Consider the following 53,628-nt stretch of genomic DNA (forward strand, 5'->3'; position numbering starts at 1 on the left):
CTAAAGATAGGCACGAGAGGCTTTGCCCTTCTCCAACTACTCCTCTTACTGGCCTTCTGGGCTCCGAGTATGTAAAGGTCAACGTAAGGAAGCTCAGTCCTGCCAGGGTGCTATGCAGCAAATCTGAAAGTGGCTGGTCCTTGCAGCCAGTTCTTGTGAAAACTGTGAGCATTTAAAAAGAGCTATGTGATTAATCTTGTCTTCACTGAAAAAAAAACCACAAAACACAACAAAGCAAAAATGCCCTCTTGAGTGAGACCACTTTTATTTATTTATTTTAGGTGGGAACTCTATGGATATTAATTGTTCTTTTCCAGTTTCTGTAAGCATGTTGTTATTAGTTGCAGTCCAGTGGGCTCCAACTCATGGTGGCCTTATGTGTAACAGAATGAAACACAATGGATCTTAAGTTGATACAATCACTCATTTCAAAGTGAATGAAACACTGCCTGATCCTGCACCATACTCAAAATTTTTGCTATGTTTGAATCCATTGTTGCAGCCACTGTGTCAATCCATCTCCTTGAGGGTCTTCCTCCTTTTCACAAACCCTCTACTTTAGCAAGCATGATGTGAGACCACTTAAAAAAATTTTTTTTTATTGTGCTTTAACTGAAAGTTTACAAATCAAATCAGTCTCTCATACAAAAATTTATATACACCTTGCTATATACTCCTAGTTGCTCTGCCCCTAATGAGACAGCACACTCCTTCTCTCCACCCTCTGTTTTTGTGTCCATTCAGCCAGCTTCTGACTCCCTCTGCCTTCGCATCTCCTCTCCAGACAGGAGCTGCCCACATAGTCTCATGAGTCTACATGATCCTAGAAGCTCACTCCTCACGATTACCATTCTCTATTCTATAGTCCAGGCAATCCCTGTCTGAAGAGTTGGCTTTGGGAATGGTTCCTGTCTTGGGCTAACAGAAGATTTGGGGACTATGACCTCCGTGGTCCTTCTAGTCTCAGTCAGACCATTAAGTCTGGTCTTTTTACGAGAATTTGAGGTCTGCATCCCACTGCTCTCCTGCTCCATCCATGTTCCCTGTCAGGGCAGTCATCGGTTGTAGCCAGGCACCATCTAGTTCTTCTAGTCTCAGGCTGATACAGTCTCCGGTTTATGTGGCCCTTTCTGTCTCTTGGGCTCATAATTACCTTGTGTCTTTGGTGTTCTTCATTGTTCTTTGTTCCAGGTGGGCTGAGACCAATTGATGCATCTTAGATGGCAACTTGCTAGCATTTAAGACCCCAGACACCACTCTCCAAAGTGGGATGCAATCTGTTTTCTTAATAGATTTTATTATGCCAATTGACCTAGGTGTTCCCTGAAACCATGGTCCCCAAACCCTTGCCCCTGCTACTCTGGCCTTTGAAGCATTCAGTTTATTCGGGAAACTTCTTTGTTTTTGGTTTAGTCCAGTTGTGCTGACCTCCCCTGTATTGTGTGTTGTCTTTTCCTTCACCTAAAATAGTTCTTGTCTACTATCTAATTAGTGAATACCCTTCTCCCTCCCTCCCTCCCTCCCCACTCTCATAACCATCAAAGAACGTTTTCTTCTCTGTTTAAACTATTTCTTGAGTTCTTATAAAAGTGTTCTCATACAATATTTGTCCTTTTGCAACTGACTAATTTCACTCAGCATAATGCCTTCCAGATTCCTCCATGTTATGAAATGTTTCACAGATTCATCATTATTCTTTATTGATGCATAGTATTCCATTGTGTGAATATATCATAATTTATTTATCCTTTCATGTTGGCACCTTGGTTGCTTCCATCTTTTTGCTATTGTAAATAGTGCTGCAATGAACATGGGTGTGCATATATCTGTTTGTGTAAAGGCTTTTATTTCTCTAGGATATATTCCAAGGAGTGGGATTGCTGTATCGTGTGGCAGTTCTATTTCTAGCTTTTTAAGGAAATGCCAAATCGATTTCCAAAGTGTGTAAGTGTTCCTGTCTCTCCACAACCTCTCCAACATTTATTATTTTGTGCTTTTTTGGATTAATGCCAGCCTTGTTGGAGTGAGATGGAATCTCATTGTAGTTTTGATTGGCATTTCTCTACTGACTAATGATCGCGAGCATTTCCTCATGTATCTGTTAGCTACCTGAATGTCTTCTTTAGTGAAGTGCCTGTTCATATCCTTTGCCCATTTTTTAATTGGGTTCTTTGTCTTTTTGTGGTTGAGTTTTTGCAGTATCATGTAGATTTTAGAGATCAGACGCTGATCGGAAACGTCATAGCGAAAAACTTTTTCCCAGTCTGTAGGTAATCTTTTTACTTTTTTTGTGAAATCTTTGGATGAGCATAGGTGTTCGATTTTTAGGAGCACTCAGTTATCTAGTTTCTCTTCTGATATTTGTGCTTTGTTAGTAATGTTCCGTATACTTGTTTATGCCATGTATTAGGGCTCCTAGCGTTGTCCCTATTTTTTCTTCCATGACCTTTATTGTTTTATATTTTATATTTAGATCTTTGATCCATTTCGAGTTAGTTTTGTGCATGGTGTGAGGTACGGGTTTTGTTTCATTTTTTCGCAGGTGGATATCTGGTTATGCCAGCACTAGTTGTTAAAGAGACCGCCTTCTCCCCATTTAACTGACTTTGGGCCTTTGTGAGACCACTTTTATATGATGCTTTAAAGCACGTTGAAGGGATGATGAGCCACAATGCCCTCTGTGAGCAGAGGCGGCAAACAGGGTGCATTTACCTCTGAGTGTTGCTCTCCTCAGACATTAACCAGAGTGAAGAGAGGGCTTAACCCTTTCGTGACCCAATTATTTTCTGCTTTGAATTTTTTGTTGATATCATATGCTTTCATTAATGGAAGTACGTGGGATCATTGAGCGTGTCTGAATTTTTGGTAGGTAATGTGTTTTTTTTGCCCCCTCCCACAAGCTTACCCCACGTGTCTGTCAGTTTGTCGTACTATGGGGACCTGAGTGTTGCTGTGATGCTGGAAGCTATGCCACTGGTATTCAGATACCAGCAGGGTCACCTATGGAGGGCAGGTTTCAGCTGAGCTTCCACACTATGACAGACTAGGAAGAAGGACCCGGCAGTCTACTTCTGAAAATAATTAACCAGTGAAAACCTTATGAATAGCAGCACAACGTTGTAGTATACAGTGCCGGAAGATGAGCTCCCCAGGTTGGAAGGCACTCAAAAGACGACTGGGGAACAGCTGCCTCCTCAAAGTAGAGTCAACCTTAATGAAGCAGGTGGTGTAAAGCTTTCGGGACCTTCATTTGCTGATGTGGCATGACTCAAAATGAGAAGAAATAGCTGCAAACATCCATTAATAGTTAGAACCTGGAATGTATGGAAGTATGAATCTAGGAAGATTGGAAATCATCAAAAATGAAATGGAATGCGTAAACATTGATATCCTAGGCATTAGTGAACTGAAATGGACTGGTATAGGCCATTTTGAATCAGACAATCATATAGTCTATTAGGCTGGGAATGACAACTTGAAGAGGAGTGGTGTTGCATTCACGGTCGAAAAAAGGATTTCAAGATCTATCCTGAAGTACAATGCTGTCAGTGATGGGATAATATCCCTATGACTACAAGGAAGACCAGCTAATATGACTATTATTCAAATATACGCACCAACCACTAGGGCCAAAGATGAAGAAATAGAAGATTTTTATCAGCTGCTGCAGTCTGAAATTGATCAAACATGCAATCAGGATGCATAGATAATTACTGGTGGTTGGAATGTGAAAGTTGGAAACAAAGAAGAAGGATCGGTAGTTGGAAAATATGGCCTTGGTGATAGAAATAGTGCCAGAGATTGAATGACAGAAGTTTGCAAGACCAACAACTTCTTCATTGCAAATACCTTCTTTCACCAACGTAAGCGGTGACTATACACATGGACCTCACCAGATGGAACATGCAGGAATCAAATCGACTACATCTGTGGAAAGAGATGACGGAAAAGCTCAATATCATCAGTCAGAGCAAGGCCAGGGGCCAACTGTGGAACAGACCATCAATTGCTCATATGCAAGTTCAAGCTGAAACTGAAGAAAATCAGAGCAAGTCCACGAGAGCCAAAATACGACCTTGAGTATATCCCACCTGAATTTAGGGACCATCTGAAGAATAGATTTGATGCATTGAACGCTAATGACCGAAGACTAGACGAGTTGTGGAATGACATCAAGGACGTCATGCATGAAGAAAGCCAGAGGTCATTGAAAAGACAGGAAAGAAAGAAAAGACCAAGATGGATGTCAGAGGAGACTCTGAAACTTGCGCTCGAACTTTGAGCAGCTAAAGCAAAAGGAAGAAATGATGAAGTAAAAGAACTGAACAGAAGATTTCAAAGGGCAGCTCGAGAAGCCAAAGTAAAGTGTTATAATGGCATGTGCAAAGAGCTGGAGATAGAAAACCAAAAGGGAAGAACACGCTCTGTTGTTCTCAAGCTGAAAGAACTGAAGAACAAATTCAAGCCTCGAGTTGCAGTAGTGAAGGATTCTATGGGGAAAATATTAAACGACGCAGGAAGCATCAAAAGAAGATGGAAGGAATACACAGAGTTATTATACCAAAGAGAATTAGTTGATGTTCAACCATTCCAGGAGGTAGCATATGATCAGAAACTGATGGTACTGAAGGAAGAAGTCCAAGCTGCACTAAAGGCACTGGTGAAAACCAAGGCTCCAGGAATTGATGGAATATCAACTGAGATGTTTCAACAAACGGATGCAGTGCTGGAGGTGCTCACTTGTCTATGCCAAGAAATATGGAAGACATCTTCCTGGCCAACTGACTGGAAGAGATCCACATTATGCCAATTCCCAAGAAAGGTGATCCAACCAAATGTGGAGATTATCAAACAATATCAGTAATATTGCACACAAGCAAAATTTTGCTGAAGATCATTCAAAAGTGGCTGCAGCACTATATTGACAGGGAACCTCCAGAAATTCAGATCAGATTCAGAAGAGGACGTGGAACCAGGGATATCATTGCTGATGTCAGATGGAACCTGGCTGAAAGCAGAGACTACCAGAAGGATATTTACCTGTGTTTTATTGACTATGCAAAGGCATTTGACTGTGTGGATCATAACAAATTATGGATAACATTGCAAAAAATGGGAATTCTAGAACACTTAATTGTGCTCATGAGGAATGTGTGCAGACAAAACAAGGTAATACTAAGTGGTTTAAAGTCAGGAAAGGCATGTGTCAGGGTTGTATCCTTTCACCATACCCATTCAATGTGTATGCTGAGCAAATAATCTGATAAACTGGACTATATAAAGAAGGATGGGGCATCAGGATTGAAGGAAGACTCATTAACAACCTGCATTATGCAGATGACACAACCTGGCTTGCTGAAAGTGAAGAGGACTTGAAGGACTTACAGATGAGGATCAAAGACCACAGCCTTCAGTATGGATTACATCTCAACATGTTAAAAAAAAAAAAAAAGAAAATCCTCACAACTGGACCAATAAACAACATCATGATAAACGGAGAAAAGGTTGAAGTTGTCAAGGATTTCATTTTACTTGGACCCACAATCAACACCCATGGAAGCAGCAGTCAAGAAATCCAAAGATGCATTGCACTGGGAAAATCTGCTGCAAAGGACCTCTTTAAAGTGTTGAAATGCAAAGATGTCACCTTGAAGACTAAGGTGCACCTGACCCAAGCCATGGTATTTTCAATCGCATCATATGCATGTGAAAACTGGACAACGAATAAGGAAGACCGAAGAAGAATTGACACCTTCGAATTGTGGCGTTGGTGAAGAATGTTGAATATACTGTGGACTGCCGGAAGAAAGAACAAATCTGTTTTGGAAGCAGTACAACCAGAATGCTCTTTAGAAGCAAGGATGGCGAGACTGCGTCTTACATACTTTGGACGTTGTCAGGAGGGATCAGTCCCTGGAGAAGGACATCATGCTTGGTAAAGCAGGGAGTCAGTGGAAAAGAGGAAGACCTTCAACAAGATGAATTTACGCAGTGGCTGCAACAATGGGCTTAAGCATAACAATGACTGTAAGGATGGCACAGGACTGGGACATTGTTTCGTTCTGTTGTGCATAGGGTCACTATGAGTCGGAACTGACTCAACGGAACCTAATGACAACAACGGTGTGGATTTGTTTTTTGCCCCCTCCCACAAGTTTACCCTAAGTTTTTAGAGGTACATATGAAAACCAAAACAAACTGTTGCCATCAAGTCGATTCTCATCCATAAAGACCCTATAGGACAGAGTAGAACTGCACCATAGGGTTTCTAAGGAGTGGCTGGTGGATTCGAAGTGCTGACCCTTTTGTTAACAGCTGAGTTCTTAACCACCGCGCCACCAGGGCTCCTGTGCATATGAAGTACAGCTAATTTTTTTAAAATAATTTTTATTGAGCTTTAAGTGAATGTTTACAAATCAAGTCAGTCTGTCACATACAAGCTTGTATACACCTTACTCCATACTCCCACTTACTCTCCCCCTAATGAGTCAGCCCTTCCAGTCTCTCCTTTCGTGACAATTTTGCCAGTTTCTAACCCTCTCTACCCTCCTATCTCCCCTCCAGACAGGAGATGCCAACACAGTCTCAAGTGTCCACCTGATACAAGTAGCTCACTCTTCATCAGCATCTCTCTCCTACCCATTGTTCAGTCCCTTCCATGTCTGATGAGTTGTCTTTGGGAATGGTTCCTGTCCTGGGCCAACAGAAGGTTTGGGGACCATGATCACCGGGATTCCTCTAGTCTCAGTCAGACCATTAAGTCTGGTCTTTTTATGAGAATTTGGGGTCTGCATCCCACTGATCTGCTCCCTCAGGGGTTCTCTGTTGTGCTCCCTGTCAGGGCAGTCATCGGTTGTGGCCGGGCACCATCTAGTTCTTCTGGTCTCAGGATGATGTAAGTCTCTGGTTCATGTGGCCCTTTCTGTCTCTTGGGCTCATAGTTATCGTGTGACCTTGGTGTTCTTCATTCTCCTTTCATCCAGGTGGGTTGAGACCAATTGATGCATCTTAGATGGCCGCTTATTAGCATTTGAGACCCCAGACTCCACATTTCAAAGTGGGATGCAGAATGTTTTCATAATAGAATTATTTTGCCCATTGACTTAGAAGTCCCCTTAAGCCATAGTCCCCAAACCCCCGGGCTTGCTCCTCTGACCTTTGAAGCATTCAGTTTATCCCGGAAACTTCTTTGCTTTTGGTCCAGTCCAGTTGAGCTGACCTTCCGTGTATTGAGTATTGTCCTTCCCTTCACCTAAAGTAGTTCTTATCTACTAACTAATCAGTAAATAACCCTCTCCCACCCTCCCTCCCTCCCCCCCTCGTAAGCACAAAAGTATGTGTTCTTCTCAGTTTATACTATTTCTCAAGATCTTATAATAGTGGTCTTATACAATATTTGTCCTTTTGCCTCTGACTCATTTCGCTCAGCATAATGCCTTCCAGGTTCCTCCATGTTATGTTTCACAGATTCGTCACTGTTCTTTATCGATGCGTAGTATTCCATTGTGTGAATACACCACAATTTATTTAACCATTCATCCGTTGATGGACACCTTGGTTGCTTCCAGCTTTTTGCTATTGTAAACAGAGCTGCAATAAACATGGGTGTGCACATATCTGTTCGTGTGAAGGCTCTTATTCCTCTAGGGTATATTCCGAGGAGTGGGATTTCTGGGTTGTATGGTAGTTCTATTTCTAACTTTTTAAGAAAACGCCAGATAGATTTCCAAAGTGGTTGTACCATTTTACATTCCCACCAGCAGTGTATAAGAGTTCCAATCTCTCCCCAGCCTCTCCAACATTTATTATTTTGTGTTTTTTGGATTAATACCAGCCTTGTTGGAGTGAGATGGTATCTCATCGTAGTTTTCATTTGCATTTCTCTAATGGCTAATGATCGAGAGCATTTTCTCATGTATCTGTTAGCTGCCTGAATATCTTCTTTAGTGAAGTGCGTGTTCATATCCTTTGCCCACTTCTTAATTGGGTTGTTTGTCTTTTTGTGGTTGAGTTTTAACAGAATCATATAGATTTTAGAGATCAGGCACTGGTCGGAGATGTCATAGCTGAAAATTCTTTCCCAATCTGTAGGTGGTCTTTTTACTCTTTTGGTGAAGTCTTCAGATAAGCATAGGTGTTTGATTTTTAGGAGCTCCCAGTTATCTGGTTTCTTTTCATCATTTTTGGTAATGTTTTGTATTCTGTTTATGCCTTGTATTAGGGCTCTTAACGTTGTCCCTATTTTTTCTTCCATGATCTTTATCGTTTCAGTCTTTATGTTTAGGTCTTTGATCCACTTGGAGTTAGTTTTTGTGCATGGTGTGAGGTATGGGTCCTGTTTCATTTTTTTGCAAATGAATATCCAGTTATGCCAGCACCATTTGTTAAAAAGACTATCTTTTCCCCAATTAACTGACACTGGGCCTTTGTCAAATATCAGCTGCTCATATATGGATGGATTTATATCTGGGTTCTCAGTTCTGTTCCACTGGTCTATGTGCGTTTTGTTGTACCAGTACCAGGCTGTTTGACTACTGTGGCTGTATAATAGGTTCTAAAATCAGGTAGAGTGAGGCCTCCCACTTTCTTCTTCTTTTTCAGTAATGCTTTACTTATCCGAGGCTTCTTTCCCTTCCATATGAAGTTGGTGGTTTGTTTCTCCATCACATTAAAAAATGTCATTGGAATTTGGATCGGAAGTGCATTGTATGTATAGATGGCTTTTGGTAGAATAGACATTTTTACTATGTTAAGTCTTCCTATCCATGAGCAAGGTATGTTTTTCCACTTAAGTAGGTCCTTTTTAGTTTCTTGTAGTAGTACTTTGTAGTTTTCTTTATATAGGTCTTTTACATCTTTGGTAAGATTTATTCCAAAGTATTTTATCTTCTTGGGGGCTACTGTGAATGGTATTGATTTGGTTATTTCCTCTTCGATGTTCTTTTTGTTGATGTAGAGGAATCCAAGTGATTTTTGTGTGTTTATCTCATAACCTGAGACTCTGCCAAACTCTTCTATTAGTTTCAGTAGTTTTCTGGAGGATTCCTTAGGGTTTTCTGTGTATAAGATCATGTCATCTGCAAATAGAGATAATTTTACTTCCTCCTTGCCAATCCGGATGCCCTTTATTTCTTTGTCTAGCCTAATTGCTCTGGCTAGGACCTCTAGCACAATGTTGAATAAGAGCAGTGATAAAGGGCATCCTTGTCTGGTTCCCGTTCTCAAGGGAAATGCTTTCAGGCTCTCTCCATTTAGAGTGATGTTGGCTGTTGGCTTTGTATAGATGCCCTTCATTATATTGAGGAATTTTCCTTCAATTCGTATTTTGCTGAGAGTTTTTATCATAAATGGGTGTTGGACTTTGTCAAATGCCTTTTCTGCATCAATTGATAAGATCGTGTGGTTTTTGTCTTTTGTTTTGTTTATATGGTGGATTACATTAATGTTTTTCTAATATTAAACCAGCCTTGCATACCTGGTATAAATCCCACTTGGTTGTGGTGGATTATTTTTTTGATATGTTGTTGAATTCTATTGGCTAGAATTTTGTTGAGGATTTTTGCATCTATGTTCATGAGGGATATAGATCTGTAATTTTCTTTTTTTGTGATGTCTTTACCTGGTTTTGGTATCAGGGAGATGGTGGCTTCATAGAATGAGTTAGGCAGTATTCCGTCATTTTCTATGCTTTGAAATACCTTTAGTAGTAGTGGTGTTAACTCTTCTCTGAAAGTTTGGTAGAACTCTGCAGTGAAGCCGTCCGGGCCAGGGCTTTTTTTTGGTTGGGAGTTTTTTGATTACCATTTCAATCTCTTTTTTTGTTATGGGTCTATTTAGTTGTTCTATTTCTGATTGTGTTAGTTTAGGTAGGTATTGTTTTTCCAGGAATTCATCCCTTTCTTCTAGGTTTGCAAATTTGTTAGAGTACAATTTTTCGTAATAATCTGATATGATTCTTTTAATTTCAGTAGGGTCTGTTGTGATGTGGCCCATCTCGTTTCATATTTGGGTTATTTGTTTCCTTTCCTCTATTTCTTTAGTCAGCCTGGCCAATGGTTTATCAATTTTGTTAATTTTTTCAAAGAACCAGCTTTTGGCTTTGTTAATTCTTTGAATGGTTTTTCTGTTCTCTAATTCATTTAGTTCAGCTCTAATTTTTATTATTTGTTTTCTTCTGGTGACTGATGGATTCTTTTGTTGCTCACTTTCTATTTGTTCAAGTTGTAGGGACAGTTCTCTGCTTTTGGCTCTTTCTTCTTTTTGTATGTGTGCATTTATCGATATAAATTGGCCTCTGAGCACTACTTTTGATGTGTCCCAGAGGTTTTGATAGGAAGTATTTTCATTCTCGTTGCATTCTATGAATTTCCTTATTCCCTCCTTGATGTCTTCTATAACCCAGTCTTTTTTCAGGATGGTATTGTTCAGTTTCCAAGTATTGGATTTCTCTTCTCTAATTTTTCTGTTATTGATTTCCACTTTTATGGCCTTGTGTGAAGTACCGCTAATTTTACTCAAGAGTTCCTATCAGGGTCTGTTGGTCATATGCGTTACAAATAAAAATTTACAAAATTTCCATTTTTCCTACCAAAAATTCAGACCTCTCATACAATACTCAGTAAAGACAGTAATTTGTGACACATGCTTGTTTCTTAGGTCTCAAACAGTCGTAAAGGCCCCTGCCTGTGGCAGCTTGCAGTGTCAGTGGTACAGCAGCTTCCCAATAAACTCCAGAGGCTGAAAAATTTCATGGTTATTATATGAACTGCCGGGTACAAAAAGGTTATGGAGCACAGAACCTGTGAAACACACTGGACCACGCTGGAAGTGGTCAAATGCAAAAGCAGTGTCCCTCTTGAGAGAGCTGGAGGCCTTGTGGTGAGCAGCAGAGAAGTCTGCATTCTGTCTGAGGCAGCAGAGTCAGCCAGGTTGTCTTTTGGCTGAGCAGAAACAGGGACCTGGCTGTTTTGTGCTTGAAACAAGTCACTGGCCTTTTTTTTTTTTTTTTTTTTCTTTTCATAAATCAAGGAAATATTGGAAAATGACTCATTGTCTTTGTGCCAAAGAGATGCCCTTTAGGGCACAGCCTGGTTGGCGTGTGATTGGGGCGGATGACCACCAGGCCAGCAGACATGGTGCTGGGCTCTGGGTGCACAGCCCCAGAATCTTCTGGAAAGGAAGATGGCATAAAGGTAGACTGCTGACTTCTTCCATCCTTTCCCCTACCACCAAGAGGCATCTGCGTGGCCACACCGCTGGTTCCAAACAACCTGTAAATCAAAGTTTCCCAGCTTTGTTGTTGACATTTCAAGTCACCACACTTCACAAACTCATTCTCACATTAAAGAGGCTGATTTTTTCCCTGTAGTTCAGAGTTTTCCCTTTTAAAATCTAAGTTGCATGAAGGGAAGAAAATTTCTGGCTTATTGACCATTTGATGCAGATAAATTGCAAATCGGGGGCACGGCTGGATGATTGTACAGCTGTCAGCTCCTGCAGAGGGAACGTGGTTGCAAGCATCTCCCATTAGGAATCTCTGCAGCCCTCTCTACTGTCTGCTTTTTGAATAATTTATCTGCAGAAAATCCAAATTGCCAAGGCATGCTTTAACCTAGCAGAATGCTTGCCAATTTCCTTGGGAAAACTGACAAAAAAGGCCGTAGATGGCATTTTAGCTGAGTGGGCCCAGCAATCAGGTGCATTAGCTCCATTGTGGAGCCTCGGAGGCACGTGCACTCAGAGCCGGGTGCGAGGCTGTAAACTAATGAAGGACCTTTGACACCTGCTCCTGTTCTCCCTTTCCATGTAAGCCATCACCCCATGGGGAGTCTCTGCTTTAAAAATACAAATTACAGCGATTATCTTCTTTGGTGTTACTGGAAACTGTAACAAGCTCACCGTGTGGCCCACTGCCCGGGCTGACAGGTTGCATAAATTACCTTAGGTTTTGATTTTTCTTCCTTAACAAATCACGTAAATCATGTGTTAGCGGTGCTGCCTGAGGGTGATTCCCTTGCACATTTTGTCTTACTAATTTGGGGAATTCCTTTTTCTTTCTCCCTGGGAGGTTCCTGAGAGACTTGCCTCTTGCTGGCTTTTAGGAACAAAAATCCTTTCAGACTTTATCCTGTTGTCCCCCTTCCCGCCTCTCCTCCTTCTCCAAATGCCTGCTTTTCCCCAGTGGCAGCCTCACAGACGAAGCCCTGGCTGTCTGGGGCTTTGTGGCCACAGTCGGGGATGCTCTGGGCAGGTTCGACATGCCCCTTTCCTTCTTGACGCTGGGGTGAGACCTTCCGGGGCATGTCTGGCGCCACCCTGGCTTCTGACACCTGCCAGGCACAGACCCGCAGCTGCCTGGCTGCCTGGCCAGCTGGCCTCTCTCTGTGGAGAACATCCTCCCCCTGAGCCCGGGGCACCCAGATTTGCCATGGAGGAGTCTATGTGTGATCCGAAGGCCTTGGGACCACTTCCTCCTCAAGAGCTCCCCCGTGACCCCTGTCCCCAGGCCCACCTCTTCTGTGGGTGTCACCTGCTGGGGACTCCCCCTCAACTACCTGAGCTGGGTGAGATTGTGGGCAGGAGCAGAGAACATAGAGGTGGGGTGAGAGGTGCAATGGGTGCAGGCAGTGAGGATGCATGGGTCCAAGCCTTGGGGACTGGGTTCCAGCCTCGGCAGGGCTTTCACTCAAGACCCCTCTGCCCCAAGCTGCATTGCCCCACACAGTGGCCCTGACACTGTGACCACTGAGCCGTTGAGATGCGGCCAACCCGAATCAAGATATGAGAAATACGCACTGGGTTGCTAAAGTTGGTGCAAAGCAAGAATGGAAAATACCCACTGATAGTTTTTATACTGGTCTCATGTTGAAATGATATTTTGGTTATATTGGGTTAATAAAACTTAGTGTCAAGTTTTTCACCTGCTTCTTTCTACATTTTAATGTGGTCATTAGGGTATGTCCGTTTTGTGGGCAGCTGGCCCCTATTCTTCAGAACACTGCTGCCGATCCCACACGGTTCTGTGTATATAGGGCACACACGGTCAGAAATGTGGCATCACCAGGGAAGCCTCTCCCTGGGCCGCCCAGAACCACATGTCGCAAACGGTGGCATTGGCCTATACAGGAACCCTCTTCTGGGGTCTGGGGGCCAACAGACACCTGACTATTCAGGCAGGGTGGGGGGTCCTGCGGGCAGCCAAGCTCTGAGCATACCGACTGGGGGTGGTCCCAATGCCTTGGGTCCCCCAGGTGACATCTCTGGGTGGGGGGCAGAGGGCAAGGAGATGCCAGCCGTGTCCTCATCCACAGGTGGAACCTTCTCTGCCAGCAGTATCCTTACCTGCTGCTCCTGGTCCCAGGCCTCCCCTTGTCTCTGGGGACAGAGTCTACCTTCACAGACAGAGCTTGAGCCAGAAACTGATCTGATACTGGGATTCTCACTAATCTGTGGCTGTTTTGCTTACAGATGAGCCTAGAGAATGAGGACAAGCGGGCTCGCACACGGTCCAAGGCTGGCCGAGGTGAGTGCCCAGGCCTGGCGACTGCCTCACTGAGGCACTCTCCCTGATGGTGTCCTCAGGGAAAAGTCCATGGCAGGACTCACATCCCTCGAATGCCCCCAGCAGATGCCTGAAGCCCTTCAGCTGCTTCAGTGCTTGCTGGGGAGAACTGGCTCTGGGGCCTTTGCATAGGCGCCTGCCTGGTGCAGAGACAAGGCGGTTCCTCACCACACCCAGCACTTCCTTCCTTGGCCTCTGTCCCTTCCAGGACAAGGACTTGGTGCTGGTGGGGATTGCAGGTCAGGGTCTGGAATGGCAAATGGGGCTTCTTGCTCAGGGGTGAGTGCAGCCCCGTGAGGATGAGCCCAGCCTGCACCTGGGGCGTGTTGTGCCGAGGGTGCATTGGGTGAGGGTCCCTGTGGTGGGGGCCAGGTCCCTAGCCCCTCTGGGCAGGCCATCCTGTGACTTCTGCTGTCTTGCCCTGGCAGTCACCTATCTCAGCAATAGGCTGGCTGCTTGGCCTGTCTGTCCTTCCCTCTGTCCGTTTCATCTGGACATCTGCAAGAGAAACTCACCTGCAATTAGAGTAGGAGACAGCTGCCCCTCAGCATGTCCTGGGTCCTGGGCTGAGGCCTGAGCACAGGTGTCAGCACTGGGGTTGGAAGAAGCCTTGCTCAGTTAGGCCTTGGAGAAGTTTCTAGAGGGCCCTGGAGAGCGGTTCAGTTCTCCTGAGGATTATCTACGCTGTACTTGGCAGATCCGGGCTGAGTTTTCGTGCACTCGGGGCTGTTAGGAAATGTGTCTTTTGTGCTCTAATTTCCACCTGTGTTTCTCCCCCCCCCACCCCCACCAGCACCCTCAGAGACCGCAGGCACCGACCTCAGGTAAGGAAGGTTCTTGTAAGCATCGCATGCAAGCTGGGCTGGCTGTAGGTCTGAGCCCACCTTGTGGTGTCCAGGTAGCCTGGGACCCTCTTCTTTCCTGATGAGCCCCCTCTCTCCATTCTATCCTACCTTTGCCCTTCCCCCTCTCTGCCCGGCCCCACCAGATGCCCAGCTCATGACAAGGGTGGCCCTGCTCACACTGGTCACTACCAGACCAGCAGCAAGGGGGTCCATCATTGGGCCCCACAAATGCTTCTGTGCCAAAGGCCTGGGGGCCAGGTTCAGCCAGAGCATGAGAGCAGGGTCTCCTCTCAATGCCATGAACAATGCTCCCTGTGTAGGCAATGGGCATGGGGCTGAGCATGGGCTTGTATGCTCTGATAGATTCGGGATCTGAGGCAGAGCCTTGTGCCAGGATGAGCGGGTGGGAATGGGAAGGGCATGGCCTGGACTTGGGGGTTGGTGTGAGTGCAGAAGAGAAGGCTTCCCTGGAGCCCATGGAGTTCTGCCTCTCTGCTGGCTCGGCCAAGGCCTTGGGGTGGGCAAGGGAAACTGGGGAGCCAGGAGAGGTCTCGAGGGCTGACCCTGCTCAGTGCCCAGCAGTCAGCAAAGAACACTGGCCCTGATTTCCCCTTTTCCAAGGAGGGTGGAGATGGTGCATTTTGTATGACAACATGAGAGGAGGGAGGTAATGGTGCTGAGGGTCTCCTTGGGCTGGACTTGGACCAGCCAGGGACCCTCCCAGGGCCAAGTGGGGTGGGGGTAGGCTCTCTCCCCCACAGCAGTGGCTGGTGCTCACAGCACAGTCAGGCACTGATGCGGTGAAATTCGCGGAACACAAGACCAACCATTTCAAAGCCAATAGTCAGTGGCCCCAAAGACGCTTTCCTGTCTGACCTGCCTGGGCTCAGGGCTTCGGCCCCGCCCTCTTGCCTCAGCACACTTTCTGCTCTGAGCGAGCCTGGGGCCTGCATCTTGCTCATCACAAAGCCTTTGTTCAATCACGGTGACAAAGCCTAGAACTGGAAGGGACCCACAGTGACCCTGTGCAGGCGTGGGGTCCGGAGCCACGCTCCAAGGGAGCAGGGGGCATGTCATAGACCTGACCCACTCACCCTCACAAGAGCCTGCTGGTGGTTGGATTAGCCCATTGTGAAAGGGGAAACTGAGGCTCAGTGGGTCAAAGTTCAACCAGAGGAGCTGCTTCATGTCCTACTGTCCAAAGCCCAGGTCTGTGTCTGGGTGGGGAGGATCATGGCAGATGGTCCCGTGTGCTCAATTCCCTACCCAGTCCTCCCAAGGAACAGGGTCACTGGGGTAGTCGGGGGTAAGGGGGCCTGGTAGGCTGAACAATTTGATTCCACGTTACCCTGGGGGTGCTCTGGGAGGAGGCGCCCTGCGGCACCCACCTTGGGGAGCATCGTGGGGAACGTGGGGGAAGCGCACACAGGCAGAAGAGGCACCACAGTGAGGCCGGGGACCTGAGAACTCTGTGTTTTCATAATGGCTATTAATTTTGGCAGTAGATGAAGTCATAAAGTGAATTGGAAAGACAGACCCATGGGGCGAGGTGTTCTCTTGTCACTTCAAAGCAGCAGGGGGAGGCAAAGTAACCCTCAAAATAGGCTTATTTGCTTAGAAATGGAGAGGACTGGGTGGGACACACCATGCCCTGAGGCAGAGTGTGGTCAGACACTTGGCCTGCAATCTGCCCCGTGCCTTCATGCTGATTCCAGAGCTAGGGGTTACATGACCACCTGGCTCAGGGTCATATGGCCCCACCTGTGCCTTTGGCAAAGGTGAGGTCCTTATGTGCTTTGTGGGGAAACTAGGGGCTTGTGCAATGACACCAGGTTTCTAGCAACTATTTTCTCAGCAACTCTTCAGGTTCTGAAAAGTGATGCTTAGAATTCAATAGAGGAAAGACGCGGCAGGAATGAAAACATGTTCCTTGTGGAGACGCCGTCCTTCATGTATCCAGCAGACACTAATTGACCCCTGGACATGTGGCCACACTAGCTGACAGCCGCCTCTTCCCGGCATCACATCGTAGCTTGGATCAGCCACGTGGAAGTGTTTATACCTCTGACATGGACCCCCAAGTCCATGCACAGCATAGCCAGTTATGGTAGACGAGGTGATGAGCCCTGACCTGGTGAAGTTCACACTCAGGGCTCACACTCGGGGCTCATATGGTGGGGCTTACACCTTGGGGCTTATACTCAGGGCTCATGCATGCTGTTCACACCTTGGGGCTCACACCTTGGGGCTCACATTCAGGGTTCACACTTGGTGCTCACACCTTGGTGCTCACACTCATGGCTCACATTTGGTCCTCACACCATGAGGCTCACATGCAGGGCCCACACTCGGTACTCACACCATGGGACTTACACTTGGTGTTCACACCATGAGGCTCACACTCAATGCTCACACCATAGGGCTTACACTTGGAGCTCACACTCAGGGCTTATACTTGACGCTCACTCCATGAGGCTCACATGCAAGGCTCACACTCAGGGCTCACCCTCAGTGCTCACATCATGGGACTTACACTTGGGGTTCACACTCAGGGCTCATACCTTGGGGCTCACACCATGGGGCTTACACTTGGGGCTCACACTGTAGGGTTCACACCACATAGCCAGCGTGGGGAGGGCTGTGGTGGGAGCATGACTGCAGAGAACACTCCACCATCATCTTGGGAGGAAAGTCATGTTCTGGATATAAACATGATGGAGAAACTGTGCTGGGGTGAGGGACTGTGTGCAGGAAGAGGGACATGGCCCCATAGGCCCCGCCCACCTGCATGTCCTACCTGCCTCTCAGCAGAGCAGGAAGCTGCTGGCCTGATGACACTGTGTCACTGGGGAGAGGCTCGGGCTTGGCCAGCACCTTCTCCTACCTCCTGAGTGGATGTCAAGTATGTGGTGCCCTGAGTTTAGTGCTCCAAGTGCCTGAGAAGACTAACCATCTTTGCACTTCCTTCTGGACTCAGCAGGGTCCCTGGAGGGGGCGGGTCTGTGTGGACACAGTAGTGCATCAAATCTGCTCCTGCCACCTCCTCACTGAGGTTACCTGCCTGGGGCCCTGGGTGTGGAGCTGGGCCTTATGCTGGGACCTGGCACCCATCCACCTTGATTCCGGTCACAGATGAGCATTTCTGGAAGTTCTCTAGAAGTATTCTCCTTGACATCCCTCATGAATGCAAATCCCTCTGATCACTCCAGCACCCACCTAGGGGCTACCTGGAGCACCTGAGCTGCTCCGTCTTATTGAGCCCTTGCCCCCCTCCATGTGGAGCAAGGGGTGAGGTCAGGGAAGATGTGCTACATGCAGATCCACTCCCCACCATAGGGGTTCCCCACCATGGGGGTTCCCCACCATGGAGGTTCCCCACCCACCACGGGGGCTCCCGTGGGCTCTAGATGCACCTGGGGACAGGGATGGGGTCCCCAACTTCCTGTCTAGGAGGACCCAGCCATCCGGCAAAGGGAGGGGTGTGGCTGCTTGGGTGATGTGTTCAGGCAGCACCAGTGCCCCCCCACCCCGAGGCCACCACTGCTACCACTGCAGCTGTCACCTCATGGCCTGTTTAGCTCAGTAATTAACCAGCTAATTGGGACTTCAGCTTCGAATACCAACGACAAGGAGCTTTTTGTGAAAAGTCTCCAAGCTGGTTCTTGAGAGACTGAAAGCAAAGACAGCAGTGTGGGGTGGAGATGTTAGAACTGGACATGCGTGGGCAGCGGGGAGGGAGGGGAATCTGTGCTCCTCCGCCAGGCTCCCCTCAGTCTCCTGTCGTGCACTCTCCCTCCCTCCCTCTCTCCCTCCCTCCTTCCTTCCTTCTTTTTTTTAATTTTTATTTATTTTTGGTGGCGACATACACAACCAAACACATATCCATTCACAATTTCTCACGAATAGTTCAATGACATCGGTTGTATGCTTCACATCGTGTCACCATTCTCGCTGTCCCTATCCATATTGTTTCATCACTATGAAATTAGACTCTCCACCCCTTAAAGTTCTCATCTGTGCTTTAGATTAATTGTTGTCAGGTTAGCTCATATAGGTAATAGTTCGTAAGAGCGCTATGCCCAAGGCAAATGTTCTTTATTAATTGGGCTAAATTGTTGTTTACCTTAACAACGGCTTCATGGAATAGTTTCTGTTCAAGGTTTAAAGATTATTTCTGGGTATTAGTTTCGGGGGTTCTCCCTATCCCAATGGATCCAGCAAGTCTGGTTTCCAAACGAGTGTGAAGTTTTGTATGCTTTTCCTCCTTTTGATCAGGATTCATCTGTTGGTTCCTTGATTTAAATATTCCGTAATGATAGCTGGGCACCATCTGTTTCTGCTGGTCTCATGGTAATGGATGTAGTGGTTCTGGAGGCAATTAAGCCTGCCATCCATTTCCTTCTCCTATTCCTGGGTCTCACTCTTCCGCTGCTGTTCCAGACAAATAGTAACCAACCTTCCATCTTTTTAACAGAATGAATCCAGCACTAGGATTGCTGTGGTGGTCCCACCCCAAGGGTTGGCTTTGGTCACCATAACAGTCCCTTCCCCCTCACCCCCAGCGACTGTGGTGGAGGTTGGGGGTGGGTGGGACTGCGTGTGTCTTGGTCAGTGAGCGTGTGGCTGGCAGGGCAGTCATCTGCTGTCAAGGCATGGGGACAAGAAGGGAAGGTGCTGGCCCCACACCCTTCTCTCTTTGGTGCCCAGGGAGATGTACTCTTATCCTCTGGTCCATGGATATGGGTTTTAGGATGGCCTGACCTGGCAGGGGCCTGGGCTGTGATGTCAGTCCTGTTACAACAGGCTGGCCCAGCGCCTCCCTCCCCCTCAAATCCTAGCAGCCTGTGGCAGGCTCCTCACTGTCTGAGCTGGCTAGCCCCATGTATGGCCCACTGGGCAATGGCAGACCCCTTGTAGCACTTGTGCTTGACCCTTCTCCTGGATGCCCTTGTAGCTGCCCTGCCTGCTGCCCAGGACAGACTCCAGGCACAGTCTTACCACGTGGTCAGTGCCTGGACCAGAGTACCTGGACCCACTGCTGGGCCAATTCCATTGAGAACAGGTGGAGTGGAGGGTGAAGGACTCCCCAAGTCTCCTTCCTTCCCATCATCTGCCATCCTGCACCATGTCCAGTGGGGCCTGGAGCCCTGGCCAGCTGTGCATATCTGCCAGAGCTGTTTGTCCAGGTAAAGGGCCTGTTAGGGCTGCAGCAGTATCGGTGGTGTTGTGGAGCTGTGAGCCCTCAGTGAAGGGGGTGCTGTGACTAGTCGCCTTGGACACCTCCGCAATCCCTGTTCATAAAGTGCCCGGGCAGTGGGAAGACTGGTCCTGGGAGGGAAGGGCCCAGTGAAGCCTCAGGACATGCCTTTACAGAGCTTTAGTTAAACACACTTGTAAAACTGTGATGGGCGCTTGCTTATCTAAACGAGTAAGTTTTTTCATTTTTAGCACATGTAGCTGGTGGCTCCCAGTCCTCTGCTTCCCAGCCAAGGGTTGGGGTGGCCCTACTTGGCTCTCCCCACAGTGACCACACCCAAGTGACCCCACCTTTTGTTTCCTGCAGCTGCCCCACCCCGGGCTGCACAGGCTCTGGACATGTCCGGGGAAAATACTCCAGGCACCGGAGGTGAGGCCCAGGGAGGAGGCTTGGTGGGATGTGGCCCCATGCTGCTGCACTGGGCCCTCAGGGATTTGAAACCCTGCAGCTGTGGGGTCAGGCCTGGACCAAGTCGAGAGGCGTGGTGCCTGTGGGACCCCTCCCTTGGCCTTCCAGGGTGTGGATGAGGTGTGGCCAGAGGGACTCACAGCAGCCTGGCCCCCTTTGTGGGCATATACTGGGGGATGCATGTTGGGATGCATGTGTTGGGGGGCATGTTTGGAGGTGCATGTTGGTGGGGGGCGTGTGAGCTGTGGCAGCAGCTGTTCTGTTGTCCTGTTGGCTTGACCTCACGTGCCCTCACTGCAGGGTCAGGCTCAGGTGGGCGTGGGCATTGGGGTCTGGAGGTGGAGAAAGGGGGCCCTTTGGTGCTGCAGGGCCTGATGGGCTGGGTGGGGCCCTCCAAGGGCAACGACTCTGCACCCTGAGTGGACACTGTGGCAATGCAGGATAGAGAAGAGTGCAGGGGGGAGGTGTAAGATGGTAGACACTCAGCACCATCTAGCTGGGAGGTGGCGGGAGGAACGGAGGTGAGAGCTAGGTGATCCTTGCAGACAGTGTGGGCCTGGAGATAGAAGGGCAGTGAGAGGCTCAAGCCTGCTCTCACCCTCCTCTCAGCCTGCAAAGCTGCCCCCTGGCCAAGAAGCGTCGGCTGGGGGTTGCTGAGGCCGAGCACCTGGCGGCCAAGCGGAAGCCGCAGCCCCTGAAGCTGGCTCTGGACGAGGGCTATGGCATGGACAGCGACAGCAGCGAGGACGCCGAGGTGAAGGACGCCTCTGTCTCAGACGAGTCGGAAGGAACTCTGGAGGGGGACGAGGCTAAGATGTCCGGGCAGGAGGGGACGCAGCGCCCCGAGCCAGCTGAAGGTGCTTTGTGCTCTTCCTCCTGGAATAAAGGGCGTTCAGTGCAGCCTGCAGATCGATGTGAGGGGGAGGGCATGTGAGGCGAGTGAAAGCCCTCGAGAACAAGGGGTGCTTGTACGGACGTGGTGGGTTTCCTGGGAGAGGGGCTGTCCAGGGTGTGCGCCCTGCACTTGTATGTGTGTATCTGTGTGCGTGTCTGCGTGTCTCTGTAGGTGTCTGTGTGTATGTGTTTATGCGTGTCTGTGTGTCTCTGCGTACATGTCTGTGTGTGTGTCTCTGTGTATGCCTATGTGCATATCTGTATATCTCCATGTGCATGTCTGTGGGTGTCTGTGTGTATCTGTCTGTGCACAGGTGTGGCCCAGATAGAACAGGTCTGGGGCTGGAGACCCCTGGAAGCTTGGTCCTCTGTGAGAGCCTGGGGCAGGTCAGGTGTCTGCTTGGCCCCGAGGGGCTCACAGGGCAGATGCTGAGTGCTTGGTTGATGCCTTGTGGGGTCCTCTGAAGGTGGGGGCACCAGGGGAGTTGGGAGGGGAAGGAGAGAAGCTGAGGTGGGCTCCCTGCTTGCACCCCTTCCCTGTGGGTCCCTGAGGATTGGCCGTGTTGGTGGAACCCAGCCCTTAGCAATGCTGGTTTGAGGGTGCCCTGGCCCTATGGAAGGGGATGTGTCCTCCAGGCCAGCCTCCTCTTCCCATCTCCTGGTGGAAGGGGCCCTTCTGCAGGACATTTTTGCTGACTGGCCCCCAGCTCCTAGTGGAGGGGGCTTCTCCACAAGATGTCCTCCTGTACTGGCCCTAGGCCCTGTCTAGGGACATCAGCACACACAGAGACACACAGACACCCAGTGTTTAAATTTGGCTCCTTTAAAGATATAAAGTTCCTTATTGCTTTTCAACTATGAAACAATTTTGTGAAATTTGATTTGCACCTTCCTTGGAGGAGTAGCTCCACTTTATAACATGTAAGTGTATCTGACTTGAGAAAGTACTTGGAATGGGAGAGGAGCCTGAATCAAAAATACCAAAGTAATTCTCAGCTTTAAAAAAGTGCCTTCCGGACCTCCGGGTCCAGGCAGAGGCTGAGGGCAGTGACCGCGCACAGCCTGGTCCTGGGAGCCCCATGTTCCCCAGGCATCGGTGTCAAGGGGAGGGGGAGAGCGGGGCCTGGGGACCAGGAGACCTGGGGACCCTCACATGCCCCACCACCCACGTGCATGGCCCTGACTCTGCAGGAAGGAGCCCAGCCACGTCACCCTTTGGAGCCAGTCTTGCCGGCCCCTCCAAGAGCAGCTACAGCAGCTACCAAGAAATCATCGCCACGTCTCTCCTCAATCTGGGCCAAATTGCTGAGGAGACCCTGGCTGGAGAGGACTTGGGCCAGGGAGCCAAGCCAGGCCCCAGCCTTGTGCACCTGGTCCCGGAGGAGGCTGGGGAGGGGGCCACAAGCGATGAGGGTGAGAAAGATGTCTTCATCCAGCCTGAGGACGCTGAGGAGGTTGTGGAGGCCACTGGCGAGCAGCCTAGGGAGCTGGGCCCCACCTCCCTAGAGGGCCTGGTCAACGAGGAGTCTGGCAGGCAGAAAGGTGCCCTGGGTCCTGAGGATGACGAGGAGGAGGACGAAGAGGAGGAAGAGGAGGAGGAAGAAGAGGAGGACGAGGAGGAGGAGGAGGTGATTCCTGATGTGATATGCGAGGATGCCCCCCATGCCTCCACTCAGAAGGCCCCTGAGCCCCCACACCCTGAGCCCCCACGCCCTGAGCCTGAGTACTCAGTCATTGTGGAGGTACGTTCTGACGATGACAAGGACGAAGATTCACGCTCCCAGAAGTCGGCTGTCACGGATGAGTCAGAGATGTACGACATGATGACCCGAGGGAACCTGGGCCTCCTGGAGCAGGCCATTGCCCTGAAGGCCGAGCAGGTGCGCGTGGCCCGGGGGTCAGCCGAGCAGGGCCCAGGCGAGGGGCAGGCTGGGAAGCCCTTGGACGCTGTGCGAAAGAGCTACTATAGCAAAGGTAGGTCCATACTCACCCCTCATCCCTTCCACAGAGGTGGTCTCTCTTCTCCACGGTCCAAGGAGCCACCTACCTCAGCTGCCTCCCCCCCCAACCTTACCAGCTTGGCCTCCAGATGGAAGTGGACAGTGGGGTCCCCACACTCTTCTGCCACTGACCCCACCAAGGCACATGGGCTGAGGCCAGGGAAGAGTACACAAAGAGGGAGAACCAAGAGCCTAGTGTGGGGGCAACTCACACCAGAGCCAGGACCGAGGAAATGGGAGAGAGACATGGAGGCAGACCCTGGAAGCACGGACCTGGATTATTGGGAGAGACACAGATGTGTACAAGACAGAGCTCAGGGGCACCATGGGTGGGGGTAGAGAGAGACTCGGGGGACAGATTTTCTGGGAACACCTATGCAGATAAGACTGGCTCAGGGGATAGGTATTGAGGAAACACAGACAGGCAACAGGATTCAGGATGAGATGGACGTAGAAGACAGCTGTCAAAAGGATAGCATTTCAGGGGCAGATATTGAGGGGACACAGTTGGGGCCATGATTTCAGGATGAGATGAACCTGGAGGAAGGATGTTGAGAAGCCACATATGGGGACAGAATTCCAGGTGAGATGGGTCTGGAAGCACAGATATTGAGGGGATGCCAGTTCAGGGTGAGGCAGACTCAGGGACAGGTTTTGGGGGGCCCTTTGTGGGGTGTCAGCCCGAGATGTCATTTGGGGCATGGAGAAGCCAACAGATCAGGGCAGACATCAGTGGGACATAGTCGGGGAGAGGCACTGACAGGGGGTCACAGATATAGACTCACTGCTGCTCCTCGTGCATTTCAGACCCTTCAAGAGCTGAAAAGCGTGAGATCAAGTGTCCGACTCCGGGCTGTGATGGCACGGGCCACGTCACTGGCTTGTACCCACACCATCGCAGCCTGTCTGGCTGCCCTCACAAAGACAGGATCCCCCCGGAGAGTGAGTGGCTCTGCCAGCATTTGCTTGAACCACAGGGCGTGGCCGTCTCCTGGGGGCTTAGGTGGTGCCCATGTGGCAAGGGGCCAGCCCTGTGTCCTGCCACTGGCTCAGCACCATCCAGACATTCAATTTCCACTCCCCCAAACCACCCGGCCCTAACTTGAGCCTTATAATCCTGGGGACCTAGAGATGCCAGCTTAGCCAAAGCCCCCAGTGACCCCCACAGAACAGAATAGCTGGCATTTTGCAGGAACGGATGATGGAGGGGACAGGCTGAGGTCAGCGGAGCTAGGGGAGGAAGAAGGACACAGTCTATACAGCAACACGGTGACCTCTGGGCTCCGGAAGGCTCACGAGGCTTGCTCTTACCTTTAGGCCAGAAGCAGCAGTTGTGAGCATTAGGTGTAGAGGGTGTGGACATAGAACAGCCAGCTTCTGGGGCTGTCTGATTTCTTCAGGGAGGCAGGGGGTGGGGTCACAATGTGGGCGGGGGGTTCTTAGCCAGGCTAGGGCCTGTGGGCTGGGGCCACCCTGGCCGAGCTGTGGTTTCTCCCTTTAGCCGGGCTCCTTGCGTGGCAATGTTCACTGCCCCCCTCCCCTCTTACAGTCCTGGCCATGCACGAGAACGTGCTGAAGTGCCCCACTCCCGGCTGCACGGGGCAGGGTCACGTGAACAGCAACCGCAACACCCACAGAAGGTACTTGGCAGAGCCAGAGCGCGGTGGGGGTGGGCCAGGGTCTGCTGTGTGCACCCCTGGGAGCCAGGGGTCCTGAGAGACCAGAGGATGGGCTCGAAGGGAGTGAGGAAGGGTCTGAGGCCCTTGTGGCCCACCAGTGGAGAATGAGTGCACCGCGATACTTGGAAAACATCTGCAGACCAGCTCTTGCCCTTTGGGGAAGGGGAGGGTGGGATCTGGCAGGAGCCACAGTGAGCCAGTTTGAGTTACGGCTACTGGAATGGAGTGCTGCACCTCTGGCCACGCTCTGATGCTGGTCTGGTGCTGTGTGCCAGTCTCCATGGCCAGAGAGGCCCTCATCTCAGCCGTGCCCAGCAGCATGGTGGCCGTGGCTGTGATGAGATGTTCAGTCTGGGCCAGGCTCCTGCCTTTGCTTCCATTAGGCATACATTCCGCCGAAGGGACACCCGAGAAAGAGAGAGGCTGCAATGGCCTCATCACCTGTAAACCAAGTGAAGCACTAGCCCTGAGCTCAGTCCTCTCCCTCATAACAGAAGCAGCCCCTCCTTGAGGTCTTGGGTCAGGCTCTTTCGTGAGAAGGGCGCTGTCCCGTCCTGTTTGCCCCAAGCAGTGGGCTGGGGGTCACCCAAGAGCCTGTGCCCTCCAGGGCCAGAGCCCAGGTCTCCAGCCAGGCTGAGAGCCCTATGCTAGCCCGAGCCAGCTAACAGGACCAGAGCCAAGGGGAGGCAGCCAGTGGTGGCTGCAGGACTCATTCCTGGGATAGGGCAAGGAGAGGCAGGACCTGTCCACGCAGGCATCCAGACGGGTGCCTGCCTCAGAGACTTGGGGCGTCCTGTCCATGTCTTCTTTGTGTGTGTCCTTGGCTCAGAATTTCCCAAAACAGACAATGAGCAAGCAGCTGGTGCTTTGAAGCCTGAGCTCAGAAACCTGAGAAGAAAATCCCTTTCATTGGGTACCTTGTGTGTTCCAAGAAGGAAGCTACCTCTAAAAACATGCATTGTGCTGTGACATGGGCAGGACTCCACATGCCGCCCCCGGGCTCCTGCAGGCATCTGTGCCCCACTTTGCTGTGAGCCCCCTGATGCCTGAATGATGCTGAAGGCTCAGATGCTCCTCCTTGTCCTTTTTCTAGTTTGTCTGGGTGTCCCATTGCTGCTGCCGAGAAGTTAGCCAAATCTCATGAGAAGCAACAGCCACAGACGGGAGACCCTTCCAAGACTAGCTCCAATTCTGATCGCATCCTTAGGTGAGTGAAATAAGCCACAAAATGGAAGGGATTCCCTCCTTCAATGTCCCAGCTCTACTGGCCTCCTCCATAAAGTAGGAGGTGGCAGTCACTATGGCCAGACTGAGCCTGAGAGTGGGCTAACTCATGCAGTCCCTGTGTACAGAGTAGGAAACTAGGGCCAGAGGCACAAGACCCGCCCAAGTCCATAGGGTCATTGGAGGAGCTGGGCTGACCCAAGTCCTGTTCTCAATCACCATGTTCCATCCAGGGCCATCGAGGGTCCTGTGGGAGAACTGTTTGATGTCTGTCTCCCCAAATAAGGGTGAGAGGCCAGAGACCCTTCCCATGCCCCCTTCTCTGTGGTCCTTCCCCATAGCCCCTTACTGTGGTCCCCCACCCCCTTCCCCTCCCCTGGGCACCATCCACTCCTGAACCCTCTCCCATGGCCCCCCTCCACTGTGGCCCCACCCCTTCCCCATCATCCTCCCTCAAGGTCCCTCCCCATGGTCCCCCATCCTCCTCCCCCAATCCCCCCACCCACCCCTGGGCACCCATCCCTGGTCCCCTCCCCCATGCCCCCTTTCCTGTATCCCCTTCCCCATGCCCCCCTCTCTGTGCCTCCCTCCCCTGGTGCATGCCTGACAAAATCTCAGCCAGATGAACTTGGTCCCCCTTGCCACCTGATATCCTAGCTCTCTGGCTGGCTTCAGTCCACCTCTCATGTCCTTGGGGGTTTTCCTCCACCTTATTTGCTGCTCCTTGTGGCTTCCTGTCAGTTGTGAGTTTGATACTTTCCTACCTTGATCTAAGTACCAATAGAATGGATGAGGTGGGGGGGGATGAGGCCAAATGGAGGGGGTGGGGTCACTGGGAGGCGGGCATCTGGGATGGGGCATGCCTGGGGGCAAGGCAAGGGAGCAGGACAACCTGGGGGAGGGGCATGGCCAAGGACAGGGCATAGCCTAGGGTCACAGGTCCCCAGGGAGTCGTGGGACCTGGGCTCTCAGTTCAGAGCTACTCCCTGCACAACTGAACCAACAAGCAGCATCATGATAAATGGAGAAAAGATTGAAGTTGTCGAGGATTTCATTTTACTTGGATTGACAATCAATGCCCATGGAAACAGCAGTCAAGAAATCAGATGACACATTGCATTGGGCAAATCTGTTGCAAAAGACCTCTTTAAAGTGTTAAAAAGCAAAGATGCCACTGATGGTACTGAAGGAAGAGGTCCAAGCTGCACTTAGGGCACTGGCAAAAGACAAGGCTCCAGGAATGGATGGAATAACAATTGAGATGTTTCAACAAACGGATGCGGTGCCAAGAAATCTCATCTATGCCAAGAAATTTGGAAGACAGCTGTCTGGCCAAGTGACTGAAAGAGATCCATATTTATGCCTATTCCAAAGAAACGTGGTCTAGCCAAATGTAGAAATTATCAAACAATATCATTAATATCACATGCAACTAAAATTTTTCTGAATATCATTCAAAAACAGCTGCAGCAGTACATCGACACGGAACTGCCAGAACTTTCGGTTGGATTCAGAAGAGGATGTGGAACCAGGGATATCATTGCTGATGTCAGATGGATCCTGGCTGAAAGCAGAGAATAACAGAAGGATGTTTACCTGTGTTTTATTGACTATGCAAAGGCATTCGACTGTGTGGATTGTAACAAATTATGGATACCATTGTGAAGGATAGAAATTCCAGAACACTTAATTGTGCTCCCGAGAAACCTCTACATGGACCAAGAGGCTGTTGTTTGGACAGAACAAGGAGATATTGATTGGTTTAAAGTCAGGAAAGGTATGTGTCAGGGTTATATCCTTTCACCATACTTATTCGATCTGTATGCTGAGCAAATAATCCGATAAACTGGACTATATAAAGAAGAACTGGACATCAGGATTGGAGGAAAATTCATTAACAACCTGCATTATGCAGATGACACAACCTGGCTTGCTGAAAGTGAAGAGGACTTGAAGCACTTACTGATGAAGACCAAAGACCACAGCCTTCAGTATGGATTACGCCTCCATATAAAGAAAACAAAAATCCTCACAACTGGACCAATGAGCAACATCATGATAAACAGAGAAAAGATTGCAGTTGTCAAGGATTTCGTTTTACTTGGATCCTCAATCAAGACCCATGGAAGCAGCAGTCAAGAAATCAACGGACACGTTGCATTGGGCAAATCTGCTGCAAAAGACTTCTTTAAAGTGTTAAAGAGCAAAGATATCACCTTGAAGACTAAGTGTGCCTGAGCTAAGCCATGGTATTTTCAATTGTATCATATACATGCAAAAGCTGGCCAATGAATAAGGAAGACCGAAGAAGAAATGACGCCTTTGAATTGTGATGTTGGCAAAAAATATTGAATATGCCATGGCCTGCCAAAAGAATGAACAAACCTGTCTTAGAAGTACAGCCAGAATGCTCCTTAGAAGCAAGGTTGGCGAGATTATATCTCACATGCTTTGGACGTGTTATCAGGAGGGATCAGTTTCTGGAAAAGGATGTAATGCTTGGAAAAATAGAGGGTCAGTGAAAAAGAGGAAGACCCTCAAGGAGATGGGTTGATACAGGGGTTGCAACAATGGGCTCAAGCATAACAATGATTGTGAGGATGGTGCAGGACTGGGCGGTGTTTCGTTCTGTTGTACATAGGGTCGCTATGAGTTGGAACCAACTCGACAGCACCTAGCAACAACACAAAAACAACTCCCTGCAACTTTGACTTCAGTTTATTTGCCTGTAAAGTGGATAGACTGTTACTGATTGGCAAAGGCTTCTCACGAGGCTTAAATGGGGCAGCGACCTACTGCCCACTGCAGCCTGTGGTAAGGACCTGCTGACCTTCAGTGGTTGTGGCCACAGCACAGATGGCACCCCTGAGGCTTGGGTCGACTGTGTCCTGTACACAGGTAGCCGTAGGCTCTGCAGCTTGGCTCACTGTACTACCTTCTCCTGTTCTGCATGCTTCCGGCCACGCTCGCTTGGTGCACTGACGAAACCTAACTCCCCCAGAGCTCAGGAACAAGGACATGCACTTGAACAATGCTGGGACCTGGGCCAGGGCTTCCCACAGCTGGAGGAGCCCCTCCACCTCTTATGAGGTCAGGCCAGCTGAGGGTTAATTATGCCAGCCAGGTGAAGGGCCCAGTAAGAGCAGCAGCTCCTCAGAAACCATCAATTTTTCTTCCATCACACGGGGTGCTTCCTCACCTACCACTAGAGTTCTGCACTGAGTGACTTCCTGGGGGGCTGAACTCCTGCTGGGCCCTCTCAAGGGCTGACATGAGCAGTTACAATTTGGTGAAGGGGGCTCCCCAGTTCTCTGTCTCAGCCTCCCCTTCTGGCCACGCCCCCAGTACGAGGATGTGGCCAGTTTTCCCTCCGGCCCCCTATAGCTTCCTCTTTTCTCACACATATCTGAGCCTGGCCCACCATCCTTTTCCCTGGGCCCCTGAAGAGCCTGGATTCTGACAGGCTTTAGTGGTGGGATATGGAGTGAGGGGCTCCCTACCTCTCCAACCTCCCGGGCCCTGAGGGGTCCTGCCTAGACCACAGTGTAAGGTGCAGAGGTGGGAGGCAAGCACGGGCCCCCAGGTCTCATCCTCACGGCTTCTGTCTCTGTCCTTGCACCCTAGGCCCATGTGCTTCGTGAAGCAGCTGGAGGTCCCTCCATATGGGAGCTACCGGCCCAGCGTGGCTCCTGCCACACCCAGGGCCAACCTGGCCAAGGAGCTGGAGAAGTTCTCCAAGGTCACCTTCGACTACGCAAGTTTCGATGCTCAGGTTTTTGGCAAACGCATGCTTGCCCCAAAGATTCAGACCAGCGAAACCTCACCTAAAGCCTTTAAATGTAAGTTGGGGAGAATCATCCTTTTTCCCTTTATGCATTGCTTCTGGAGGTGCAGGACTCGTGGGGCAGTCGAGGAGGCCACCCCTTCTGAGTCTGTCCCTAGAAAGCTAGTGGTGATCTCTCCTGGGGGAGGGGGGCTGACTTGGGTCTCAGCAGCCCAGATGCCGCTGCATATCCCTGCTGGCCTGTCTGGAGCCTGAGTCCCGCTGAGCTGCTCTCTCCATCTTCTCCATTAGCATTACATGTCTCCTCAGTCATTCTGGGGAACAAAACCAGGGTGTTTGTGGGTGTATCTGTCCAACAGCTTAACACTGACTTGCCTGATGGGTCCACCTTGTGAGAGAACCTCCTGGTCAACCCCTGTTTGATTCCAACCTGGCTTCTCTCTAAAGAGAGCTTGTGCTTGAAACGGGGTGTCTGCTGCCAGCCCTGAGTTGGGGAAGGCTCCAACAGGCCATCATGGATGGGCACTATCTTGCTGGATACAACGTGTTAGTTACAATATTAGCAACAAATCTGTGTAATTGTACTGACAAGAACGAACCCTGCAAACCTTCAAGAACAATCCTCTCTGTCTTTTCTTGTCGGTTATGTCACTAATTTGTGGACTGCAAGCCCGTTGGCCTGGAGTTTGGATGGAGTGGGGTGGAGACAGGCATCTCTTCGAGGCGGCTGCCAGCCCCTACTTATTGCTGAGCACCGATGAGTTCCTACATGCTAATAATGAAAAATACCCAGCTGATGCAATTGCCAGCTGCAGTGTGACCAGTCTTTCCTTCCTTTGGCAGAACTTACTAAATTCAGGCCTCGGGCCTCCAGCACACGTGTCCCTCCTTCCTGAGGGTCTACTGCAGTGGTGCACATGAGAGTGAACGCACAGTTTGCTTTGCATACACTTAGTCCTTCCAGGACATACCAGTGGTATTGGGACTGCTCAGAAATACCATTTATGGTGCAGGACAGGTATTAGGAGACAGTATGCGAACATGAAATAAATAATAATATTACCTTATTAAAACAGTGACTATCACCGGGCACAAAGAGCCCCGGTGGTGCAACGGCCAAGCACTTCGCTGCTAACCCAATGGTAGACGGTTTAAACCCATCAGCAGCTCTGCTGGAGAAAAGACCTGGCAACCTGCTCCCAGAAAACCCTGTGGGGCAGGTCTACCCTGTAACACACGGGATCACTATGAGTCAAAATCAACTCCACGGAATTACTGGGGACATCAAAGTCAGCCTAAATGTGGTAACACGCTTTCGAGACGTTGCTATAAAATTTTCTTCCTTGAGTGATATTCTCAGCACTACACCCTGCATATAGAATTCTTCGGTCTCTCAGTTAGCATTCGTTTGCTGACAGGTTGTTTTGTTTGAAATATCAGGGCTGCTGAAATGCCTTTGGAGGGTTTTATTTTCTCCCCAGAGTGTGATTTGGCCAGAACCATGGCTGGGAGGGTGGTCTGTGCTAGTGGGCTTCCTCCTGAGCCCCAGCCTGCTTCACATCACCGTGCCCAGCGCCCTCGTGCCCTGCAGCCCTGATATGTCTGCACTTGCTGCCCCGTTCTCGTTGCCTACCACCTGGTGTTGTTCCCTTTTGCAGCCAGACCTTTCCTAAAGGCCTCCTCCCCCAGGCACAGCCCCTCCAGCAGTTATGTGAAGAGCACTCCATCCTCTTCCACAGGCTTCGACTACTCACATGATGCCGAGGCTGCCCACATGGCCGCCACAGCCATCCTGAACCTCTCCACCCGCTGCTGGGAAATGCCGGAGAACCTCAGCACAAAGCCACAGGACCTCCCGGGCAAGGTGGGTCTGTCTGCAGGGCCCTGCTGAGTGGGAGGTGGGAGATTTGCAGAGACTCACTCACTGCCTGCACAAACATCCTTGGGCATGGCCAGTGTCTGGCTGGTGATTATCTCTTCCTCCCTTCCTCCCTCCTGCCTGGCGTCCCCTACAATCTACAGCGTGGATGGATCCTCTCTGAGAGTGCTCTGTGTGCTGTTCCTAAGTGTGATCAGATGGCTGTGCACACACTGTGTCCTGTAGTGAGACTGAGGCCTGTGCACACGCTGTGTTCCCTTCTGAGTCTGGGGGCTCTGTACCTGCTGTGACCCCATGGATCCCGGACTGAGTCTGGGAGGTGTGCACATGTGTTCTTGGCTCAGGTGCCCAGTCTGACCATGTCCAGGTCTCAGGCTAACACTGTTGGGAGGCAAGAGGGAGCTGGAGGTGTCTCCTCCATGTGACTTTCTGGGAATTGGTCCTCAGGGTGTCCTGTTCTTGGCTAGCTCTTGCTGGTGTGCTCAGGGAAGTGTGCTTTGGGCCTCTGTGGTATGACTCAGGGTGCAGCTGGAAGGCACATGCACGAAGGGGCACTAACACAGCCTCCTCTCTGGCGCCACAGCCTGTAGACATCGAGGTGGATGAGAATGGGACCCTGGACCTGAGCACGCATAAGCACCGCCGGCGAGACGGTGCTCTCCCCGCTAGCAGCAGCTGCAGCAGCAGCCCTGGTGTGAAGTCTCCTGATGTGGCCCCACGCCAGGGCAGCGTCAGCACGACCAGCAGCTCCATGACCTCGCCCCAGTCCAGCCAGGCCTCCCGCCAGGATGAGTGGGATGGGCCCCTGGACTACACTAAGCCCAGCCGCCAGCGCGAAGAGGAGCCCGAGGAGGTGGGTGCCACTGAGCCCCATGGTCTCATAGTTGCTCAGAATAGGTGGGCGCAGGAGGTCGTTATAAAGTGCTGCTTTTCCAGGTCACCCCTATGTCCCCAGCAGAGCCTCTGGGGGAGTTCTTATCCCTTGGTACAGGTGGAATCTGGGGCCACCTGCTGGGGACCTTTTGGCCCCCTGGCGCTCAGCAAAGACCATGCTAATCTCTTGCCCCACACGTGTGCACTAGTGTAGGGGTCTGAGGGAAGAGGGAGGAGAAAAACCTACTTCGGATCCTATGTGATCATTTGGAAAAGCTGCTTGCGATGCTGAGGGGCTGGACCCTGAGGCTGGCCTGAGTCTCAGAGGAGCAGCTGGAGGATGTGAACTGAGGCTGTGCTGGGGGACTATGGTTTGTTCTTCCATCTGCTCGTCCAACTGCCTGATTTGGAAAACCAGAACCCGAGGCCTGGGCCGACAGGGCGCCTCTCCACAGAGGTGTGTGTCTTGTGGACAGTTAGCTGGGTGGGGGGAGGGGGGGCCCGGGTGCTGTGGCAGTAGTGTCTTGCCTGTTGGGTGGAGCACAGGCCCTGGAGCCAGAGCAATGGACCCAAGGTTCTCGCCGCACCTTGAGCTGGCCCCTCAGCGTCTCCGGCGTGACCTCTGATCCCCAGGCTGGCCATAGCTAGCCTCACCGTCCTCTATTTGGAGGGGACAGGCCACCTGTATCAGGTCCCACAAGGGGCAGGGCAGCCTCAGAGCCACCACTGCATAAAGCTTCACCCATGACTGCATCTACACAAGGCTTTGGGGACCCCTCAGCACGGAATGTGGTGTCTCCACTGTCTGCTTTCAGCCTTAGGCCTAGAACTTGCTGACCTTAGGGTCCGACCCCAGGGCTGAACGTCCACTTCTTCCTGCACCCTCACTGGGGCTGTGCTGGCTGCCACCCTCCCCTCCTCCTCCTCTCTTCCACAGCCTCCCTCTGTGCTCACACAGCTTGGCTCACCCCGGGTGCTGCCCTGTCCTTGTGGTGCTCTAAGAGGGTACATGACCCGCAGCTCCTGCTTCATTTCTTCTGCGAGACCCCCCTCGTCCTGAGGGTTCGGCCTCCATGTGTCCCCAGCAGGGGCACCTGGAGGGTAACAAGTGCCCAGGGGCCATCTCTAAGCTGTGACCCCCCACCCTCTGCAATTTCAACACGAATAGACATTGATAGCAGCTACGGGTCAGCAGAAATGCCTTCCCCCTTCTTGTCCAGCTGCCTCATTTAGGTGCCCTTCATATTTGTGCCGCCTCTGAACATCATTCCCCGCCTCACCCGGCACCCCATTGGGCTTGTGCCCTGGGACAAGTGCCCCCCTCTGCCCTCCTTCCCCACCACTGTGCCTCTGGTCCCAGGGGAGCTTGTCCAGCACACTCAGGCTGCTCTGGACACTTTTCTTCCTGCACGTGCAGTAGCAGCAACAGTGACAGCAGCCAGGCCACGGGGCTTAACAAGTTCTCAGTGACTCCTCCGGCACACGCTTCAGAGGCACGCCCTGTCCACCTTCACACAGTCTTAGCGGTGCTGTTATTGTACATTGATGAGAAGGACCTGGACCACAGATGACCCCTGAGGCTGCCCGGTCAAGAAGCTGGCCTGGGGCCCCCAATGGCTGGCTGGCTGGTCTGCCGCCGAGCCCCAGGTCAGCCTGTGTTGAATGACCATGACCTCACTCCACACTTAAGTCAGGCATCACCAGGTGCCAAGGGCTAGGCCGGTGTCACAGGCTCTGAGAAGACTTTTACCATGAGGTTGACAAGACATTGCGTCTCATCTTCTTGGCCTTCTGCAGACATCTGTGCAGTGCCTCTGGCTCAGTTCCTGTTCAGGGAGGAAGACGCCAGCAGCAGTGTTAAGGAGCAGCCACATGCTGGCCCCAGAAATGTGGCCTCTGGCTTAGCGGGGACCCACACCTCAGGGCATGCTCCTAAGCATGGAGAGGTCTACCTCTTCAAGAAGACAGGAGGCTAGGAGATGCCTCTCTGGACACTGTCTGAGGGCACCCCTAGCCCAACCACCCACCTGGCTCCCCCGTGGTTAAAATGTCTCCCTGCTGGTTTTTTGCAGTCAGAGCCAGCAGCCCATTCTTTTGCTTCTTCTGAAGCAGATGAGCAAGAAGTGCCGGAAGAGAGTTTTGAGGAGCGGAAATATCCGGGGGAAGTCACCCTAACCAACTTTAAGCTGAAGTTTCTCTCCAAGGACATAAAGAAGGAGCTGCTCACGTAAGTCTCCCTCCTTGGCTGGCAGGGCTCCTCTGAGAACCTTCTATGTCTGGAGGGGAATGCACCTTTATCCAGCCTGGGTCAGCTGGGTCTGCTCATCCAGACAGTTTCCTTTCCCAGGGCCCAATGACAGGCCACCATCTAGCTGATTCACCTTGAGGGACAAAGATCGTGTTGTGTGTGCGTGTGTGTGTACGCATGCACTTGCCCATGTGCAAGGGCATGTTGTGTGTGTGCATGAAGGCATGCGAGGGCTTGTCATGTGTGAGGGTAGGTGAGGGTGTGCAAGAGCATGTGAGGATATGTGCAGGCATATGAGTGTGTGTTCTGTGTAAGGGCATGTTATGTATGTGTGAGAGAGGGTGTGCAAGGATGTGTAAGAGTGAGTGAGAGCATGTGAGGGTGTGTCATGTGTGTGAGGGCATGCAAAGGCATGTTGTGTGTAAAGGTGTGCAAGAGTGTGAGAGGGCTATGCAGGCATGTGAGCATGTGTCGTATGTGAGGGCGTGTTAAGGCATGTTGTGTGTGTGTGAGAGTGTTGCAAGGGTGTGCAATAGTTGTGAGGGCATGTCGTATGCAAGGGAATGCAAGAATTTCAAGGTTGTGCAAGCATATGAGTGTGTGCTATGTGTGAGGGTGTGTCGTGTGTGGACATGTGAGGGTATGCAAGGGCATATAATGGCATGCTAGGACATGTGTGCAAGGGTGTGCAAAGATGTGTCATGTGTGTCTGTGGGGAGTTTGTAAGGAACTGTGAGGACCATGAGGGTGTATTGTGTGTGTGTGCAAGGGCATGCAAGTGTGTATGAGAACTGCAGTGGTGTGCAAGAGTGTGTGAGGACTAGGAGGGCGTGTGAAGTCATGTGAAGATTTATGAGGGTATGTGAGGATGTATGAGGACTGGGAGGGTGTGTTATGTGTACACGAGGGCGTGCAAGGGCTACAAGGGTGCATTGTGTGTGTGAGGGTGTGTGAAGGCATGTTGGGTGTGTACAAGGGAATGCGAAGGTGACCCTTGCCCCACTGCTCAGCTGGCCCTGGTGCTGCCTTTCTATACTACGAGCAATTTCACTTCTCTCACTAGCCCTGGGTCAGTCAGGTTCACATGGGCTCTGAGCTGGGGCACTCTGGGCCACCTCCTTGGAGGACTCCTCACACCCAGATGTGGTACCTTTCTTCCCATTGACCCTAGGTACCAGCCCCTTCTGCACGCTCAGGGCTCACTTCTGGGGTTCCTCCTACCCTGCCCAGGATTCCATAGTTTGGTCTGACACTGTAGGTGCCCCTTCTAGGCAGCCACAGCCCTAGGGACAGCCATCCTGCTTCAGGGCTTGGAGAAGGGATTCCTGGTCTCCTTGTTCATCAGCACATATACACGTGCACACATAGACACACATGTGTATATACCCAACATGTCCCACATGTCAGCACATGCCCCGTGTGCACACACACACAAGCACACGCTCCACATATATGCATATGCATGCACATGCCCCACACATGTGTGCACACTCACATGTGGACACACCCCCACTCATGTGCACGCACATGCACACACCCACACATGTGTACAAACACATGCCCTACACATGTACACATGCATGCACACACCCCACCATGCCTCAGAGGTATCCCCACCTCACATGAAAGTTTTTTAGGTCCCTTTTCCTCCTCCAGTTAAGTTGTTTGGGGGAAAACTGATCAAAGAGGTGTGGGCTCAGCCCAAGGAGGAGGGTGGGTGGCTAAGCCAGGTGGGCACTGGCCTGGGCGGCCTGGTGTGGTGTGCTGCTATTGGTTCTGACCTTCTCTCTCTTTGTCCAGCTGTCCCACCCCTGGCTGTGATGGCAGCGGCCACATCACCGGAAACTATGCCTCCCACCGCAGGTTCGTCTGCCCGGGTCCAGCCGAGTCTGGGCGCTGTGTGGTGGGTCTGCTCCCTCTCTTTCCTCTGCGCCCCCGCCCCCCCCCCCCCCGTGCTTACCCCTGTCTCCCATCTCTTCTCTTTCAGCCTTTCTGGTTGCCCTCTTGCTGACAAGAGCCTCAGAAACCTCATGGCTGCCCACTCTGCTGACCTCAAGTACGTCTGCGCTCCCTGGCCTCCTGTCTCCTGGGCGGCACCCTAGCTGCCCTCACTCCGTGAGGCTCCAGCCAAAATCAGCCTCTCCAGGGCCTCTGCCCTCCTGATCAGGGTGGAGGAGGCAGGGTCACGGAGGGGCCGAATCTGCTTGGCTGGGGCCCCTGCTCTGCACCCCTGCTCTTCACCCCTGCTCTGTAACCCTGCTCTTCACCCATTCCACATCCCTGCTCTGCACCCCTGCTCTTCACCCCTGCTTTGCACCCCTGCTCTATACCCCTGCTCTGCACCCCAGTCTGGCCCCTATTCTGTGTCCCTGCTCCAGCCCCTGCTCCAGCCCCTGTTCTGGCCCCTACTCCAGCCCCTGCTCTTCACCCCTGCTCTGTACCCCTGCTCTGTGCCCCACTCTGCACCCTTGCTCTGTACCCCTGCTCTGCGCCCCTGCTCGGCACCCCTGCTCAGCGACCCTGCTCTGCGCCCCTGCTCTGTGCCCCTGCCCTGTGACCCTGCTCTGTACCCCTGCTCTGCACCCCGCTCTATGTCCCTGCTCCACGCCCCTGCTCTTCACCCCTGCTTTGCACCCCTGCTCTATACCCCTGCTCTGCACCCCAGTCTGGCCCCTATTCTGTGTCCCTGCTCCAGCCCCTACTCCAGCCCCTGCTCTTCACCCGTGCTCTGTACCCCTGCTCTGTGCCCCCACTCTGCATCCCTGCTGTGTACCCCTGCTCTGCATCCCTGCTCTGCACCCTTGCCCTGCACCCCTGCTCTGCACCCCTGCTCTGTGCCCCCACTCGGCACCCCTGCTCAGCACCCCTGCTCTGCACCCCTGCTCTGTGCCCCTGCCCTGTGACCCTGCTCTGTGCCCCTGCCCTGTGACCCTGCTCTGTGCCCCTGCTCTGCACCCCTGCTCTACACCCCTGCCTTCCATTCCGGCTCTGCACCCCTGCTCTATGTCCCTGCTCTGCACCCCCGCTCTGCACCCCTCCTCTGCGCCCCTGCCCTGCACCCTTGCTCTGTGCCCCTACTCCTCACCCCTGCTCTGCGCCCCTGCTCTGTACCTCTGCTCTGCACCCCTGCTCTGTGCCCCTGCTCTGTACCCCTGCTCTGCACCCCTGCTCTGTGCCCCTGCTCTGTACCCCTGCTCTGCACCCCTGCTCTGTGCCCCTGCTCTGTACCCCTGCTCTGCGGCCCTACCCCTCACCCCTGCTCTGCGCCCCTGCTCTGCACCCCTACTCCTCACCCCTGCTCTGCACCCCTGCTCGGTACCCCTGCTTTGCGCCCCTACTCGTCACCCCTGCTCTGCGCCCCTGCTCTGGGCACCTTGGTGTGCCCCTGCACTGTACCAGTGCCACTGACTAGCCTCAGAGGCCGCCAGGGGCTCTTTTGCTGCCATGTGGCTCTCAAATCTGCTAGCCTCCTAAGGGGCACAGGATCTGCCCTGGTGCCTCCAACATCAGCCTTTCGTGCGAAGCCCACTGGGGTTGCCTGGGCGCTACTTTTCTTGCCACTCCAGAGATTTAGGGACAGCCTCAAGTGTCTGGGCTTGTCAATCCTGCGAGGCCCAGTGGCCACAGCCTGTGGCTCCTGCTGAGTGAACCAGGTGCAGAGACAAAAGAGGAGGCCGCCGTCTCCCTGTTCATACCTGCTGTCCCCTATCTGTCCCCACTGCCCTCTGTCCTGTCCTCGTTGACCTTGTTGGTCCCCACTGCCCCCAGCTGCTGTCTCTGCTCCTGGCGCCCAGGCGGGCCTCCCTGCTCACCTCTGTCTTGCTGAGCTGCCTCCTTCTGCTTTTGCTGTGGGCTCTAGCTGGCCTGCTTTGACCAGAGGTTTCCCAGGTGTTGGTACCCTTTGGGGCTGGAATTGGGGGCTGTCCTTGCCTGTGGCACTACAGTCATGTGATCTTGAGCCAGAGTCTCATCCTGGCCACCAGAGGGCCCACTTGTCCCCTCAGTCACTCCCTCTCCCAGTTGTCCCTGCGTGCCACCCCACGTCTCCATATGGAGGCTGTGGGTCCAGGCCCCTGTGTCCTGGCTCTCCCACACTGGGGTGTACAGGAACGGGACACTGCCTCCAAGATGAGGCACTGGGGCTGCTGAGGGCTTTCAGGACCTGAGCTGGTTTGGAAACAGAACAGAAAGCTTTAGATGCCCTGGGGGCTGAGTGTCCCTGGGCCTATCGCCTACCACCTTTGGTCAGAGAGCCCGGGGCATGTTGGTGTTCCATGGCCAGTGGAACCTGTGGTTGGTTTTCGGTAGGGCACTCTTCTCAGGAGTGAGCAGCTTTAGCATGAGCCTATTCTGAGGCCCAGACTCAGCCGTCTTGCATTTCTTGCCCTGTTGCCCTGCCCTGACCCCACTTCCTTCTCCTCCTTTCCTGCCGGTGTTCTTGGTCTCGCTTTTCCTTTCTCTTCTAACTAGAAAAAAGCATGTTTGTGATTTTCTGATCTAAGGGGCTGACTCACTAAGAGCGTGAGTGTGGTAGCCAGACAGGGTGGGTGGAAAGCCCTGGGCTCTGAGCCTGGATGTAGCCTAGCCCGTGGAAGGGCTGGCACCTCCCAACTGTGATCTGGGAGTGGTTAACCAAGCACCTCCTACGAAATGGCCACAAGGAGCCCTCCTTTTATGGAAATGAGTCACTCTCAGCTTCAGCAGTGTCCTTGGCGGCCCCTGACTCCCTCCTGAGGCTCCTCCTCCTGGGGTCCTGTGCCACCTCCCACAACTCCTTGGGTGCTGCTTGTCTCATGTGGGGGTGGGGGTGGCCCATGAGCCAGGCAGGACAGGGCTAGGGTGAGGCCTGTGTGCTGCCAGCCCGGGCATGTCCTTCAGCCAAGACAGTGTGGGAACAGGTGGCCCACAGGGCTGTGGCCACCTGACGGGATATCACTCCTTCATCGCAGACATAGCTCCCTCTCTTGGACAGGGCTCCTGGAAGAGCAGTGGAGTCATCTCAGGGAGGGCGTGCAGTAGGGCCCACTGTGCCAAGGGCCAGGCTCACTGGTGCCCCCAGGCTTACCCACAGGACTGGCCTCCGTTCAGGGCCCAGACCATTGAGTCCTGGGGCATCCCAGGGGTAGCCAGCTGCTGAGTCTGCATCTAACTTTTCAATGCAGCCAAGGGGCAAGGCCTGAGTTGCCTAAGCCCAGAGCCTACAGCATGGCACCACAGAGACTGGGGAGGCCACTGAAGCTCATGCCGGCCTGGAACCACCAGGACCTGGGACAATCAGGAGGCCCTATCTGCCCAGCAGGAGGGTGTTAGAGGAGCTGGGATGTGTGGAGAAGGTGCAACCCCACTTCAAGGAAGTGAAACGGAGATGATGCCACATCCCAAACCTGTGGTGCAAATGTGACCATGTGTGATGGCGGGAGCCAGCATGATGGGAGCCAGCGTGACAGAAGTACAGTCAGGTTCGAGGGACCCACATGCTGAGGGAGAACGGTGTGACTGGTTGGCTGGCTGACAGGCTGACACAGTGTCCTGGAGGCAAGGACCAGGGACCTCTCAGGCCCTGTCCAGACCCTGGTCCTGGTTCCTGCAGGGACTGAGGCTCCAGAGGTAGGCCGCAGAGGGGTGCAGATGGAGCTGGTGCCCAGGAGGCCTTCAGGCACCAGGGGCTGCCCAGTCTCTTTGTACTGGCGGGAGCTGCCCACTACAGGTGGGCTCCACGCAAAAGGCTCCAGCAGACATGGTCACAGCCTCGAATGGGTACTGAGCACCACGGAGCCCTGTGCTGGGCAACTCTGAACAGTGGGTGTCAGCTGGTGACTTTGGCCAGGCCCTCCACCTCTCTAGTCACTTCTGTGTGAGGAAAAGCATCAGCATACCCTGATCCTCCCTCTGCAGGAGTGACAGGCTCCACATGTGAGGCCCACCTAGGTGCCAGCAGGAGATGGAGCCACTGCAAAGTTGGCTTGGCGCCGCCACTCTGGAGTGAGCAGGTTTTCCTCAGTGGATACTTGGAGGGACAGAACCCCATGCTCATGCGATCAGAATGGAGTTGTTACCACTGCCTGTGACAGTCACTCACCATGACGGATGCTGCATCGGGTTTGCGTTTGTGTCGCCCCTCTGCTGGCACTCCCCACCCACTAAAGGAACTGTGGCAGGCAGCGCTATTTTGGCACACTGTTGGTGCTCAATATGGACATTCGTTCACTTGTAACCACGGGTGACATCCTTCCTGTGAGAAAGACGGCCTGGTCCTCAGGTCTGAGCCCGCTCTCCTGGGCTCCCGCGTTTGGAGTTCATAGTCCGTGTGTTCATGCACAGCAGATGGTTCTAGTCCATTCTGGAATTTGACAGACGGCCGAGCCGGCCCAGCTTCTCTGCAGTGGAGACGTGCTTTCCGCACCGGGTTGTCCCTGGATGGCAAAATGCTGAGGTCACTGTATTCAGACACCTTGTTGTTGGCAGGTTATTGGCGTGGCGTTGGCATGCAGCTGGGTGCCATTGGTGACTCTCATTTGTGGAGAGTGCTGACAGAGGGTGGGCCATTTGTGGGACACTGGTGCTGGGGAGGAGGGCAGAGGCTCCCTCCTGGAGTGAGTGGGCCTGTTCACAGGCTGGCCCCAACCTTGCTTCCCTCCGCAGGTGCCCCACGCCCGGCTGCGACGGCTCTGGCCACATCACGGGAAACTACGCCTCACACCGGAGGTGAGCCCTTCGGTCAGGTGGGGATGGGGTCCTTTCCTCAGTGAACCCCTCAGTCAGTGGGGGTGAGGGGTCTTTCCTCAGAGTATGAAGTGTGAACACAACATTGATGGCTAAGGCCTGTTTCCTGTCATCACCCTGAGCCTTGGATGTTTCCAGAACCTGGTTAGGTTTCTCTGCAGTAAGACAGAGAGGAAGGTCAGAGTCAGGGAGCCCCTCTAGAGGGATAAAACTCAGTAGACACAGTGGGGGGCAGAGGGTGGGGGCTACTGGGGCTGAAGTGGCCCCTTTTTCTATACAGCCTGTCGGGCTGCCCTCGAGCGAAGAAGAGTGGCATCAAGATCACGCCCACCAAGGACGACAAGGAGGACCCTGAGCTGATGAAGTGAGTGCCGCTCAGATACAAGGGCTTCCCTGAGCTTGGTCATTATACAAGCTCGGTTGAGGTTTTCTTTTCATTCATACCACTGATTGTCAAGGTGATCGACAGCTACATTAATTCTGCACTTGACACACTGACACCCCAGGCACACAAGCCTCTCACACCTGGGGATGTGAGGATGAGACTGAGAGGTGGCCCTCCAGGCACTCATGGGCACCCCAGTCTGCATGAGGGAAGGTCACACTCATGCACCTGCATGGGACTTTGGTGCCAGTTCCTGAGGCAAAAAGACTGACTTGTACTGCCTGGACCTTGTGTATGACCTCTCAGATTGGGGCTTGAACAATTGCAAGCTCATTTTCTGGTTAGGAACCTCACTTCCCCATCCCCAGGGAGTGTGGGAGGGAGAGGAGGCACCACTGGCAGGGTACCAGTGGGGCTGCACAGGACTGGGGGTTTCCTGGAACCCGGGGCTTGCAGTGGTGAGATTTCGGGAGCCGGCACAGCCACAGGGTAGGAAAGGGGAGCACTCAGCCAAGAAAGTGGAAGGATGGTTTCTCCTCCCAGGGCTTGGGGCCAGTGTTTCTCTCCTTGTGGCAGGCCCAGGCTCAGGGGAGGCAGGATGGCCACTTCCCTGTGGGCCAGGAACAGCCAGGGGCCTTGCTTACCCCTGCCAGGGGCAAGCAACTTAGCTGTGCCAGGGCTTGAGCAGCGTGAACCCTCGGGGAGCATCCCCAACAGCTGTCAGTGTCAGAAGGCCAGGGCTTGTTTGCTTATGCAGTTATTTTTTACAGCAAAGCTGTAATGAGTGTTAAATTACAACATAAATCGTGTGGTTGTTGGCATCATGAACATTGCACACTCAGTGTGGGGTGGGTAAAAGTATTTTTCCTCTGGAAAATGCAGGAATTTGTTTGTGATCATATAAATGCAGTGCTGTTATGGATTTAGCAAGGATCCTGCTGGCAGGCATATCACAGACGAATTGTGCTGCATTTGCAAATGACTATCGTCAGGATCAGCATTTTTCAAATTAACTTGGAAAAATGGTTTTTCTCTTTCTAGTGTGCTGCCATTGCTTTAAAAAGAAAAAAAAAAAAAAAGGCAGGAACTCTGCAGCCAAGTGGAGAGTGTGGATTTGGAGAGCTCAGCTGTATTGGGATGGATGAGACCCTGGCCTCACACGAGGAGGCTGAAAGGCCGCTTGGCCCCTTCAGTGCCTCCGATCCTGTAGGCCCCCAGCCATAAACTTTTACTGTGTTTAGAATTGACCAATACCTTTAAATAGGTGCTGACATGGAGAAACCTTAATAGGTGCTCCGGTGTGCACAGGAAGGCGTTTCCTTATGCAGTGATTTTGGTGGGGCTGGTGGAGGAGAATCCAAACCAAACCCATTGCCATAGAGTCAATTCCGACTCATAGCAACCGTATAGGACAGAGTCGAACTGCCCCAAAGGGTTTCCAAGGCTGTCATCTTTAAGGGAGCAGACTCCCACGTCTTTCTCCAGCTGGCGGAGGAGGGCCCCCTTTTTATGGCATCTCGTGGCTGCACCAATTTGAGATTAAGTCACGTCAGCACTTTGTGGTAAAGCCCTTTTGCCACAGCTTTATAACTCCATAAAAACCGGACCCATCTTGGGGCGATGCCTGGGGAGACCGGCTCCCACTAAGCTCACTGAGGAGCTTGGACCACAGCGCCCCTCCTCCCGATTTGAGCTGTGGAGGGTGAAAAGGCCGGGTTTCTAAGGATACAAGGGAAACACGCAGTCAGCGCCGCAGACGCCTGTGACAGAGCAGCTCAGGTGCTGGTGTGGCCATGACTAGCCCCTCTCTCGTGGCGTGTCGGCTCCGGCGCCGGTTCTCTACGAGACAGACCTGCCTGGGGAATAACGTGGACCCTCAAAGACCCCTCAGGGCCCCTGGCCTAGCCCTTGCCTCCGCTTTGTAGGAATACCGGGAGAATTCCAGAGCGTCTGAGGCCTTAGCTCCGTGGGACAGTGGGAGAAAGAGCAGAAAGGGTGGGGTGGGGCCACGGAGGGCGGAGCGGGCAATGGGAAGAGGAGAGGCAGCGGTGGGGTAGGCGGGGTGGTGGGGCCGCAGAGGATTGGGAGGAGGGGAGGGATGGGGCTAGAGGTGGGGTGGGGCGGAGTCACTGAGGGGGCCGGGAGAGGCAAGGAAGGGGGGCACCCCAAGGGAGAGACGGCGCAGAGGAGGGGGCAGGTCAAGCGAGAGGCGGTACTATGGAGAGGGTGGGGCCCTGGGGGAAAGGGGAGCGGCTGGGCGGGACTTGCGAGGCCCAGGGGCGGGGCGCAGAGCCGGGCAAAGGGAACTGGGAAGGGAGGCCCCTTTTGAGAAGAGGCCCCCAGTGGCGGGGCTACAGTGGGCGGTGCGTGTGTGGGGTAGACCCTGACTCACCCCCTGTCGCCCTTGGGCCCTCCCTGGAGCTCTCCTAGCCCTGGACACCTGACCCCACCTCTGCTCCCCACCCCAGGCCGACCGCGTGTGTGGTGACTTATGACCTCACTTTGTGGCCTGCTGGAGGCTGTCAGCCCTGGGCGCCCCAGGACCTTGGAACACGTGGTGGTGCTGTAATTAGAAATGCAAATGCAGGGGCGCTGTACTTGACTCCTGCAGGCAGATAGTAACTTAGACGGCCTTCGTCTGTGGTCATGAGAACACAGAGGGTCTCCTCCTGGGTCAGACCCTGAATCCTGCCTCTCCCTGTTCCTCTGAGCCCTTCTGAAGTTATCCGCTGCGTTTATGCAGTTTTCATAAGGGATTCTACCCTAACATGCCAAGTTATCCTGAGAAGCAGGGGAGTGGGTGTCTGCACTGAGTCCCAGATGCACTGTGACCATGTACTCTTCCCTTCAGCACTGATGACAGGTGACTACTGCAGTCCCTGGGTGGGGTGCACGTGTCACACCTGGGGCGGTGAGCAGCTCTGTGGTCTCAGCTGGCACTGTAATCCCACTGGTGGTGGCAGCAGGCTTGTCACAGCAAGAACTTGGCCTGGCCCAGAGGCCCCAAGAGCTGGCCCTAGACCTGCCCAGGTGTTGTGGCCACTGGGGTCAGGTGAGAATGCAGGTGCTGACCAGACACCACCCCCTCTGCCATGCAGGGATGTGAGGTGGTGAGGCTGAGGTTAGGCGGGACCCAGCCCTGTTGGTCATCAGCTCCAGTTGCGCTGAGAGTTGATCCAGGAGCCCCCAGCAGTTTTCAGAATTGATGCTTGCCTGGGAGGGTTGGGATATTTAGGTTGCAGCCTTGTACCCTGGGTTCACCTCTGACCTTTTGTGCCCAGGTGCCCGGTTCCTGGCTGCGTGGGGCTTGGCCACATCAGTGGCAAGTATGCCTCGCACAGGAGTGCATCAGGCTGCCCGCTGGCCGCCCGCAGGCAGAAAGAAGGGTCCCTCAACGGCTCATCGTTTTCCTGGAAATCACTGAAGAATGAGGGGCCTACCTGCCCCACACCTGGTTGTGATGGCTCTGGCCATGCCAATGGAAGCTTCCTCACCCACCGGAGGTAATATTCTGCAGGATGGCTACACCTGGCCTGGGACTGTGGGGTGAGACCCCAGAAGGGAGCAGAGAAGGGCTCAGGTGCTGCTGGAAGTTTCTAAGGGGGCGCCAACCCCAAATTGGAGGAAGCCCCAGGAAACTGTGGTGTCAGACTGCAGGGTGTGTTACATTTCACCATTTGTATCTGTGGTACAAGCCTCCCTTCTGCACACCTGACGTGTGCCCACCTAGCCAGGTGCTCTGGGACATGTTCAGGGGTGAGCCCTCCTGAGTTACCCCCTTACCCACCGTGCTCCCTCTCTGTGCAGGTCAGCACCTGGTCCCATCAGAAACCCTGCGTCTGGTCCAGGTCACGCTCTTTTATGCCTTTGCCTCTCCACCCACAGGATTGCCTAGCTTATTCCTTCAGCTAGCACTCAGTAGAGTCCCCTGCCCTGGGCTCTCAGGACAGAGCTGAGAGCAAGCTGCACCACCCCCATGGGCGAGTACTTCAGCAGGGGGATGGAGGCAGGCAAGAAACAAATATAGTCGTGAGCATTTATCCAGCCACCTGGTTGCCTCAGACCTGTCCTGGGCTGTGACCTTACACCTGTCCTGACCTGTGACCTCAGACCTATCCTGATGTGTGACCTCAGCCGGGTCCAGACCTGTTATGACCTATGACCTCACACCTGCCCCGACCTGTGACCTCAGACATGTTATGACCTGTGACTTCACACCTGTCCTGACTCATGACTTCAGACCTGTGACCTCACACCAGTCATGACCTTACACCTGTCCCGACCTGTGACCTGAGATCTGTTATGACCTGAGACCTCACACCTGTCCTGACCTGTGGCCTCAGACCTGTCTTGACCTATGACCTCGCACCTGTCTTGACGTATGATCTCACACCTGTCCTGACCTGTGACCTCACACCTGTCCTGATGTGTGACCTCACACCTGACCTGACCTGTGACCTCAGATCTGTCCTGACATGCGACCTCACAACTGTCTTGACCTTTGACTTCAGATCTGTCCTGACATGTGACTTCACACCTGTCCTGACCTGAGACCTGTGCTGACCTGTGACCTCAGACCTGTCCTGACCTGTGATCTCAGACCTATCCTGATGTGTGACCTTTTCCTTCCAGCTTGTCTGGCTGTCCCAGAGCAACTTTTGCTGGAAAGAAGGGAAAACTCTCAGGGGATGAGATTCTCAGCACTAAATTCAAGACAAGTGATGGTAAGCTATCCCCCTTACCGTCTGTGGAGATGTCCATGTGTGAGACCGTGGGCCTTGGTAACCAGGCCTGGGCACTCAGCCCCTTGGAACCAGTGGAAGGACTGGGAGGCTTGGTGGAAACAGACCCTCCATCTGAGCTGGCGGCTCCTGACTCTGGCTCCGAAACCCATGAAGCCCCTCGAGCAGCCTGCTGTGGCCTGGGGCATCCATGACTTCCCTGGGGCCAGTGAGCTGCGGGTAGCAGAGGAAGCCTCATTCCCGACGATGCAGAGAGCCCTGGCTGCTCCTGCTTGGCCACAGCAAAGACAGGACTGAGGATGGTCACCATCGCCTAGAAACAGGTCTGGTTTATCTCAGAGATCACACCTTCCCACCTGTGACATGGGGCAGGAGACCAGCGACAAAGGCAGACTCAACAGTCTCTGAAACGGGGCTTCCCAGCCTCCTGTCCCAATTCAGGCTCTTGAGCCCACTGGCATGTGGGTCCATGAGCTCTGGAGAAAGATGAGCAGGCCAGGTGTGATGGCCTCTGCTTGACATGGGGCGCTGGTCTGTGCCGCCCTCTGAGGCCCCCTGTCCGCTCAGGGCAGAAGGCAATGCCAGGGCCTCTCTCTGCAGTGCTGGAGAACGACGAGGAAATCAAGCAGCTGAACAAGGAGATCCACGACCTCAGCGAGTCCAACTCAGAGATGGAGGCTGCCATGGTCAAGCTGCAGTCCCAGGTGAGCGCTGCAGCCAAGAGCCCCTCCCACAACCTATGTCCAGCTCTCAGGGACAGCTGGCGTGGCAGGTCCCAGCAATGCCCTCCCTGTTCCTTGGCCTTCTCTCCTGGGAGGTGGAGGACGGCGGAGCCAAGACTGCCGTGAGGGCTCAGCCAGTGGAGGGCCCAGCCACACTCATCCACACAGCAGCCAACGTTGCTGTACTGGGATTCGCACCATCAGGGCTGGGGTACCCTCAGGGTCAGGGGTTCCCCTTAGGGTCAGGGGTCCTTCAGGGCCAGGAGTCCCTCTCAAAGTCAGGGGTCCTATCAGGGTCCGGGGTCCTGTCAGGGTCAGGGGCCCCCTCAGGCTCAAGGGTCCCATCAGGGTTAGGGGTGCCATCAAGGTCAGTGTCCTATGAGTTTTGTGCCTAAGGATGTGACCTCTGGAGCCGGGTCCAGCCATTGCCCGGCCTTCCTCCGCGAGCGTCGTGGCTGCCCTGGTCCTCAGTTTCCAGCCCAGTTTGCTGGGCATGAACATGCAGGGGGAGGGTGTCTGCCTGCCACGCTCGCCTTCTAAAGCTTTGTTTAAGGCCATCGTTGGTATGTTTAGTGAGCTGAAACCCAGAGGTAGCCCCAACACCCCCATGGTGGGGCTCTTTTCCCACTTTACTGATGAGGAGCACAGAGCACAACCACACAATAGGGATTCGAGGTCCAGCCCCACAAGCACTGGCCTAGCCACCTCATCCCCTCCCTGCTCCCCTGGGGTCAGGCTGTGTGCCAGGTGACCCCTCTTTCCCTCCCTACACCAAGCACCCCAGGCCACTGCAGCCCCTTCACTGGCAGTACGACCAACATGCATTAGGGCAGGGTTCCGCCTGTCCCCCAGCCCCTTGTGCTCCCAGAGAGATGGGAGGTGTGGTTGGTGAGGGTGCACATCCCTCTCCCTCTCCAGATATCCTCCATGGAGAAGAACCTCCAGAACATTGAGGAGGAGAACAAGGTCATTGAGCAGCAGAATGAGGCACTGTTCCTAGAGCTGTCTGGCCTGAGCCAGGCCCTCATCCAAAGTCTTGCCAACATCCGCCTCCCGCACATGGTAGGCAGTCAGGGCTGGGAGGGGTGCCCTGTCCCTGGGGTCCTGGTGCTTGACCCGCGGCCTGGTGGAGGCCCCAGCTGCTTCTGGGATCCTGATCCCGTTTACCCGGCCGGGTGGGTGCTGGCCCTTCGGTTCTGATGCCCAAAGCGGCCCGCCATTGTCCGGTGGTGCCTGTGTCACTGTGGGACCAGTATTATGGCTGTATCTATGGGGTGGGAGTACAGAACCCAGGTTTGGTGACCCCAGTGCAGAGCCCTGTGGTGGGCTGTTAACCTGGTGCCACTCTCTTGGGCCCAGGAGCCAATCTGTGAGCAGAACTTCGATGCGTATGTGAGCACCCTCACCAACATGTACACCGACCAGGACTGCTACCAGAATCCCGAGAACAAGGCCCTCCTGGAGAGCATCAAGCAGGCTGTGAGGGGCATCCAGGTCTAATGAGCAGTGTGGGCCACCTCGCCTCCAGACCCAACCTGCTACAGAGGGCCTCCCCCACAGGACTCTGCTGGGCAGCGGTGGGGTAAAATCATGCTGGGGGGCCTTGTCAGGTTTATACAAAGGGGTGCCTACAGGTCAGTGTTCCCCAAGGCCCTGTGCACGGAGGCCATGGGCCACTGAAGTATTACAAAGCAATTTATTTTTGTTTTCTGAAAGACACCTGAAGAGCAGTTTGAAACCTCTAGCGGAAAGCTCAGCGGAAAAGGTTCTCAGGGAAGCTTCTGAAGTTTGCAACCACAGTATTCCTTGTCTGTAGTGGCTGGGAGGGCACCGTGGCAGGAGGCTCAGCGGGGCGCATCTGCTGGCAAGGGCTGCGCGTGCCAGCGTGTTTTTCACAGTTTTGTTTGATTCAGTTTTGTGTTAAGGATAGAACAAGCCTGTCCCAGGGAAAAATTGGGAATGGGCCTCCCAGAGCCACTCTGCTTGCCGCCTTTGGCTCAGAGAGCTTTGACTGGGACGCTTAAAGCCCCCCTGACATGCAAGGAGTGGCCGCGTCGAGAGTAATGGCAAGACTGACCCTGCACCTTCGTGACCAAGTTGTCACGCTGATGCTGCATGGCGGGGGTGGGGAGGCGAGTAGAGTCCCAGTGGGAGACCACAAAGATTTCACTTCCTTTTAGATTCACTCAAGATGCAAAAAAAGACAAATTTAATGTGTTAAAAACACAATGTTCCTACATGTAAATAGAGTCCAAATTGTGACTGCAATTCCGAGTTAGTCTTTAAAAGTAGAGAAATTGCACTTCCTGGAAGAAATAAAAAGTAGTTAGTTTAATTATTCTGTAAATTATTTAATTTTGTCAAGATGTAAGTATTTATATTCACAACCTCCTATGTTAACATTCACTATTTATTTCACATTTTTATTTATTAATTTTATACTATTTTAACCAGACCCCACCCAGGGCACCAGGAAAGGGAAATGAATGAAATTCAAAGCAAAGGTAACTGACTATAAGACCACAAAAAATCTTGATATAACTTCTAGTTATAATTTTGATGCAACCAAGTTATTTTTTATATATTTTGTTATTTATTCTTTTAATAATGGAATTTTTAAAAAAGTATTTTGTAACTGAGGAATTTTGATAATTTGGGGCTTTTCCCCTTGGCCCAATGGAGAGAGAGACTTTTTGGTTTTCTTTTTCCCTTCTGGGTTCCTTTTGTTTCGGCACTGACGGCAGGATGGGGCTCTTTGTTCTTTGTTTATTTACGTGTATGCGGCGGAGTGTGCGCTGGCGTGTCCTCGTGTGTGTCAGTTCTGTGATGGCTACATAGTGTTTCTGTGAAGGAATACTGTCAACTGCAGTACCCGTAGCCTCCGTGTAATGGCAGGCTACTCACCTGTTCTGACAGCTCTAATACTGTGACCCTCCTTCCTCAGGAAATGTGTTAAACCCACAGCACTTCATGATGTATCTGCAGGGTGATTTCCTAATAAAAGTCCACTTCTGATTGTGACTGTGGTGCTGTGGTCTGTTGTGAAGACGCAGCTCTTGTTCACCCTCCTGGGTACAGGCAGGCTGGGGGAGGAGGGCCAAGCCCAGCACTGGTGTCGGGTCGGGTGGGCAGGATAGAACGACTCCTTGGAGCTTGCGCTAGGTTCTCCTCCTTCTGTCCTCCTTCTCCCTAATACCTCACGCAGCGGCCACTTTTTGGCTTGGCCAACAGCACCTTCCCCCTCTGTGTGGTGCTGATGGTTCTAAGTGACTGTATCTACCTCTTACCACACGACTGGGCGTGCGCACATCAGAGTTCTACCCACGAGTTTTCTCTTGGAGTTAAAGAGGAAAAGCCTTTCTGCTGGGGTTGTTAAACGGGGGGGTGGTGGTGGTGGTGGTGGTGGTGGTGGTGGCGGCGGCGGTGTGTGTGTGTGTGTGTGTGTGGAATTGGGCCCCCTGGGCCATCTTTCCTGACGACCAGGAGGAAACCATCTGCATTTGGAGAGAGTTCAGACCTTCTGGAGGGAGGCAGAGCTGAGCAATGGAGAAGGAAAGGTGGGGGTGGGAGGGGAGGCAGTGAGACCATTCCCCTGACACCCTTTCAGCTCCTGATCCTGCCGCTCTGGGACTCAGTTACGTGTGGCAATGGATTCCCTCCCCCCCCCCTTTTTTTTTTTGCCTTAAGCTGGTTTGAGTGGGCTCTTCCGCCTTGTGATGGCACCTCACCACTGCCACGCTTTGTTTCCGATGGGGCTCTAGACCTCCTGCGTGAGAGTTTGGTTGAGACTTCTGGTCAGACTCAGCCTGAATGCCAACGCGGCTCTGGCCTCCCTGAGAGTCAGCATGGGACATGCAAGCACAGGGCTTGTGGGCAGGTCCCTCCCTTCGCGGGCGGCTCCGGCTCTGGTGGTCCGAACGGCCACTTCCCTCCACCCAGTGGGTCTTGCTCCTTTTTCACCTGGAAGGTTTATCTGACCCCCTCGTCCATCCCAATAGTGAACCTGCGTTTTGGGGGGCCCCACCTGCCCCATCTAGCTCACCAGGTCCCACCCCACCCCCTGCACTCCGCACGTCCACACACCCTTCCCACCCCTCCCTATGCCCCATTGCTCCGCACGCCCCGCCCCGCCCCTCCTCTCTGCACGCCCCACCCCCCAGAACCAGTGCTGGGCGTCCTCGCCCAGTGTAGCCAAGGTGTTTGTTCTGTGCCCTCCCCACCCATTCAAAAGATCAGTGGGTAGACAGCCACTGGTGCGCAAGCGGACCGTGTGTTCAGTGCCCGGGACTAGACAGCACTGTCTTCGCTCGGTTCGTTACCCGGAGCCCCCGCAGTGCAAAGGTCAAGGTCTGTGCGCCCCGAGGCCCAGACGCCGCTCTGCCCGAGGGTTCCCGAGTGCACACCCCAACCGGATCCCTCCCCAAGCTCCCCTCTCGTGTTCACAGGAGGCAGTGAAGACTGGTGGGGGGAAAGGGCTGGGGTAGGGGTTCCAGATCCTAAGAGACGGGGGTCAGCTCTCCAGGGGCTTGCACCCTCTGTGTGTCCTATGGACAGACCTCTGAGTCCTGGTTCAACACCACTTCTTTGTTAGGACCCTTCCCTGACCTAGGTCTTGCTAACTTTTTATTTAGGTGATTTTTTAAAGATGAATCCCTGGGTGGCATAAACTAGCAGAAAGGTTTGCAGTTGGAACCCACCCAGCGGTGCCTGGGAAGATAGGCCCAGCGATCTGTTGTAGAAAGGTACAGCCTTGCTAATCCTGTGTAGCAGTTCTACTCTGTACACATGGGGGTCGTTGGAATCAATTTGACAGCAACCAACAACCTTTTAAGGTGAGAAATTAGAGACTCCTCTTTCAATCATTTAACATATGTGAATACATTTGAGAAATCCGTATTTTCAGATCAATAGCACACAGGCGACCACATCCTTTCTCTAGCACCTTCTTCCAACAGCTGTGAAGTGGTGACACCTTGTGGTAAATTTTGCATCTTGTCCTCGCTTGTGGCCCCAGCCCAATGCAAAGTGTGACACCTGGCCCAGGTGCAAAGCCATTAGTAGGGATGCTGCTGCCCCTGTGGCCATGACAACGCTGACAAGTGTTTGCCCTGTCTGTGGGAGGATCTCAGAGGCCCAGAGCACCAACGGTGAGTATGAGACTTTCCTCCCTGGACTGCAAAGAGCAGCCAGAGGAGATGGCAGAAAAGAGGGAGGCAGGCAAGGGGCTGAGGAGGAGACTTTCACTGCAAAAGGGCTGAGGGGGGCTCTAAGAAGTGTTTTAGGGCTGAAGGTTGGGGGAGGGCAGCAGCACATGGTGACCCCTCCCCAGATAGCACTGAGTGAGTGGTGAGCCTTTGTCCAGCACTGAGCACAAAGCAGGGCAGGACCAAGGGCAGCTACCGCCCAAGCCTTAGACGTGGAGCTCAGGTTGCTGTTTTTAAAACTCTTAGAGGATGAAAAATATTTTTGAATTACTGTAATTGCAAAAGCAATATTTGCCCATGGTAAAAACAATTTGACGGCACAGAGGTAAAAAAGTAAGAGGTGGTGCCCTCTACCAGAGCTGAGAAGCTGAGTAAGAAAATCATCTTGTATTCATGTAGTTATCCTTCCCAGTGCGCTTCATTCTTTTGTGGAAATCTGGTGTCATTTGCTTTCTGCCTGAAAGACTAACATTTTGTGTTTTGTGAGTCTGCTGTTCATGAATTCTTCTAGCTTTCATACGTCAAAAGAAAAATTTATTTTATCTTTTAATAGGCTATTTTTTTAAAAGCAATTTTAGGTTTACAGAATAATTGTGCAGAAAGTGCAGAGAGTCCCCACATACCCACCCCCTCCACCTCCACATAAAAATCCAAGAATCAAACCCATCACCTCCGAGTCAGTCCCAGCTGATAGCAGCCCTGTAGGAGAGGGTAGAGCTGCCCTGTAGGGTTTCCGAGCAGCTCCTGGTGGACTTGAACTGCCAGCTTCTTGATTAGCAGCCAAAGCTCTTAACCACTACACCACGAGGGTCTCCAGTATTACTACCATACAGTTTTCTCTATTATTAACAACTTGCATCCCTGTGGTACATTTGTTACAATTGATGAAACAATGTTGATATATTATTATTAACCAAAGTCCATAGTTTAGGGTTCACTCTTGGTGTTGTTCAGTCTTACGGGTGTTTTTAAAATTCTTTTGTGTGGTAAATATGTATGTAACAAAATATTTGCCATTTCCACACTCTGAACATGTATAGTTCAGTGACATTCGTTGCATTCATCATGTCGTACAACCATCAGCACTGTCCTTTAAAACTGTTGCCATCCATCGCCCTTAACAGAAGCTCCCTGTCTCCTAAGCAATGAGTCCCCTTTTCTTCCTCCCTCCCTTCCGCCTGCCCCTGGTAACCACAAATA

The 53,628-nt window shown here is 52.5% G+C and overlaps 1 protein-coding gene across 1 annotated transcript; it reads left to right on the forward strand.

Moving 5' to 3' along the window:
* The first annotated feature begins 13,467 nt into the window (after positions 1 to 13,467).
* MYT1 (myelin transcription factor 1) lies at positions 13,468 to 50,239 on the forward strand. The gene is made up of 21 exons (XM_064276419.1): positions 13,468 to 13,522; positions 14,355 to 14,385; positions 19,970 to 20,032; positions 20,681 to 20,961; positions 22,169 to 22,939; positions 23,773 to 23,907; positions 24,515 to 24,605; positions 25,738 to 25,851; positions 29,493 to 29,707; positions 31,392 to 31,516; positions 32,115 to 32,384; positions 34,477 to 34,631; positions 36,453 to 36,515; positions 36,640 to 36,708; positions 41,295 to 41,357; positions 41,656 to 41,739; positions 45,042 to 45,263; positions 46,393 to 46,484; positions 47,103 to 47,206; positions 48,143 to 48,286; positions 48,584 to 50,239. Exons 1-21 carry the CDS (start codon positions 13,468 to 13,470, stop codon positions 48,722 to 48,724), a joined length of 3,288 nt encoding a protein of 1,095 aa, XP_064132489.1. The 3' UTR covers positions 48,725 to 50,239.
* The last annotated feature ends 3,389 nt before the right edge of the window (positions 50,240 to 53,628 follow it).

This window comes from Loxodonta africana, chromosome 24, assembly GCF_030014295.1.
Source record: "Loxodonta africana isolate mLoxAfr1 chromosome 24, mLoxAfr1.hap2, whole genome shotgun sequence".
Lineage (NCBI taxonomy): Eukaryota > Metazoa > Chordata > Mammalia > Proboscidea > Elephantidae > Loxodonta > Loxodonta africana.

Excerpts from the sequence above, each read along its gene's own strand:
- MYT1 (XM_064276419.1), top strand. The coding sequence starts at position 13,468 with ATGAGCCTAGAGAATGAGGACAAGCGGGCTCGCACACGGTCCAAGGCT. Across the intron at positions 14,386-19,969 it reads ACCGCAGGCACCGACCTCAG|CTGCCCCACCCCGGGCTGCA; the intron begins GTAAGGAAGGTT and ends TGTTTCCTGCAG. Across the intron at positions 45,264-46,392 it reads AGCTTCCTCACCCACCGGAG|CTTGTCTGGCTGTCCCAGAG; the intron begins GTAATATTCTGC and ends TTTTCCTTCCAG.